We start from the raw sequence: 72,089 nt of genomic DNA, 5'->3' as shown, positions 1-72,089 counted from the left end.
GTCCTGAAAAGGTATAAAAGCTCTCGTCTTGTCTGTCTTCGTGTCAAAGGTGACATTCTTGCACTATGTCTACATCTGCTGTCTCTGCTCCCTCTTCCACCACTTTCAAAGACATCGACGAACGCTTAGATCGTGCCAGTAGGGAGGCCTTGTATCTTCGCCGTCCCTTTAACATGTTAATTTCTGGACCTACTGATTCAGGCAAAACCGAATTTGTCAAACGTTTGATCATTTGATCGATTGTCCACCTCAGCGGGTCGTGTGGTGTTACAAAGAGTGGCTGTCGGGGTACAGTCTCTTGCGAGAAAGTCAAGGCGATTCCGTCGTGTTTGTGGAAGGCATTCCGTGCGAAGACGACGGAATCGTGTCTGACCCCAGTCAAACCCATCTGGTCATTTTCGGCGACATGTTAGGAGAAGACGAAGAAGAAATTAAACTGGTTTACGCGCAAAGAACATCATCCTAATGCTAGTGTCTTTTACATTACCCAAACTTTGTTTCAACGAAGCAAAGCCCATCCCATCATCAGTCGCAATGCTCATTACGTGGTCTTCTTTAAAAGCCCTAGATATAAATCGCAAGTGCAAGCCTTAGCCAAGCAGTTAGGAACGCCTTGGCTGACTCATGCGCATAACGATGCAACTCAATCCCCACACGCTTATTTTACTCGTGGATTTAAAATCAACATCCCCGATATTTTGCAATTTCGTACCCAGCTGTTTCAACACTGGTGTCAAGACGGAGGGCCTGTCGTGTACACGTCCTCGTCGTCGACTTAAAAACAAAATATAAAAGCAATTTGGATCTGTCTCACACAGAGTCAACATAACGTCCCTTCAGTCTCATCTTCCCGTCAAATTGATTGGAGCCTTGTATGGCATCAGTCGCGAAAAAAATCCACAAATACGTGCTTGTGTCTTAGAAGCCATTCTCTAAGAGTTTACGGTGACAGCACGTCAATTACTGCAAGGCATCATTCACATTCCTCATCAAACCAAACTCTTTTCCGTGAGAAACAAAGTACATACCATGCAAACGCAAACCACTACCTACAGCGACGGTTACTGCGTCACCAATAGCCTCAGGTTCTTCCACTTCTCTATTGTTGGTGATGCCTGGTAAACCCAATTTAATGAAACAATGGAACGTTATGGACTAAATAGTCCTAAGATCTCACGGCTTAATTAAACAGTGTTCTGTGAACACAAAAATGCCTGGGGGATGAGGCACTAATTCCTTCCCCCGGGATTAATTAATCAGCCAGTCGTACTGGCAGATAGCGTGATACATGCACTGATGTGCGAAAGTAAAGGAAAAGCATAAGAGTCAAGTCAAGTCAAGTCGTTCGCGCCATTCAACATTTAATAAATGAAGATGGCGATATAAATGTTTAACAGCTTAAAAGACAGTTGGTACTGGATGGTGGATGCCACCTATGTGGTGAAAAGGCTTGAGAACGAATGGAGGTATCCAGTTACCAATGACTTTGTGACTAGCCTGAAAGTAGCCAGGGATCTGGTACAAGGCATGATAGAAGAGGAAGTAGAAAAGTTACGAGGCTTCATTCAACCAACATATGTGAGAGTTGGAACCTTGATGGAGGCCCTTGATAATGTGATGAAAGTTATGTGTTCTTTATAAGGCACATTGCATTGGACAGAGTTATCATTTGTGAAGTGGGGGTTAGACCAACTAAAAAAAGGAGAAGAGATAATGAGAAATGTGTTGGAAGAAGAATAGAAGCAGATAAAAGACAGGTGGGCTAAAGAAAGAAAGGAATAATTCAGTTTTAATAGCATGCATCTTCTTTAGTCATGGTTCCGATATGATAACTCTATCTACACCTAGGCGTATCAAACAAATATTTATGTGCTTCGGGTTTGTGAATTTCATTGGATGCAATGGCAAACCACCGCATCCAATCAAAATTAAGTTGTTCAAATTTGAATACTGTTCCTACATGATCGAGACATGGGGTGCACACAACATGAACGGATTCATAAATAAGCACTTTCCACTGCCGGTCTGTGTTTGTACAAATACATTTCACTCATATACACATGTAATGACTTCTCTCTGGTACGTAGTCATATTTTCGATTTTAAACTTACAAAGTATCCTTCAAATGTCAATTGCCTCTACCATTTCCGGCCGATATACAATGCACCGTTGTTACACGCTATTGGTCATCATTACAAACTAAGGGAGGCAACAGTAGTAATATAAAGGGAGGTTTCTGGCTCAAAGCATCCTACCATCTTCATATTAAGTGTAATTTGCAAATTGAAGGCTTCTATCCCAGATTTTTAAATGACATATAAAAATATCACAATTTTTATTTTTCCGATCTTCTATCATAAAAATATTAGATTTTTATGTTTAATTATGATAAAAATAATTTTCATATTAGAGATTTGGTTATTATTATTTTTTTTAAAATGAATCATAACGACACACCAGCAGAAGAACAAATTCAAATACTAAGAGCACGTGCGGCAAGAATAAGAGAAGGAGAACAAAGAAGAGAAGATGATAGAGTTCGAATAATGAGAGAACGTGCAGAAAGAAAAAGAGAAGATGAAATGATTATGGAACGTGAGAAAGAAGAGAAAAGAGAAGAAGTCTGCACTAAACTAACACATTCGGGTTTATATCCAGTCTCATACCTACTTACTCGCATTGGTAAAATATCTGTAAGAACACTATCAATTGTGCGAAACTCATGGATTAAATCGTTCATGTCATACTTAACTCCGAGTAAATAAGATCTAATCTGGTCCAACAAGTTTTTTTATATATTATAATTGATGCTTTTTACCTCAATTTTTGGTTCGATTCGTTTTAACAATGTTGACAAACTAACACCGATTCCTGAGATAATCAACAGAAATGGGTTTAACATTGCTGCGCAAGAAACTATACCAAAGCTCGTTAATAACAATGGTAAATACGAAATTATTCGTACAATATTTCCATAATATCTATAAGATTTTGTTTATACACCAAAGCTTCTTATGATAAAATTTATAATATTGTATTAACGCATTAAGATCAGACTCTTGAATATTCTCTGAGATATGATTGAAATCAATGATTTGTTTTTTCATTGATATATTTTTTGTTTATACAACTTTGAAAATAGTCGTTCCAACAAAACTATCAAGATTTTTACGAAAATCTGTATTAGCCTCATCAGCTATAAAATTTCTGTACTTGTCATAGACAAACGATGAAGTATCCTTGTATCGTTAATCTGTTAACACCTCATTTTTTATTAACCAACTGTACGAAATAATTTGAAATCTATTAAAAGATCAAGTGATTCATTTATAAAATCCTTGCAATCGTTTTATAATTCATCAATATAACCAAGCACCACCGCTATATCTCGTATGTTAAAATTGTTGAGAACAAGATGTTGTCTGATAACTCCATATGCTTTATAAAAATTTAATAACATTTCATATTTCTGATAATATCCACGTGAATGTTTTCCGTACGTTTTTTCAATAATGTTTCATAAGGTTTTGTGTATATTTTTTCAATTTTTATATAGTATCTTAGCAATGAAAACTCACGAGATTCTTCAATGAAGGTAATGAAACATCATCAGCTTCACTAATATCATCTGGTGAGTATTGTAAATAAGGTATATTCAAATATTCAAACTCATTGAAAAATATCATCAAAATTATCAATTCCAGCGCTACATTTTTTATTATCACCAATGATTTATTTACAATGACTGGATCAAAACGATAATTAGACATGTTTGTTATTGGACGATTTGCTTCTATATACGCTTTTAATAAAAGCTCAGCATCTTTTGAGATGTTTCCAACAACTTCCAACAATCTTTTCTTGTCATGATAGTACATTCCAATATGTTTAAAACCTTCCGCTTTTGAGAAACTATCGTTTAGATTTTAAAAAATTTGTAGTTTGGACTTTTATGTTTGGATATTTTTAAAGCCGATTATGAAAAACTTCTATTCTACTCTCTTCCAATTTTCTTTCGAGCTTGTTTGTTATTAAGTTTGATTTTTATAATAATATCAATATTTTCAAGGCTAAACTCGGGTAATATTTTTTAAAGTATTGTTTCAACTTGATCTTATTCTTCCTTGCAATTCTCGGGATAATAGTACATGCTTATCAAATAAAAAAATTGTATTGCCTCCCGCAATTGCGGACCGCACATATACATGCCACGAATAAAATGAGCTTTATTTTCCGATCACTCGCTATCATCGGTTTTATTCATTAAATTATAATTAAAAAATTTTGAGTTGTTAATATAATTTTTTCTTTGTCCGTAGGATGGGATACATCATTGTTTGGGTTAAAAATATTATCATAAAACTCCTTTCCTACTGTTATAATTGCTGGGTCTGACATTTTTATTATACAATTGTTACAAAATTGTTAGACCTGATCGTGTAGTGTAAATAACTGAAATATTGTTAGTCCGGGATAGGGATTTTCTGCAGCATAAACATACATTCGGAAGTATAAGTATTTTGTTGTGTTTAATGGTGAAAACTGAAAATATTGCGACACTGAAATATAAGTATTTAATGTACTGTACAACGTAGTCCAATTTATATCATCATTTGTTCCTTCCAAACGCCAGTTGTATAGTCGACCAATACCAGTGTTTAATCTTCCACATAACTGAAATTGCCACATGGCAACCGCGTACGGGCACTTTATTTTTACACAAAAATGTGTTGTTTCCCCATTAGTTTTCCACTCCGGTCCGCCCGTTATTTGACGAAAAAGCAAAATGAAGATAATTTCCGGGATATTGCGTTGAAGCAGTTGCTTTAAATTCTAATCTGTTATTTGTTGAATCAACTAGTGGTGGTTTAAAACCAACGTTATTTGTTCTGTTCGTTTCACTACACCAGCAGCTAATGACTCTACATAAGCTTCATTAGCTAAATCTGCTGATAAAATAGGAGTATATGACGATGTTATTTATTAACTCCCATGTCAATTGTACCGGTCCTTACTTCACCGGCGAGTGGTAGGTAAGTTGATCCAAGTAACTGAATCATATTTCGTAGTATTAAATCGGTGTCATCGACGCATTTTTTTTGTGTGTGTGCTAGATCCGCGTCTACAGTTAGAGTGTATAATGATGTTATTTTATTAGTTCCCATATTTAACGTGCCGGTTATTGTATCGCTGGTTAACTTAACAAAATTGATTTTTAACAAATCTTCCTTTGTTTAAACAATAATCATTTGCTAGCGTTATATTATCAAGTTGAGTATTATAAATTAACCTACCACCCATATCAATCGAACCTGCCATTGCTCCGCCTGACAAACGTAAGTACGGCGTAAGTGCTCCACGTAGTTGTGCGCAACTGATAGCATCATTATCGTCTGCAGGAAGTGAGTTTATCGATACTCCCGTTATTTTTGCATTATACCACCCTCCGTCAGACAAAAGACCAAGATTAAAGACCAATTGCGTCGTGATACACCGACGCATAAAGAATTTCTGATATTGCTCCAACGTCTGACACTAAAACAACAAAGAAATTGTTATCGCCAAAAGGTGAGCAAATAGTACGTAAGCTTGTTAAGAAAACAAAAAATTGATACTAAAGCTTTTAGACAATTTTATGTGCGCCTTGGTATAACGATGTCTGTTACAAATGATTTTAATTTTGATGAGGAACTAGATATTGATGATTCAACAGAATTCGAGTGCATAGAATACCTCGACGAGAATTCGAATGAACCAAACAAAGCTGGTGCTTGAACGTTTAATACTCGAGATGAAGACGTGTTTCTATTAGCTCATAAGGCGACGTTAGAAGTTCGTGGTCAAATACTAAGATCAGCTGATGCTACTGATATTGTAGCTGGAGCTGAAATTGCGCTTGTCAATAATAGTTGGAGCTTGTCAAAAGTGCAAGATACCAACTTGCTAATCAAACAGTGGAAGATACTTCGATGCACTTGCAGGTTACAAGTACAATTCTTATCATCGTTTCTTTTAGTGATGATAATTCAAAAACAATTGCAACAAATATGATGTTGTTTAAAGATACTGGAACTGAAACCACTGTGTCAAATGAGTTTCGCACTGTTGCTGGTGCTGCCTGAGCAGATAATAACAATTTAGTACCAAATCTGGCTAATAATACAGCTGGTGATATTGGAGATTCAATAGCTGTTACAAATATAAGACAACAAAGATAAAACGAGGGATATATTAAACGAAAAGCGTTTGCAGCAGAATCTCGCCAAATAACATTGATTCTACCGTTGAGCACGATCTTTGGATTATGTCGTGATTATTACAAAGTATTTCGTGGATTAAAGCGTACATTTATTTTAGATACAGCAGAACAGTATAATGCATGCCGCTGAAGTAGCTGAAGGCCAATTTCAGATTTCAAAACTTGCTTTGTGGATGCCGCGAGTTATTCGATCTATGACAATGACATTAGAAATTAATGCAATGTTGGAAGCATACATACAAATGATTCATTTTCAACCGCATAAAATATATCAAACAGCTATTCCCAATGCAACCGATTATACGTGGCGTATCACAACAACGCCAAGCGAATAATTGCCAGGAGAATTGTTTTATTGTGTTTCAACTACAAAATAGACGTAATGATCAGGTGCAAAATAATGCAATATTTGATAATGTTGATGTTAGACGAATATTTGCTAGAATAAATTCAAAATAGTATCCCGAACGTGCAATCGAGTGTAATTTACCGATGACGATACAAAAAACGTTACACGAGTATCTTATGGAAGCAATGCAAAAATATCAGGACGCGGGCAGTGGATCTCAAATTTCTGTTGAAGAGTTTTGGGTACTATACCCAATATTTTACTTTGATGTATCAACGCACTCCAAACGACTTATTAGATCAACCGCAGATATTGAAGTTTATTAGACATTAGGCGCTGCTCCAGCTGGAATAAACGCATATGCTTTGGTTTGTAGCGATAAATGCTTGACAATTGACGCGGTCAAAGGAAAAATGACTATACAAGTATAAATTATGTGCCTCTTGGTTATACCAAGAGTATAACTAAGGAGTTAATGACAACAAAATATATTGCAAAAGATGTGTACTTGACACAAGGACAGGTTAAAAAAATTAGCAACATCATCACAAAACGACGTGCAGTTTCACTTAGAGTGGATCACAGCATCGAAACAGGAATATTAACAAAACTAATGTTAACAAAACAACAAAGAAACAAATTTAATTGCGGAAAACCATTTATGCTAGTCTACCAGAATCACAAACAAAAGCGATGTCCAGTGCAATCGCTACCTCGGCGAATGCCAAGTATGGTCGATTTTTTTGACCAGCACTATCAGTTGCATTGTCATCGACAATGAAAACTATTTTACCCAAAATATTACCAGTTCTAGAAACGTTGGGACTAGCATCATCATCAGGGACAGCATCAGAAGCAACTAAGAAAGCAATGTCCTGCGATGGTACTAAACAAATTGTGTAAAATTATTAAATAAAATGCCAAACTCAAAACCCTTGAAAACTTCAAGAAAAAAGATGGCAACAAAAAAAAGGCGGATTTTTCACACAACTACTCGCAGGAATAGCTGGCAACCTACTGCCAAATCTATTGGGAATCTGACGTGCAATGACAATATCAGGAACCAGACGTTAAGAAAACAAAGCTTTTCTCTTGGCAACATCAAGGCGTTAAGTAGTTTGGACATAATTGATAAATTTATAAAAGTTAAAACAATTCGTGGAGTTTATTCAAAAGATGAATTGTTTGATGTAACAGCAGGTGGTTCTCGTGGTTAATATGCAATATTTTAATGATGGACCAGGCTCCAAATTTTATTCCTATCATTTTACATAATTTTTGTGGTTATTATAGTCATATTATTGTTGAGCTTTTGGTGACCCTGAAATAGTATCTCGCTTAAAACTCGACAACGTAATCAAATGTATTCCAAATACATTATGTCAGTAACCTTAGACAAATTGCGTTTCATTGACAGCTTGTAGTTTATAGCAGCACCATTAGATGAGCTGGTTAAGGGTTGTAGTGAATTTAATAATTTGCAATATTATTTTGACTGAGACGATGTCAGCGCCTCCGGCGTTAAATCAAGTTTATTAACACAAAAAAGGAATATTTCCGTACGAATATCTTAACAATTGGGATAGATTAAATGAAACACCCTTGCCGGACAAAGATAAATTTATTCACAGTTGAAAAATGAAAATATAGGCGATGATGAATACGAATAAGCCAAAAAATAAAATAAATGGGAAATAATTCGATTGTAAAACATTTGGCGATTATCATGATTTATACTTAAAAACCGACGTTTTGTAACTTGCTGGTGTATTTGAGAGCTTTAGAAAGGTTAGCTTTAACAATTACGAATTGGATCCATGTTATACTTCTGCGCCTTTATTATCTTGGGACGCCCTTCTAAAGTTTGGCAAAGTTGAGTTGGAATTATTAACCGATGTTGATATGTTTAATTTTATTGAAGAAGGTATTCGGGGTGGTATTAGCGTAATAACAAAAGAAAGATTCCGATGCAAATAATAAGTACATGAAAGAATATAATCCAAATCTTCCCTCAAAATATATTTTTTATTTTTTTGCAAATAATTTATCCGATTACGCAATGTCGGAACCAACTCCATTTGGCGGATTTCGTTGGATAACATTAGATAAACTCTTATCAGAAACAGAAAAAAATGCCAGATGATGTTTTATATTTTGTTGAAGTTTATTTGGACAACCCTATTTCATTACAATATTTGCATAACGATTACCCATTCTGTGCAGAATCGATGATATGGATTATAGTTTATTATCTCGAGAACAACAAGTAATGGTGTCAGAAAAACAAAATTCTGTTGTAAATAAACTGGTACCAAATTTGCTGGACTATCGAAAATATTTTTTGCACTATAAAATTCTTAAACAAGCAATATATGCTGGTTTTGTGCTGAGAAAAGTTCATCGGGTGTTATTATCTAATCAATCACCGGGGATGAGAGATTATGTTAATTCGAATACTTCAAGACGAGCTGAAGCAAAAACTGATTTTGAGAAAATTTCTTTAAGTTAATGAATAACTAGGTTTTTGGAAAAACAATGGAAAATATTAGAAAGAGGGTAATTATTGTTCTGGTTAATGATATCAACCGCCGAAACAAACTTGTGTCAAATGATGATTTTGTCAGTATGAAACTTTTTTATGAAAATCTTGTTGCTATACAACAAAGAATAACAAATTTAAAACTTAATAAACCTATCTACGTTGGAACTGCTGTGTTGCACTTATCAAAGTGGCTCATGTAAGATTTTGATTACAATTTTGTTAAAAATCAGTGGCTATCAAGTAGATTATTATTTACTGATATCGACTCACTTGTTTATGAAATAGAGTGTGATAATATATACCAAGATGTTTATGATAACAAACATCTTTTTGATCTTTCCGATTATCCTTGCAATATTAAATTTCATGATGATACAAATAAAAAGGTTATTGGTAAGTTTAAGGATGACACAAATTCGATGATTATAAAATATTTTTATTGGACTGTGCAGTAAAATGTATGCCGTAGTATTGGACAATAACAAAGTTTCAAAACAGCAAAAAGTTAGCCAAGCGATTATGTTAAAAATTTATTGGATTCGACGATTTTAAGTTTGCACTTGATGGTGGGGTTAGTTTTATAAGAGCAATGACTATTCGAACAAATCATCATAAACTTGAGACAGATGTTATAATGAAACGAGGTTTAAATACTTTTGATGACAAACGTTATTCTGAAAATGGAATAGATACGTTTGCGCTTGGTTATTGTAAAAATGAAAACAAAGATTTTGATACACTTGATATTATCTTTCCCGACTAATCAATTTTATCTAAAATATATAAATAATGTTTGAAAATTTAATTGTATCAAATGGAAGTAGCTGTAAAAATAAAATATTAACAATTGATGGTCAACCATTAATATTTGAATTTGACAATTAAGTTTCTGGTATTTGTTTTGCAAAATTTGATAAAACAAAACTATCGTTAATAAAATCCGACGAAAGCAAATACGTCAACTACATTGAGCAATTGAGCGATGCGTTGATGTGACTGTATGATAATTTTCATAACCCAATAAGCCAACAAAACTATACAAAATTAACTATTGATCTTAATCAGTAAAACGTATTAGCTGTAGGAAGTAGGTATCCTCTCGCAAGGGTGGCAATGGAAGATTTATTCGAATGTCATCGTAGGTTAAGTGGACGAGCAATGTTTTCTTTATATCATCATGATAATGAAATATTTCTTATATCAACAGTTGACATTCTGAAAGTTGGTGAGGAAGTTTTACAAAAACTGAGACAAAAAATAAAAAATAAAAAATATGAAACAAAGTAGTCATTTATTTTTTTAACAAGTATGTGAAATTAGTTTAGCCAAGACAAGGCCGAATTTTGTTCCCATACATTTCATTATAATCTCTATAGCTCTGTCGCCATTCTTCCTCTTCCGCATGTAAATCAGCCCTTCTTCGCAAATACGTATAATAATCCTGTTCGAGTCTATCATCATCAGATTCATATTCGTCGATTTCATCACGATATCTTATCTGATATTTTATTTCGACTATTCTTCTTCTTTATTCTTCTTCTCTTCTTCTGTCTTCTTCCTCACGTTCCATAATAATTTCTTCTTCTCTTCTTTCTGCACGTTCTCTCATTATTCGTATTCTATCATCTTCTCTTTGTTCTTCTTCTCTTATTCTTGCCGCACGTTCTCTTGATATTTGAATTTGTTCTTCGACTGGTGTGCCGTTATGATTCATTTTTTATAATAATAATAACCAAATCTCTAACATGAAAATTATTGTTATCATAATTAGACATAAAAATCTATTTTAATGATAGAAGCTCGGGAAAATAAAAATTGCGATATTTTTATATATCATTTAAAAATCTGGGATAGAAGCCTTAAATTTGCAAATTACACTTAATACGAAGATGATAGTATGCTTTGAGCCAGAAACCTTCCCTTATATCAATACTGCAACTCGTATAATCCAATAGATGTCGCTAGTACAAAGCACTAAATATCTGCTCGATCTGCCAAGGTGTCGATAAGGTTATCATATCGGAACCTTGGCTAGCCAAGTTGAAAAGCGTGATAGCTAGACGCAGATCAACGTTATTTTCCCTATATGGTCTCTATAGACGATTGTTTCTTAGTACTGACATTTCTACTGTGTCTGAATCCAATAAATATTATGCTAATCTAAAATAGATTCAAAGACAAACTCAGTAAAGTTCTTGTCATAGGTTATCGGCCATTTTATTGAAAGACTGGACTGTACACAAAGCACCGTGCTATGGGTCACACATTTCACTTCCGGATCAGAACCTATGCCTAATTACTTACTGTGCACTGTCGCCAAAATACACACAGACGACAAAACCATACTGCTCAAATTTTAATGAATAAACAATAACCTTTAAACTAATACCATGGATGAGAGAGCGAAAATCCTGCAATAATAGAGACAACATACTGGGGACATGGGGGTGGGTGGTGGGTGGGCGGAACCGGAAGTAATAATTGTGACTCGAGTATGCCTGTACGTTGCTGTTAATGATGATACGTCATCTAGCCACAGTGACATCTATGAAGTTAGTATGATGTAAAAGCATCCCTGTGCTTGGGGTCCGTTCAAAATGCGCATTGTTTATATCCAACTTTTTCAAGTATGCGAGGGAAAAGCCGATTACATTCTAGTTGAATCCTATAATCAATCCAATCGCAAAAATAGTCGGAATGGTCCGAATATATTCTGGTTTCTCTTTTTAGCGGAGAAAAAAAATATGTATGTATGTATTAAAATAAAAATGCATAAAACTTAGTCATTTCATTGATTAATTTATGATTCTAACCTGACTTTCGCCAGGTTGTCCTTACACTGTCAACTTATTCGCTCGCGTTTCAAGTTCAACAGAAATTCTTAAAGTAATCGAGCAGACAGAAAGTTCACTGTCCTGTTCTGGTTTTAAAATAGTCTAATTCAGTAAAATCTGTGTCGTCTGCGTCCAATATTTGCAATGCATTGTTTTAATATTTCTAAAACAAACTGAACTAGTTAAAAGGAGAAACTCTTGTGTGCATATGTTAAAAGATATGTAACTCGAATGTGTACCTTGTTCAAATTAATAAAGACTGTGAACTACATCACATTTCTTGCCTGTAGACATAAACCCGCCCATGCAAATATGACGACCGTAATACTAAGAAACTCTAGTTTGATTCGAAACGTAAATAAGTTGACAGTGTTTCGGACTCCATGGCAACAGTCAGGTTAGAATGTTTTTGCATTTTTTATATCATTGTTGCGGTATGTTTCTGAAATCGGTGGTTGTAGTTGTGGTGGTTGTGGTTGTGGTGGTGGTGGTTACAAACAAACGAGAAAGTACGCGAATACTGTGGTGTGGGCAGAGCTAATATGTTCTGTCATTTATAACAACAAATGTAACAAACATACGATACTTAATAGCCATATACATAGCATAGAAGGGAAATAATTGTTGCCCAAAGCCATGAGGCGACACCAGTTTTGTTTTAATGAGAAAAATTTAAAAAATGCCTCCCTTTCCCTTCCTCGATATGAATATTATCACAATATAAACACTGTATTTCTAAGATTGCAAAGAATTTAAACAACTTGATGTGTTAGCGGATTAAAAACCATTGAGATTTATAAACATTTGATCAAACTTTATTATCATAGGGCAAAGCCGGTGTAGTGTTAAATTTTGACCCTCGTTGAATTCTGACCCTCCGGGTCTGCTTTTAACGTTGAAAGTTGACCCAGGGTCAGTTCTTAACGTTGAATTTTGATTTTCACAGTCGTTGAAAACTGATCGCAGCGTTGAATTTTGATCAGATTTCCGGGTCATTTTTTAACGGATATTGTTTTAAGTTATGCATACATGGGTTTATGAATCATCAATAAGGAAATGCTTAGTATGTATAAAATCAACAAAAGCAATGCAATGCAGTACATGTAGTAATGAAATTATGAATATAGTTATCTTCCATATTTGAAATGGATATAATGGAATTTTGTTTGTACTTCGCCTGCTGCGTTCCATCAAACAATCAATGACCCTCTTCGAGCCTTAACCAAACAAAATCAACCATGGGAATGGAGTGAAAAACGATAAAGCGTTTGAAAAACTCAAACAGAATTTAATAAAATAACGCAATAATAGCGTAATTCGATCCTAATAAGGAAACGCAATTACTTGTACATGCAATTCCTGTCGGTCTAGGCACATTATTAACTAATAATGGAAAGATTATTGCCTACGCCTGTAGAGCACTTTCAGATGTAGACCAACATTTAAAGAAAGACGTCAGAGTAGTATAGTGGGACGATAGGGCGATAATGGGAATTAGTATTACAAACCACCCTGGGACGATATGGCGACAAGAGTTATAGCGACAATGGGAATTACCATTACAAGGTCCCGTGGGACGATATAGCGACAAGCACTTTGAAGTACAACCTGGGCCTGTATAGCGTCAAGGGAAAATTAACATAGGAATATATCATGGGCCTGCCTAACGTCAAGGGGAAATAAACATGGGAATATATCGTGGATTATAAACACTGATACCACATTTAAAAATATTTTTTTTGAGGGTTAGGCATGAAAGTCATTTGGTTCTTCTGCTTTTTCTTCTTCTGCTTTCTCCATTTCTTTATCCATCTCCTAAATTTTCCCAGTATTCCTTTCTTTTTGTGTTCCAACTCAGGAATCCAGTCTGGATGACCTATAACTCTACATTTCTCCTGGACATTCATCCAGTTTTTGTTCATTCTCTCAAATGCTTCTTTTTTCTTTCTGTTCTCTTGTTCTTTCCTATCTTTTGCTCATGTGTCTTTAACGTTCTTGACTTCTTCTTCCAAGACCCTTTTCATAATTTCTTCTGCTTTATGGACTTGGTCCCGTCCCCATTTGACAAAAGCACACTCTGTCAGATTGAAGATATCATCAAAAAAAACACCTGATTTTGATAACAATTTCAAGAGACTGCTTCAATGTTCCGACTCTTACATATTCAGGCGAGATGAAACCTCTCAACTTCTTTACCTCTTTTTCTATCATCCCTTCAATGTTCTCCCTGGCTACTTTCAGATTGTTTGCAAAGTCAAAGCTGCCTGGGAACTTCCATTCTCTTTCAAGTCTTTCCACTACATACTCCGGATCTATCATGCAATACCAACTCTCCTTCAACTGGTTAAACAAGTCAGATACTGTACCATCTTCTTTTCGCTTATTCCGTAGAATGGCGCGAATGACGGTCCCTTTTTACATTTATATCTAAAGCACGGACGTGAAGGAAAACATCCTCTACTTTTGTCTTCTCATATTATCTACTATTCACACAAAGGTAATGAGACAAAAAACTAACCACAAAATCTACCATCCACTTACGCCAAGAAGCAGAAACAAACCCACCATTTACTATCCACACACGCAGAGATGCCAAATCAAACCTCAAAATTTACCATCCACACACGGGAGAAGCTAACAACATAACCACAATCTACTATCCACACACACTGAGAAGCAAACATAACCATAATATACTGTCCACACACGCTGAGATGCCAAATCAAACCAAAAATTACCATTCACACACGTCAAGAAGCAGAAACAAACACACCATTTACTATCCACACACACACAGATGCCAAATTAAACACAAAATCTACTATCCATACACGCGGAGAAGTCAAATCAAACCCAAACCATACTATCCACACACGGGGAGAAGCCAAATTAAACCCTAACTATACTATTCACACACACCGGGAAGCAAAAACAAAACCCAATTATACTATTAACACAAAAGAAAAGTTAAACAACCACACACTCTACTATCCACACAAACCTACGTGAGCGCTTACAAACCTCAATAATCTACTATCCACACATGGAGAAGCAGAAACATAACCATAATATACTATCCACACACGCTGAGAAGCCAAAACATAACCATAATCTACTATCCACACACGCCGAAAGCCAAAACATAATCACAATCTACTATCCAAACACGAGAAGAAGGCAAATCAAACCCAAAATTTACCATTCACACACGTCAAGAAGCAGAAACAAACCCACCATTTACTATCCACACACGCAGAGATGCCAAATCAAACCATACAATCTACCATCAACACACGCTAAGAAACAGAAACAAACCCAATATTTACTACCCACACACGCAGAGATGCCAAATCAAACCCCAAAATCTACCATCCACACACGGGATAAGCTAAAAACATAACCACAATCTACTATCCACACACGGAAAAGCAGAAACATAACCATAATATACTATCCATACAGGTGAAGGTTTAAAAACCATACTCTCTACTATCTACACAAACGTACTTCAGCGCTTACAAAACCCAATAATCTATCATCCACACAAACGTACGTGAGCGCTTACAAACACATAAACATACACGCACACACAATTACACCAGGAAAGGAGGGAGTGTTTATATAAACACTACTCCACATTCTCACATTGGCAAATTGAATAGTGTTTCTTTTCTAGAGTTTTTGGTTAGCCCTGAAAAGGGCTGTTTTTTTGGAACTCCACATACACCTGTTAGTGATGGTACCTTCCAGGTCTTGCTCCACAAACACATCTTCTGCTCCAGTAATTATCCCAGTTGATTGTAGTAGATGGGAGTGCAGAGGCTTGATGATTAGCCTCAGCACCTCAATCTTCTGTCTCTGGGATACAATAAACTTCCCTCTCTCTTCTTCTATGTCGCAGTCTAGGATGTTGTGGCCTTCTTATTTCTTCTTCCCAGCTTTCAGTTGGGCGAACCACAGGTAACTGTACTACTGGTGGAAGAGTCTGTGGCTGTGGTTGAGATTATGCTCAGAGAGCCGATTCCAGTCTTGTCGGTTCATGCTAAATGTGATATTTTGTGATCAAAGGTCCAATAGACTATATATTTGGTTTCTGCTCCATATCACCCTTACATGTTGAGGGATTTTGAACAAATAACACATACTATTAGTTTAAATGTAGCAAAAACTTAAGAGATTTTGCTTGTTTTTTGGAAACTTGATTGCTCCCAACTATTCAATTATATTCTTCAGAATTTAAAAGATTAATGGAATGTTCGCTACCCAAGCACAATATAATTTAATTCCAAGTGAAGGATGCCATTTTTGGAAATCTTTTAATATAGATAAATCGTGCTAAATTAGCGATATTTTACGGCCGCGGGTATTACGTTTTTCTTGTAATAAAATTAAGGAAGGTATTTTTAAAATTTAAATATATATATATATTGTTTACATTTGGTCTAAACGTAAACATTGTCAATTGATCTCTGCTTCTCTGTATTGTCGGCCGATAGTTACATGATAACCGTTATAAACATTGGTGTATTTATAGGGATACAGAGAAGCAGAGATAAGTTATATCCATGTATATTGATAACAGTTGAAATGATTCGCATTAAAATGCATGCCATTGTAAGCTTTTTAAATTCTTGTCTATCAAGAAAGGGTCATTGGTTCTATTCCCAATCGATATGATTTTTAAAAAAAAAATATAATGCATAATACATGCCGATGCATATCTGAGATTTTTATTTGATGTAATATCATGACAAAACAGTTAGCATTATCGATTTTAAGAGTACCAGTGTGCAATTTTAAGATCGTATCAAAATGTCTTAAATGCACGTATATATAAACCGCAAGTGAAGGCGCGGTCACTTCAGAAACATACACGGCATATTAGGTCAAACAAGAGTTCCATCGCCACCCCTTTTTTGTCGTATCGCTTGAATATTATTTTGTAATTTAAAATGCAGAATGTTTATGAAAATAAAATAATATGCATTTCCCAAAAATAATTTCAAAAATACATTATAAACTAGAAAACGTTAGAACAAATTGCATATCAATACTTCAAAATTCAATTTGAAATAAATTAATAAAAGAGTGCCCTCACTGGGATTCGAACGCTTATACACATACTAAACATATATATATATATATATATATATATATATATATATATATATATATATATATATATATATATATATATATATATATATATAACCTGCATTTTCATTTAATAAAATCCTAATTTTACCCGATCTACCTACAGTAACAAATAGACAAAGTCGTTCATTAGTATGCATCTTTAAACCGACTGTAGAAGGTTTATTCATTATTCATGGGTTCTTATTTACTGTTATAATTATCCTCAGGGACGTAGCTAGTATATGATTGATGATTAGGCATGTTGAACGGCGAAGCCTCGAACTGCTAGAGGAGCGGGGTGTGTGTGGGTACGGGGCAACATTGTTACAATCCAGAGGCTCTGAGATAGCATTTCATGCATCTTGTTGAGACTTTCTGAACCTTGGTACTGTTTAATACTGTAAAAATAAAAAGAAAACATAAAATTCTTATGAACAGACTCAATAAAATCAAGTTTGCTACTATCTTGTTCGTGTTTTTGCTTTTAATAAATCCTCTTTTCCGTATGTATTGTATTATATAAATATAGATTTCATATTGGTTTCGTGAGTGAAACTTAAACCATTGAAAAAAATAGTCAAAATTCTGTGTAGGCAGCTGCCTTGTAGGCAGCTACGCTCCTGATCATCGCTAATATACTGTTCAGTTGTTTACCTGCCCTGTTGAACCTTGCGACTTTACCGAAGTGAAACATAGTCATTCATTTATCAGTTTGTCTAATTTGTCCAAAGCAAAGTTCAGCTATTTTGAAAATGTTCCGCATTTTGGGACATTTAAAAAAAAGTATAACGGAGAGAATTACGATAGTGACAGATTAAGAACATTCTATTGCACACAATTGTTTCCTTAAAAGAAACAAAAATTAAGAAAGACACAGCTCAGTGAGTAATAAGTTGATTTCACTTTAGAAGTGGTTCAAAAATCAACGTTGAGTTTTGATAACAGAACATTTTACCCTAAGGTCATAATTTCACCTGAACGGGTCGTTATTTAACAGGACATTAAAAAAGGGTCAGTTTTTAACGTGAAATTTTGATCACGTTGAAAATGTGATACTACATCTGGAGCAGCACGTGAAATTTTGATCAAATAACGATTGGACAAAATGTCGGATTCGCCCCCCCTGCTGCTTCTGGGTCGTTATTTAACAGGACATTTAAAAAAGGGTCAGATTTTAACGTGAAATTTTGATCACGGTCGTTGAAAAATGACCCGGCGGGTCAGAATTCAACGAGGGTCAAAATTTAACACTACACCGGCTCATATTCACTCTTGGTTTTATGTTACAAATATAGTTAGAATATGAAATAAATCTATTTTTAATTTAAAAAAAGCCCAATATTTTAGTATAATTTTATAGTGTTAATTTATTACATTGACAACTTGCTATTCCATATCGGTATCGGTTGCTGTATATTATTATTTTGGTTGCTATTTCCGGTGTAATGAAGAATGGTTAAGATATAGATAAGTTAATAAATTAACAGGTATTTCCAGCCGAGGTAAAGAATACGCAACGGTTTAAACGGATTGCATAAGTGTAATTCAGCTGTATTTTGTTTTAAAGTTAAACAAAATGAATGAATTCGAAGAAAATTCAGGACAAAGTTCGATTCGCCCTTAAGTCAGTTAGCTTCTACTGTTCCGTACCTCTATGTTCAATATATTACAGTAATACCTCGTGCATTCGCGTTTCTGGATTCGCGAATTCACGGATTCGCGAAATTTTCATTCGTACCCTCTACGTACATGTTTTCTTTATTTTATTGAATTGTACCTTCGTTATATGACTTCTGTGACATATGAAGTTTACCTAGTTTACCTTCCTGACAATGACAAAGAAAACGTCAGTCATTAAGTTTACAGTCCCATTCCTTACTTGGTTTTACCTTACTGTGAGTGCAAAATAAAACGGCAGCCAATGAATTAGTATAGGGATAATATTAGTATACATGTACCGTACTGTAAATGCGCTAGTGTGGCAAATACCCATTAGGCGATACTGTAGTCTATTTTTACGTCAACCATTTATTTCTCTTTTTAAGGGTAATGTATTAAGCTAACTTTTAAATGAAATTAAAGTGCTTTGGGAGCATGATTTGGGTCATATTTAGGGTTTAAACCCTAGAAATAAGCATTTATTAGCATTGTTAGTGACTCGTACCAAACATTCGTGGTTCCTCCTGATCCGCGACTGGTTCTGGAACCTAACCTCGCGAATGTTCGAGGTATTACTGTATACTATGCTATAAACAAAGTTGTTGGGTGTATCTTAACTGCATTTTAATCTTGCTACCTGAGCCTGTTTTTATTGATGGAACGGCATTTGCATATAATATTGTTTGTAGCCCTCATTTAATTGACACGGTTGAAAAAGAAATGAACGACCCGAATGCTACAAGGAAGACTAAACTAATTTTAATCTGGCTATGACGTCGTAGCGTGTGGCCGAAGCTACGTTATGATTCTATACCTCACAATGGAGCAAATAAAACTATTGTCAAAGACAAAAAGATGACTGCAGTTCAAATCTAATGGCCAAGTTGAGTTATGATATTCAGGAAGTTTGACTAATGATAACGTTAATCTTCGTTGTCGTCATCATCATCATCATCATCATCATCAATAATCCCTTAACCAGGGATGGTCCTGGCTTTTAAAAAGCTGTCGCCAAAAAAATCGCCAACCTCAATATTTTGTCGCCAATTTTCAAAAAGTGTCGCCAGAACAAGTAGTGTACATTTTTCCTTGTGTTAATTTAGTCTATTAATGTAACAGGCAATGAAAATTACAAAAGATGGGTTACTTAATTCTTTAATTACAACAAGCATTAACAAAATGTTACAAAGTGTTACATGAAGATCCGTCGCAATTTTAGGGCTGCCCACTTGTTGAATGCTGTTTCAAAGTCTAATTTTTCACATCTGTACATGCTGATTCTCATGAAATTCTCGAGAGATGAGATGCAGAGTTTATTTCTGATGTCAGTTTTTATGAGGTTCATCTTACTGAATCCATGTTCACAGTCCACAGCACTGACAGGTGACACCAGTAGTCTATCAGCAGCCCCCCCCCCCTTATGGCTAGCTTAACAAAGCTTGTAGTGAATTGCTTCCTAAATCCCAAGAATGATCACTGAATGCTGTATAAATTTTCTCGACAAACAAAATAGGATCTACATTCCCACGAATGAAACTTACACGAATCAACACCTGGCAATATTGGACCGTATATATAAGCATAAATTCACACCCAGTTTAGAGATTCTTTCACTCTTGTATTTTGAGAAATAAATTATTATTATCAATTATGCAAAACTGGTTGTTGTTTTTGTTTTGTGCTATTTCTTGTTTCGGAGTTTAAGTCTCAGCAGCCGTAACACGGATTGATGGCAAAAGGAAAAGATCAATGAGTAAAATGCTGCACTGGCGACAGACATAATTGTGATTGAGATTTTTCCATTTGCTTTGTATTTGTACACAGTAGTCGGTACTTCAAAGGTTATCAGTTTTCTATGAAGGTTCAGCAAAACTATTGTACTGGTATATGTAAAAAAAAAAAAAAAAAAAACAAACAGAAGATTTATCCATTCAATTAATTGTATCTGTTATATTCGCGTCTTCAGAAGTCGGTCAGTTGTAGGTATAGTTCGGTAGCATGATTGACTGTATCACAGCATACTTGGCCCAGATGTCAGCATAAGCAGATTATGATGTAACAATGCACTGTAAAGATGGGGTTGTCAATACGAACAAAGGATTGTTTGTGTAACAGATTGATTCCAATGCATTGCTTAGTCAAGTTTGTGGCTTCCTTTCGTTCTCCCTTTTAATTTATCCAGTCCAAATCTATGATTGTATGTACAAATTAAATAACCAAAAAGTCTGTCGCCAAAAAAATCGCCAGATGGGATATTTTTGTCGCCAGTAAGGAAAAAAAATCGCAATTTGCGACATTGGCGAAGCCCAGGACGATCCCTGCTTAACCCAAGAGGTCGTTGGGGCACCACAGATGACTTAACAACCAATTCTCTCCATCTTTCCCTGTTCTTTACTGCCCTTTGGGAATCTCCAAATCCCGAGTCCTACAATGCAACACATAGCACATGTTGTTTTTGTTTTCGTGCTATGTCTTACTATCCAGATAATGGCCTTGTATAGCCTGTTCCATTGGTGGTTGACATCAGAATGAGTAGTCAAAGTTTCAGGAATATCTCAACACACTTGGCTGCCTATCTTGACACTCTTCCACTAATTTATGTGTAATTAATATACTTACTGTGCTGTCTTTATCCTGGCGAAATGAAAATATGACAGTAGCAAATGGACGCATTTTCATGTTTCATTTACATACATCTGAATTTGTTTCAGTGCAGTGGTAGTTGAGGTATATAGATGTATGTTTAAGTAGGTTCATGTGGTGAATATGTTTCATGAACAAAACGAAACATTGCTTACAGTTCCAATAGGTATAATATATTTTTATTCATTTCATTAAAGAATAATATTTCAACTTAACCCAATTTTAGCCTTATCGGCCTTTCATCGCTTTATAGCCAACTGAAATGTAGACCAATGAAACTTGAAAACAGATCCATTTCTTTTGTGAGAATTTGAATTTAAACAAGATGGATCCTAATCTGCTGTTGTATTATGCGATGGCAGGTCAGGGTCTGTGTTGTTTGCAATTGGACTTGACTTATAAGCAAGTATATCTAATATCCTAATGATTAATATCTGTTCATCTTGCAGATCATGAGTGAGGAAAGTGATATAGACTTTTTATATGAAGATGCTGATAAATATGAACAAGAAATTGCAGGTAAGAAAACTATTTTGTAGGGGATATGTGTACTAATTAGTAATATTTCTGACATGGAAGATTCACATTTTTAAGTGGAAATCTACTTTTTTCATATGATTAGGCTTTAATAGACAATTATAGAGATATATATTTGAGGTGGTAATTGGGGAGGGTGTAGATGTGTAGTATGTAATGACTACCATTACGAATTGTAAGCTGCTTATGAGCAAAACACAACAGTCTTAACTCAGTTTTCAAAAGAAAACACACTTTTCGATTGGTTGAGACACTCAGAATGGTCAAAGTGAATTAGTCTTGATTAAATGCTTCCTTTGACTTATCTGGTTTAATTGTATACTACCTCAATCATCCATTAGTATTGCTGGTTGCATGTGTATAATGTCAGGTGACATAGTACATATGAATATAGAGCTAAAGAATGGATTGTGACTTTGTTGTGGATTGATTAAAACAAGATCAGGGAGCCATGGTGGCTCAGTGGTTAGTGTACAAGACTCAAGACCAAAAGGTTGTGGTTAGAATCCTACCACTGGACCAGCCAGGCTCAGCCACCATTATGTGTCCTTAAGCATGGTACTTTGCTCCAATTGCCTTGACAATAAGTAACCTACTTGTGTTGCTGTGACATAAAGCATCAAGCCAAATCAAAACTAGAGGTGGCATAAATGCTTGACAAGTAGAACGATATTCAACTCAGAAAAGGGGACATAAAAAAATAAGTTTATATGAGATTAGAGCAAACCTTTACAATACACAGGGATATAAAATATACTTTTGTATGGGATTGGTTAGAGCAAAGAGTTACAATTACACAGGGATATAAAAAATAAGTTTGGATGGGATTGGTTTGAGCAATAAGTTACAATTACACAGGGATATAAAAATAAGTTTACATGAGATTGGTTAGAGCAAAGAATTACAGTTATAGTAGGGAAGACTTAAAGACATTACAGTGCTGTTTCGGTTAGTGATGCGAAAAGTGAATATTCTTGACAAAGGTTTTTTTTATATTACTGCATTAGAGGTGGAAAAAGTCTTTGCAAAAGCTGGATATCCACATTGAAATTGTAAAAATATTTACCCATGGGATGCTTAGTTTTTCTTTATTCTTTTATTTTGTTTCTGATATTCCCAACTTGAAAAGAGAAGTAAATTTGGCTCTAAAATCAATAAGGCAACATTTTAGCAAGATGCAGAATTGTTCATTTTCAGAATTTGTTTTCAGCAGCAGTGAATTAATACCTATATTGCCGATACAAATAAATCCTAGTATTATTTTTTTTTGTTGGCACCTTTACAGGGAACATGAAATAAATTCCATGATTTCGTTGACCTGATACAATGGAACATTTGTAGTCCTGTTATAGTCACATGTTATACAGTTGTGAAAGTTTCTTTTATTTCCAATACTTTCTTTTGCCAGAGCTCTACAGTTATACTGAAGAAGAAGAATTTTTACAGAACAGACTCAGTTTCGAAGAGAGTTTTAAAACAGAAGGTAATCTTAGAGACTCAAATTATGGGCTTATTAGTTGCAATAATAAATGTGACTTCAGAATGTTGCAGATTTTCAATCAGTTTGTTAAAAAGTACAGATAGCATTTAAAAACATCAGCTTAGATGAAAATTGGTTTTCATATAGTGGTGATACTTAACCCATTTGCATTTTGACCATTTGTGTGCATCAGTAATATAAAACTAAACTGTATGTTTTTGTGATTAATATTTTGAGACATTTCAAAAGGAATGCAAGGGTTGTTTTTTATCATGTGATAATACTCCTTTTTGAACTTCAAATAATACATTTGTGTTACCCTAGACTGTAAAGTATGGGCAGTGTCTATTATTAAATGACATGCAATTGTGAGATGTCCTTATTTGTAAACAAATCACACAGATAAATCAACCAAATGTGCTATTTGCTTGCATTATATTTTCAAACCCTATGTTTAAAAAAAAATTAAATTCCTCTTATAGTCAGAAAATGCTTTCCCTCCACCCACACCTCTTTTTATACACCTGTCTTAAGGTACAACACATGGTATGATAAATGATATCCATCCAGTTTGTTGCATATTTCCTTTCCACACAATAACTCAAGTTGTCCACCATCTACAGTTGCCAGACTGTATAGGTGGCTTTCATGTGTGGTATGGAAGAACCCTAATGAATATGGGGTCAAGTGCTAAAAGGTCAAGGTCATTGTGAATGAAAGTAGAATAATGGGTTCTGCATAAAAATTAAGAAATCAAGTTCTCCACCATTTACAATTACCAAACTTTGTGGATGACTTGCAGTTGGGATGAAGAAGAATCATATTCATTTTGGGGTCAGAAGATCAAATATCAAGGTCACTATGGCTAAATGAAGAAAAATGCTTCCTGCATATTAGCTCAAGTTCTCCATCATTTATAGTTGCCAGGCTTTGTGGATGACTTGCACTTGGGCTGAGGAAGAACTCATTGACAAAAGGTCAAACATTATGGTCACTGTAACTGAAAGAAGAATATGATTTCTGCAGAATGTCTCGAGTTCTCAACCATTTGCAGTTTCCAAACATGGTGGATGGCTTGCACTTGGGGTGAGGAAAATTTATAATGATTTTAGGGTCAACAGGTCAAGTGTCAAGGTAATTTTGACTGAAAAGGTAGTTTTTGCAGAATAACTCTAGTTATCAGCTGTCTGTGGGCACCAACATTTTTAAAGGACTTGTATCTGGGAAATGAAAAAGGCTATCAGATTCATGGTGAAAAGGTCATAGGCCAAGGTCACTGACTAAAAGAAGAAAACTGGTTTCTGCACAATATCATGAATTCTACATCACATACCTTAACCATTATTTGTGGATAGCCTTCACTTGGGGTAGGGACCAAGGCCAAACTTTGTGGATTTTTTATGCATTGGAGACGAAAGTAGACAATCAATTTTTGGGGTCAGAGGTCAAGTTCACTGTGACTGAAAGAAGTAAAATTGGTTTAGGGGGTGCTCACCAGTTAATATGTACTTTTGAGAAAGTGACGTATGTAAGGTGAAGTAGTTCGCATTTAAAACATGCACAATGGAGAGAATGTTGCATACCTCTGTGCTACATTAATGTAATGTGGATGATATTTCTTTGGATACTGTACTTTTGGAAATTTTACATGATTTAAGCACGCTGCTAACTAAAATGACTGCTCCCTTGTGTTAAAAAATCAGCCACAGTTAGTCTAAAGTACACTGTACATAGCAGCTTTTAAAATAGGGAAAACAAATTTTGCCAGACTAGACAATACCAGCTTCTGAAAGTGCAATGAATGAATTACCAAATATATAAAATGTAAAAAAAAGTTATCAGCTCTTTTTTATACAATTTACCTCTGAAGTTCAGGAAGTGACAATGACCAAGTAGAGCTAGCACTTTTTTGAAAGGTGCACATCTGAAGTAAGGCCAAGCTGTATACTCTATAAACCATAGTACACACATCAATCATACACCAAAATAAAGGGAATTAAAGGTTCTTTGCATTATGCCTAAGATATACAAGGTCTTTTTTAAATAGCCAGTATAACCAGTGAGGAAAGCCAGGGAAATTCTTTTTCTTTAAAATCCTAACCCTATGCAAAATACAAAACTGTAGAGTGCCACCTTATTCACAGAACATGAGGAGGATGTATAATGCACTGTTCATGGTAATCTTGTTCAAAATAAAAAACGGGATTTCTACTCCAAATTTTCATTTCTAGAATGGACCCAGTATGGGTGCCTGGGAATATTCAGAGAGAGTAAAACAGATTTTAATAGTGACTGCCAGGAGATGCAGTAAACCCATTTTAGTATGTTTTGAGTAGGAAGTACTTGTTTTGACAGCTAGTCAAAACATTTACAGAAGTTTCAAATGAGAATGCTGAAGCAGCAGTTGAAGGATTTTGAGTTACTGCTTCATTTGTACAATGATATTGAACTTCATTTTTACATTGATATTGAACTTCATTTTTACATTGATATTGACAGGAAGTGAGTGCAGAAAAGTAGTACTTGTTGCACAGAGTTAGGAATTGTGATATCATATAAATAGAATATTTGATTGCAGGACACCAAAAATGGTCAGAACTGACCGATGTGGTTAAGAGGAAATACATAGATTTTCTTCAAAATGAACTGGAAGTTGCAGACAAGAAACGCCGTATGAGGGCAGTCCAGGCCTTCCTCTATCTTGTTCAAGGTAATTATATATTATAAAATGAAAAAGAATTGTTATTTCACATGCTGTTTGCTAGAAGAAAGAACAGTTTGTTAGTATATGGATTACTGTTAACTGACATCCAGTCATGTTGTATGTAGGACATACAGAATTCTTATACTGGATGTCTTACTTTTAGTTTACCAGTATGCCAAAATAATAAATGCCTCATTCTAAAGTGCTACTTATTGATACAACCAAAGACAGTGAGTTGTGACTGTTAATGGATTTAGAATACCCAGTAAAGAAGATGCATTATATAATAAATTATCCAAAATTAAAGATAAATGACACTAATATTAATGAACAATGCTGCAGTTCAGTGCACCAGATTTTTTTCTTTCCACTACACATTTTCAGTACATGGATGAATTTACATTAACAGTGTCAAATGTTTGTCAGTTATCCAGGTGAGCAATATTAGTCCTGCTTGGTTCTCTTGTTTAAAATTTCAGATTTGCTATGTATCTCTGCATTGCTTTGAGGAGAGATATTTATTGAGAAATCCTCATGTATGATATGTTTTTCTTGTTTATAGGAGTTTTTGGGGAATGTGAAAGAGAAGAGCAGCAGAAGGAAAATGCAAGAAAAAATGTACATATGATGTACGAGGAAGGACTTTTCTCATCAATTGTAGAACTTTTATCAATGGAAATAGAGTAAGTGGAGTTTGTTACTGACATAAACTATGAGATTATTTATTGCAGGGAAACATGAAATAGGAAAAATGCAAGTGCATGCATATAATATATCTCTATTCTTAAACTGTTACATATGATTAGATATACTTAGGTTGTAAATTATGGAGAAGTTAGTTAGACTTGATTCATTGCTGAAATCATTTGAGGAATGTTTGTTAATGTTTCAAGAAAATTGTGACCTAGTTGTATTCTGTTAATCAGAATAAGTCTGGAACTGTGGTAGCTAAGTTGGTATAGCTTCAGGTTTGTTATCTAAGGGTTGTGGATTCGAGACCTGCCCAGGCAAGTACAGATCAGCTGCCTCTATGTTGTTTGGAAAGAGCTTGATGTGTTGAAAGATGTTAAAAAACCCAACCAAACACAAGAACAAGTCTTCTGGGATACTCTTCTGCACTTTGTATATCTGATTTCAGTAGGATAGTGTGCATTGGGAATTTCAACATTTTGTCTTTCTATAACATTCTGGCCCTGAATAATGAATATATCAAATATTTAGTTTGATGCTTTGGTCATTGGACACAGGACACTTTGACCCATTGGACATATGACTGGTGAAGAACCAATACAATATTTAAATCTTGAGATTTCTGCAAAGTTAAATCTGACTTCTTAAATTATTATAATGTCATTAATATTTTGAGAATAAGACTTAGGGTCCACACTAATACAAACAAAATAGTCACCCGTGTGTCTTTTATTGTACCCATATAAACTGGTAAAGCTAAGTTGATTTACCTTTTCTCAAGCTGACGTCATCTCCATTTTTTGTAAATGAAAGCATTGATTTAATACGAACTGTTGTCAGTTTTTCACTGAAAGAGTAGTGTGAGCAGTTTCAGTATTGTATTTTCATGCATTTGGTAAATTTTTGTGTCGGTTTAATGATTATTGGTATCTGCAATCATGTTTCAGTTTATGAGATCCCTATGGAAATTATTACATGGAACTCAAAAAAGTGGGTGAAATTTCATGCATTTGTATCCAAAATCAAAAGGAAATTATTATTATTTAGTTGTAATGAAGGTATAAAAATTTACTCGGTATTTAACTTTGTTGTTGTTGGGTTTAACGCCATTTTTCAGTACACGATAGGCTATGCATGGTGGCCAGTATTAATGGTGGAGGAAGAACCCTGGAAAACCCAGGGAAGAACCACCGACCCACAAGAAGCTACTGGCAAGCTTTCTCACATACCCACATTGGCCGAATCCTAGACTCGAACCCACGCAGACAGAGGTGAGATGGCAGTGATCCGTAATGGAGTGAGCTTTAGACCACTCGGCCACTTGGGGCCCCTATTTAACTTTGTAAAAGATACAGAAAGGATCATCACCATGGTATTAGTCATGTTTCTTTTTAAATATTAACCTCTTTATTGAGATTCTGGCTATATTTGGCAAAACAAAGTTAACTTTGTTGAATCATTCTAAGAATTTTTTTAAAAATTTCATGAAGTATGATGAGTATTTCTTTCTTATTAAAAAAAAAGTTGTTTTAAGTGATTGTTTTAAATATTCTAAATTCAGTTGACTCTACACTCAAATCTCCATTTTCTCCTACAACTGAGGCGAGAAATCACATGACCAAAATCAGAGTACAGAACGAACCGTAAATACTGTGCAAAGCCTTGCCCATAGAGTCTTATTTTATTCATTGTACACAAATCGTGTCCATTAGAAAGCTAGATGAACTCATCAGTCTGACGAGTTCAGTGTTATCTACAAGCTGCTTCTTCGTAACTTAGGAAAGTATAACATATATTTGCCTATACCCAGATCTGTTGTCATTTAATGTCCCGGCAGATCAGGGTCTGTGTTGCTTGTTCTTCTTTTACTTCTAACAAACTGCACAGACCCAGATCTGTTGGTGCATTAGGCATAGGCAGATCTCTAACACCGCAGTTTGCAGTAAAACATGAGTGAGGACATATGGTAATTTGAAAGGTGTGTGTAAACATTAGCAATATGTCGTAAAAGTGCACTGAAAATAACAAATACAATGGCTACAGAGCCATTGGAGTTGGTATTTTGATACATTTTGATGTGCACAACACCAATATACCAAAAACTCAGGCAGGTTTTGATGTGCAGGCTGTAGACACCTTGTTATTCAGGCCACTTGAATTTTATTGATCAAGATTGTTTTGTTAATTTTCTTAATGAGTGAATCATAAAGAATTTATTTGACAAATATCTTAATGCTGGATGCACAAGTCATTGAAGGTAATAACTACTGAGGGTCTGATACAAGTACAAGTACTGTGACAAGGACAAGTACAGTGTGTTTCAGTGACATAGGAAACGGTGAAATTGATATTAATGACAGTTACAATGCGGGGTATTGCACCAGCATCTGATAATAGTTTTGGTTGTGATAGCTTGGAATATGCAATGTAAACATGGTATTAGAAATGGAAAGTACCCAAAGTACCCAACACAGAGGTTCTAGAACGCGCCAACATGAACAGCATGTTCTCCATACTCAGCGAGAGGCGCCTTCGCTGGCTCGGCCATGTCAAGAGAATGGACCCAGGTCGCATTCCCAAGGACCTGTTATATGGGGAGTTAGCAGAAGGTGCACGACCAACTGGACGACCACATCTGCGCTACAAAGATGTTTGCAAGAAGGATATGAAGACAGCAAACATCAATGTCAACGACTGGGAGAGCTGTGCAAACAACCGTTCCAGCTGGCGTCTAGCTGTCAGGCAGGGAGTTCAAAACGCAGAGGAAAAGAGAAGAATAAAGCAAGCTGAAAAGAGAGCTAAAAAGAAGGATAAGCAAAAGCGTACTTTGGAGCTATGCCATCGTCTCTCGTAGACGGACGGATGCCAAGAGAAATGGAATAATCATGGTGCTTATGATCAGAGAGAAATATGTTCAATTTAAAATGACTGAAATAAAAAGTAAGGTTACATTTTTTTGTAGCAATTGTTGAGCAATTTTAAATGGAAAGACCTTTGATCTGTTTAAGCATATGCATTATGTTGTTTCAGTTCTTATCCTTAGAAATTCTTATATTGAGTAAGAATGTGTGAAATAAATTTGCTGATACTTTTGTATCAGTGATATACTTATATTAATATTTGTTAATAATTTAAAAGAATTTAATGTAAATTTTCATGAATTATGGTGATGCATTAGTCAAGCAATAACTTAATAATGAATGATGAAAAAATAGACAGGGCCCTCAGAAAGTGAGAAGTGCCTCAAAATTTTTACCCATGGTGCCTGAAAGGAAGCCTGTCTTGTAAAGGTGACGAAAAGAACGAGTTTGCCCAAATTACAGTTTTGATTTGCTTCTTTTAGGCAGTGTCCCAGCATCTGTTATTATTTGCAGTTATCTTTCTGTAAGGATAAAAAAGATTTTTAAAAACTCCATCAAGAGAATAGTAATCCCTTAATAAATCTAATGTTACTGGAATAGTTTTTGACTGGAAATCAGTTTATAGATTGGAGCCTGTGTATCATTGCAATGTGAAACTAATTTGGCAACATGGTGACAGTTTTAACATAAGAACCATAACCCATTGAGGGTGAATTGTTAAAATATGTGTGTAAGGAACTTCTGTCCATAAGTGAATCTATTTGCACGATACATTTCTGGAGGCTGCACCATTTGCTATTCACATTGCCTTTAAAAGGAACTTGTAACTGTACACAGGTCTTCGTAATATTTTGAATATGAAAGCCCTGGGCTACTCTAATCCAACTACACCACTATCTTGATAACTCGCGCACATCAGGGTCCAGAAACATCAACTGCACTATAAGTGAGGCACGAGTTATCGAGGGACCTATAAAATAAGCCCAAAACCAATAAAGTGATTTACGACATAACGGAAAAATAAGGGGGTGTAGGCAGATTATACTGTTGAATACTCACTTTATAATCGTTCTGAGATTAACTGTGAATAAATATCTCTTCATAACGGTGTACTTTATTATTTCCTTATAGGACAACATTAATTTCAGGATAAATTACAGTATGTTGAGGCGATCATCGAAAACATTATTCCACGTGGTTTCCGTTCGCTTAACATGTGTACCACTTCACACATTGTGTACTACGTCACTAATTTTTATGTTGAATTGGATACATTCTAGTTTTATTGTTTGATCCAAATTAGACGGTTTTTTATATACAAAAGATCTACTGTTTTCGAGAAACAGTGTCGATCGAACGATAGATAGATAGATTTGAATGCGATAGAAGTAAAATGGAAAACAAAAAAAACAAGGGTTAATCAGTACTAACATATTTAATTGATTTACAAATTTAAAACAACGTAAATTAGAACAAGTTAATACTTGCCGCTTGTGCCATGCTTGACAAATATCAATTCACTTTTTGAAAAAATCAGTTAATTTTTTTTGTGTGTGTTACTCCTTGGTTTCTCTGCCGCCGAGCAAAATCCCTCAGATTTCTCAACTGCATGAGCTTTACATAGTCAACATTTTGGGTCTCCAGCCACCTTATGGCAATATCAAAATATTTGATTGCTTCCTGTGTAGAGGGGTGGGGGTGCAACATCTGTGCCCGCATCACTTTCAACACTTGTATTACTCCTCTTAGAATTGTCTTCTGCTGCAAATTTGTTCCTTATAGAATTAATTATAGTTTCATCTGACATGTATTCGGCTGTGGGGCAATCATTGTCAGCACAAATCCACTCCTCCATGTCATCAAGAGAAATGCCCATCTCAGGACCATGAGTCTGTACGAATTTCTTCCAGACAGCCTCGGCATTAATGACATCAGTTTCACTAAAACATACGAAGTCACTATCATCGTCGTTGTCTCTGTTACTGTTTTGCTTTACGTCAAAGGCAGCTCCAAGACCCTAAATCCAGCACCCCAGGTCTCTTGTAATTGATTTTTTTTAATGCAACAAACACTTCCCCAAGGTGTTGATCAAAACAAAGCCGGCATGTACATGTAATTAGGTTCTCACAGAAGTACTCACGGGTTTCGATGTGACGATCGATTGACTCTTTTCATGTTTTCAGTGAACAGAATATGTTGTGATTATAATGTTTACGCTGAAACGGAATTAAAGGATTAGAATGTGACTTTCACACAGGAAGATGTTTAATTGGTGTTTATTTCATTCTCTGTCACTACCTGTTAGCATTTACCGGAAGTTTTCATTGATCACTATTTCACCAGACTGTTTATTTACAGTATATTGACAACTATTTATCATAAAAACTTACATAATATATGATATCTTTAAACAGAGGTCTCGCTAGGAATTTAAAACTGGGTCTTTCTGCCTCTGAATTCAATCACTAAATATCAGTACATTTTCTCACTCGGCCGCCAGTCAAAGCCTTTGAACTAGCCGCCTAGCTGTTGCATCATGTTCTTTTTTTTTTATGTACTCTTATGAAATGGCAATAGTACATCAAAGAGTCTTTCAGTCACTGAATTCTGTCATTGTAAATATCAGCACAGTTAACTGATCAACACATTTTCCCACAAAGCAGGTGGCTGAAACAGGACCAGCAAATCTATGAATTTTCCTGCGCACCTATTACATGCATACGGAAGATATCCGCCTCAGTGATTTTCTGCATCCCAGATCAAAAATTGGCGTCCAAATACGCGTAGTTAAGCGTTTTCAAGATCTCTGAAATTAATTCTTCTTTAGAACTTGCAAATTTCAAAATATGGATTATATTTTTACGGGCATTAATCACCATTTTCGATGATAAAACGAGCAATGTATCAAGGTTTAATTTATCAATTCTTATCTTAATTTTTTCATGTTCAGCATATTTTAAAGATATTTTAAATACATTTTCTCTGGAAAAAATCGGGAGCCAAGACGGACACCGCATTATAAGCGGGATCGCGAGTTATCCGGGCACGAGTTATCGAGGGAGCGGTGTACTGGTAATCCATTTTAATGAAAACTGTAGATTAATTTTTGTTGTTGTTGTTGTTGTTATAATTGGCAGCCAGTAGAACTCATTGACGAAAAACCTGGAAAAACCCCTGGAAGAACCAGCAGTCCATGGGAAGCTACTGGTAGTCTTTTTCACATGCCCACAATTTCCAAGTCAAAGACTAGAATCTATGCAGACAGAGGTCAGATTGTAGTGATCCATACTTTAGACCACTCAGCCACTCAGGGCCCCTATAATCAGTTTTGATAGTTAAAAATCCAATATCAGGCATAGAGGGTCCTGAAAGAAGGGAATTTCACCACTGATTGCTCCATCTATTTGTTTTGTTGATAATAGTGTTTTATCGCTATAAAACATGTCACTATAACACTTTGATATAACAGAGATAGAATCATGAAACCCATTAAACAGATTGAATTATATTTATTTAATACATTTACACACACCTAAAGGTGACCTAGCCTATATGATAGTAACTTTTATGACTTCCCTCAACAATGTTATGTTGAATGACCATCATATAAGGCTATTACATGGTTGGCTGCATGCAGTCATTGTCCATAAGGATGATAGAAGAATCTGAACTTGAGGATTTAAAATCTTTCTTGAGTATTGCAGGAAATGTTGGAACAGAGCAAGCCAAATATGTTGTTATTCTTACGTGATCATTCACTAAAAACATAAATAATGTATCAAATTTATCAAAAAGAATTTTTACACATAAAAAGAACTACTCAAGCTTAACAATGCACGGTTACATCTGAGTACATTATATGATGGGCTAGAAAAAATACAAAGTTATTATAATTGCTTTTTAAAATTGATATAATTGATTTTCATTTCACCCACTGATTTGGAGAAAACATGGGTTTAACTTGTATCCTCCTCTTTTAAGCTTTACATTGATTCTATAAAATTCTGAAGCACCTCATCTAGGTTTCAGTGCATGAGTAAAGATGTCCTTGGTATGCAGCAAATTCATTGCTGAAACTCAGGTATGGGCATTTATCTTTCACCAATAATTGGCCTAGTTTGCTGGAACCCATGTATGGGCATTTATCTTTCACCAGTAATTGGCTCAGTTTGTTGGAACCCATGTATGGGCATTGATCTTTCATCAGTAATTGGCCCAATTTGTTGGAACCCATGTGTGGGCATTTATCTTTCACCAGTAATTGGCCCAATTTGCTAAAACCCATGTATGGGCATTTATCTTTCACCAGTAATTGGCCCAATTTGCTGGAACCCATGTATGGGCATTTATCTTTCACCAGTAATTGGCCCAGTTTGCTGGAACCCATGTATGGGCATTTATCTTTCACCAGTAATTGACCCAATTTTCTGGAACCCATGTATGGGCATTTATCTTTCACCAGTAATTGGCCCAATTTTCTGGAACCCATGTATAGGCGTTTATCTTTCACCACTAATTGGCCCAATTTGAAGCTCTTATGATGAATCTAATAGAAGCATAGACTGTAAAATTGTGGATTTTTTTAATTTATTTCAGGAACAGCGCAGCTGCTTCAGCAGCCCTACGGAAACCCTCTGTATCAATTAATGACTCCAAGGATATTAGGTACTTGTATAGAAAATAGAGTAGTTTAATTAACGTGCATAACATTATATAAGTGATATTATATTTAATGTTTGTGAAAGTGGTATTACAGTGATGTCTGTCAGAGTGGTATTACATATATTCATGAAAGTGGTATTACAATAGTGTCTATGAAAGTGGTATTACAATAGCGTCTATGAAAGTGGTATTACAATAGTGTCTGTGAAAGTGGTATTACATAATATCTGTGAAAGTGGTTTAATGTGATATTTATGAAAGTGGTATTACATATGAAATCTAAGAATGTGGTATTACATGATATTTATAAAAGTGATTTTATTTGTTATTTCTTTTGCTACATTCTGCTGATAGGCAGTAACATGTTGTAAAAATGCTTTGAAATATTGAAATTATTTTGAGTCAGTCTGTAGCAGTGTTATGCTTATGTCACCTAAAGCAATTGGGATGAGGTACCAAGGTGGACTTTAAGAGGAACTGTAGTTTTAAATTATGTTAGTTAAGTTACATCACATATTCTTCTGTTTCTCCCTTCAGATTAATCCTGAATGTTCTGTACACAATGGTAGAAACCATGAGAAAGGAATCAGATGCTGAAACGGAGGAGGAGAAAAACAATAGAGAGTTATTCAAGGAGGAACTGCGTAAGTTAGCAGAGCTTCACTTCAAAAAGAGAATCTTCCGTGGCAAATTTATTCATTTGGTTATTAACTTTGTTTGATGGATTTTTCATTAGAGTAACAAAACTAAATGTACAGTAAAACAACTCAAAATCAGAAATATTTGGGACCAAATTTAGATTCCATTTTTGAGAGGTTTTCAGTTTCTCAGAGTGTCACAGACATGAAAAGCATGTGTGTGTGTGTGTGTCTTTATATATATATATATATATATATATATATATATATATATATATATATATATATACACACATACATACATACAAGCATATCATCATCACTACCAACCTTAATTTTTAAGACTCTAAAATTCCATAAAATTTTAAAACCAAAATACGTTAATATATTATTATCATGATTTGAGAGAGCAGAATTAGAATTTTGCCTGTGGGAAAAGGGGAAATTGTATATGTGATGAGGGAGAGAAAATGTAATTATGAAAGAACATCTGCATCTTTGTGTGCATAAGATTGCAAAAAAAATCCCATTAAGAAAGCTGTTTCCTTTTTTAATATTTATTGATTTTTTTAGTTGAACAATGTTTGTTCCTTGCAAATACCGTTTTGTCAGTCTCCATCAGCAAAATATCCAACATATGGCTGTATTAAGCCTGGTACAAGTCAGCACATGGCCAGTCAACAGTGAAGTAATCTTTGATATCGAATAGATATTTTTCTGAGTCTTTATTAAATTGTACCCATTTAATATGTGTTTGCTTAGGTATTCTGTATCACTCTACATGCTGGAACTATTTTTGGTGTACTCAGTGACATCTGCTTTAGATGCATCTATCTGAATTTTTTAATCAGTCCTGATGTTTTGAACTCCAGTCACACTGTATAGCTAAAATTGTTTTGAAGGCATAATAGACAGGGTATGTAATAAATGCAGAAATGTATTAGAATTTAGTGTTTTGTTTCAAGTTATAAGAAAGAACTCTCAACTTGAGTCTATTAAACAAAAGCCACTTTAGGTTGACAGACAGAATTAGGTACTAGGCATATTTGTATTTATATAAATTTGATTTTCAGGTCACTGCAACATCAAGGAAAGTGATTTTTCTACCCCAGGCAAATAGTTTCCAATATGATTTTTTACACAAGTGAAGAGTCACTTCTGGTATTGGATATTGTTCAAAGTCACTGGAACCAAAAATTGGTCATGTTTGGTCCAGTGATGTCAGAAGTATGTATGTCTCATAATGATTCTACCTTTTCAGTATAAAATGTGCTTTGACATTAAAAGTCAGGGATTTTTTTTAACATAGTCTATGCAGAATTTCATTTCCTGTGCTAGATGTTGTTTGTCAAGCACCGGTGTCCTAGGATGACATTAATTAATATAGTAGAGATAGGGAGAATGTGAACATGTTTTTGCCTTTAAAAAGAACTCCATTGTTTTTATGTACACGTGTTTACTAAATGACAGTATCATTACACACTGATATGTGATTACTTATTACAGTACAACAGACTCTGGGACAGGAGATTTTACCCATCACTCTGTTCAGTATGGTCACAAGGTTCTGTAGTGGTAATGCTCCTCACTACCCCATGAAGAAAGTCCTACTTCTATTATGGAAGGTAGTTTTGGTAAGTATCATTTGTAAAATACTGGATTTACATTTATTATATACTTCCATTTGTTTTGCAGTAAAGTCAGATAATGTGTACAATCTGAAGTTGATTTTTCACTCCAAAACAAAATCACACATCTTTTTCTTGAACTATAAACAGTACATACAGATAATGGTAACATGTGATTACTTAGAGAATTTTTATGGTTCTGCATCAACAAAAAGAGAAAGATTTATTTAAACATTGTATCATGATGAAAAGTACCAGCACTATATCATATCAGTTTCTTTTATGTTACTGTTCTTATGTGATGGCATAAAGAAACTAGCATGCATGTGTTTGAGACTTTGTGGTCAGTCATCCACATAAAATTCATTCAGGTTAAGATAAAGAAAAATTGAATGTTAAAGTTATAATGTTATAATTTGGTATTTATTTCAAAGGCAGTGTGCAAAAAGGAATGTGTATATCTTCATTTAATTTACAGTATATAACACATTGGTTATTGAATTTTCTGGTAATATATTTTTCAGGACAAATTAAATAGTCCATGCTTCTACCAAGCACATAACTGAAAACCATGTAGAGGGTCTGCCACATAGAACTTATTTATACCTATGTAAAATATTTGTACAAGATGAAGATGTAATATATTTCTTACTTTGAGTTTGAACTATTTACAGCGCTCATTAAAACATAGAAACGGTACAAGGTTAAAAGCGAAAATCAATTGTGCGTTAACTGATTTCATACTGCAGTTGGTGAAGTGCCTCTAGATCGATATATACTGGTCTACTTTGTGCCGGCAGATCAGGTCTAGTAGTAATGAAACTCAGATCATGAAAATGAACTCAGACTCTAAACACCAAAATGAAAAACCAGGCATAGAGTCACTTAGTAACATCTTAAATTTGGCAAGTATATAGAGATACATAAAGCTGATATCCACAATTTAGTTATTTCAGCTTCACTCTGAGTAAATTTATAACAGTTTAAAATTTTTTTATTTGTGAACAAGTTCATGTTGTATGGTAGAGTTTTGTTACTTTTGAGACAAGGACCTACAATTGTTACATTTCTATAGGAATTACATGCATAGTAAAGCACATTATGTTGACACTGATTTGCTGATTTAGTGTTCCAGCAGATCTGGCATCATAATCATTAAACTGAATAAGAAAACTTAACTTGTGTTTGAATTTCCAAACTTTTGATCTTCTATGAATCTGCTCTTAGTTGGGTTAGATTTTTAACAAATTTATTTGTATTGTTTGAATACATACATACTTGTAAATTTTCAGTAATATTGATATATTCTTGGCATGATTTTTTAATGTCACCGTTTTGAATTCATTCTTATGCCTTGTTTTTGTTAATGACCATATTGAATGGGATCTGTCTAGTACACAGTAATCTTTGCAGTTTACTTGTGTCTGTGTGTGTGTGTGTGTATATATATATATATATATATATATATAGACAGATAGATAGATAGATAGAGAGAGAGAGAGAGTTTGACAGTTGAATGTAGAATTTGTTTAATTGTTCATTTGTTCATATTAACTCTGGAATGACCTGAACATAACACTTAAAATTTTATGAATATAACTGTATAAAGGAAAAGTCTTGAATCCTAGCTTGATACCAAATTAATATGATTCTTTTATATTTATACACTGTCTGAATCTGCATTTTTTCCCCACCATTTTCCAGTAATCTCTGCATTATTAGAACTTGATTGATTTCCTTTAAATTACTGGAAGATATTCACAAAAGTTTGAAAAGAAATAAGACAGCACAGGTGTGAAGGTTATGATACAGTAATTAAAAACAATTTCTATCATTCTGTTGTTTTAATTGATATATAGTCCTACTTTTAAAGTATACATATTTTTCAGTTGGAACAACTGCAGCGTAATCTGTCCAATGAAAAAGGTTTAAATGTAATTGTCACATTTGTCTCCACACTTACTTGTTTCCTCCCAAATAAATGCATTTTTAGAATCACTGTTGATCAACTTCCGTCATCAGTTTACACTTGTTCACACATTTGTCCTTTTTAATGCAGTGAACAATAAATTCATTGATGTCTTAAAATCTGTTCAGGTTTCACTGGGAGGTCTGCACGACCAACAGGATAAAAAGAACAAAGTTCGACAAGAAAGCAATTTACCTCCTGTTCTGGAAGACACATATGAAGTTTGCCGACATATGAGAGCATCATCTCCTCCTGCCTCAGCTGCTGATTTAATTGAACAGCAAATTCCACGGCGGGCATTTAGAGGTGGAGTCAAAAGGGTAGGTCATAGTCTGTTTGGCGGTGATCGTAAGTTTGACAAGATTTAAAAGCACCATCCAACGTAAATCATTATCTAGGTTATTTCTTCTTCAAGTTGTAGGTGTCTTGATTTGTTGTTTTTTGTATGTCATGTAAATCAAAATAATCATCACTGTTACAAAATGTATAATTTAATCGGATGTTTTTTAATGAAATAATTGAAAGGGATAAAAATAAAGATTTTCATAGTTGACTTTAAACTTAAATTACAAAATATGCATTTCATTTCCTGGGCATTTTGTAATGAGGGCTGTTATAAAAGGACATGACAAGCTGATCCAAAAAAACCCAAAACATCAAATGATATTTTGTGCATTAGAAAAGAGATGATAAGAGTCTCACCTGTACTCTGGGTGCTTTAACGGTTTAGTTATTCATAAATTCACTTGCAGCTGATAATCAGAATTTTCATTAGCATAAAATTTTGGTAAATTATTCATAAAGTGAAAATCCTATTCACATTGATAGCAACATAGTTACGTTGCTCACATGTGAACATGGTTACACTTTTCACATTAAAATCAACATTTTTACACTGTTCACATTAATATCAACATGTTTACACTTTCAGCATTGATATCAACATGGTTACACTATTCACATTCATAGCAGTATGGTTACACTTATTCACATTGATATCAAAATGGTTCAGCTATTCACATTGATAAGCAACATGGTTACACTATTCACATTGATAACAAAATGGTTAAACTATTCACATTGATATCAACATGGTTAAACTGTTCACATTGACTGCAACATGGTTACACTATTCACATTGATAACAAAATGGTTCAACTATTAACATAGATAGCAACATGTTTACACTATTCACATTGAAAGGAATATGGTTACACTATCAGGGTTGGCGCTGGCTTTAAAAGTTGTCACCCAAAAAATTGCCAACCTCAATATTTTGATGCCAATTTTCAAAAACTGTTGCCATTTTCATAATACAGTACTATCTGCTTATCTCAACACCCTCAAGACCAAAGTAATATTATCGACGCAGATGTTGGAGGGGGGCCTGAAAATAATTGGAATTTTGCATACAAATGAAATTTTTTAGGTGACCTGTAATCACTGACTAGGATTTACAGAGAAGAAAAAAAAACAGTGGAAATTTTGATTAAATGAAGAAAACTAGTCTGAAATACACTTGTATATTGACAACTTAATTTGTGTAGTACACTCCACAGTGTGTTAAATAACGTACATGTATATTTTTCAAAGGTAATCTGTTTTCTTTGAAATTTCAGCAAAACTATTATTTCTGATACTTTTTCCAAAAAGAAAAAGATATTGCCATTGTCTGATCCATGGTAGTCATTCCCATTCTTGCCTTCAGAGGTGGTTGGTTGAAGCTAGTCAGGTAGCACAAATAGTTTGGTTATACTACAGCATAAAGTACTAAGGCCAGACATCAGCATATTAAGCAGATCATGATATAACAGTGCCATGTTAGGGTGGTTTTTCAATATGAATAAAGATTTTTTTTAATGTAACATAAGATTCCTTTGCAATTTTATATCCAAGTTTTCAGCTTCCTGTCATGGTGCCTTTGAATTTCTCCACTAAAAACCCAAGACTGTGTATACAGTTTTTAACAGCCAAAATATCGCAATTTGCAACATTGGTGAAGCCCAGCACAATCCCTGATTATTCACACTGATAGCAAGATGGTTAACCTATTCACATTGATAGTAACATGATGATTAACCAGGGGCCCTGAGTGGTCTAAAGTGCTTTCTGTTATGGATCACTGCCATCTCACTTCTGTGTGGGTTCGAGTCTCTGATTCAGCCAATGTGGGTATGTGAGAAAGCTTGCCAGTAGCTTCTTGTGGGTCGGTGGTTCTTTCCAGGATTTTCTTGGGTTCTTCCTCCAACATTAATACTGTCTGCCATGTATTATTGTGTGCTGAAAAATGGCGTTAAACCCTAAAACAACAACAACATGATTAACCTGTTCATATTGATAGCAACATGGTTAAACTATTCACATTGATAGCAACATGGTTAGACCATTCACATTGATATCAACAATGTTAAACTGTTCACATTGATAGCAACATGGTTAGACTATTCACATTGATATCAACAATGTTATTCACGTTGATATCAACAATGTTATACCATTCACATTGATAGCAACATGGTTAGACTATTCACATTGATATCAACATGGTTAAACTGTTCACAATGATATCAACATGATTAGACTATTCACATTGATATCAGCAATGTTATACTATTCACATTGATATCAACATGGTTAACTATTCACATTGATATCAACATGGTTAAACTGTTCACATTGATATCAACATGGTTAGACTATTCACATTGATATCAACATGGTTAAACTGTTCACATTGATAGCAACATGGTTAGACTATTCACATTGATATCAACAATGTTAAACTGTTCACATTGATATTAACATGGTTACACTATTCACATTGATATCAACATGGTTAAACTGTTCACGTTGATATCAACATGGTTAACTATTGACATTGATATCAACATGGTTAGACTATTCACATTGATATCAACATGGTTAAACTGTTCACATTGATAGCAACATGGTTAGACTATTCACATTGATATCAACAATGTTATACTATTCACATTGATATTAACATGGTTACACTATTCACATTGATATCAACATGGTTAAACTGTTCACGTTGATATCAGCATGGTTAACTATTGACATTGATATCAACATGGTTACACTATTCACATTGATATCAACATGGTTAAACTGTTCACATTTATTTTGGGGCCCCGAAAGGCCGAGTGGTCTAAAGCGCTCACCATTGTGGACCACTGCCATCTCACCTCTGTCTGCGTGGGTTTGACTCTCAGGCTCATCCAGTGTGGGTACGTCAGAAAACTTGCCAATAGCTTCTCGTGGGTCAGTGGTTCTTTCTGGGGTTTTCCCCGGTTTTTCCTCCACCATTTATAATGGCTGCCATGTAAAGTCTATCTTGTGCTGAAAAATGGCATTGAACCCTACAGCAACAACAACACATTGATATCAACATGGTTAAACTATTCACATTTATATCAAGATGGTTACACTATTAACATTGATAGCAACATCATTACACTATTCACATTGATAGCAATATAATTAACACTATTCACAATGGTAGCAACATGGTTGTACTATTTATTTTACCAGCAGCAAATATAACCCATATGCAGATTTTTTATCAGCTGATCAGTCTTAATGCGTTTCTAAAATTCAAGGGTAATATTGTGATAGCCTCCATCTGTCTGTCTATCCATCCATCAAGGCCCTTTATCCATCTTGTCTTGCATCAGTTACCTCACCTCTTAAACTGTTGGATAGAAGTTCATGAAGCTGTGTAGTTGTGTTGGTCCAAGCATAACTACTTCTGAGAGGGGTATCAAGTTAGCTTCCCCACTCATGGTTTCCAGGGAGAGTGTCAGAGGACATATGTACAGAAATTTCAATTATAATGACATTTTAAAATATTTTATGACCAAATTTCATACATATGCAGTCACTGGAAGAAGCAACACGTTTGTAATGAATATTTTGTTACGATGCCTGGGATTAGTGGTGAGTACCTAGGAGGTATATGTGTTTTGGAAAATGCAGTAACAAGTATAGGGGTTTGCAATGGTGAGATATTACATTTGCTTTTTTTGTGCAAATTTTTATAACCAAGGAAATAACATGTAAATTGTAATTTTTTCCAGTATATAATAGAATTATAGATTGCATTGTATGTGTGATGTACTGTGTCTGTGTTCTCTGCTATGTCTGTATACTGTGCTATGTATACTGCACATGTGCTCTGTGCTCTGTTCTTTGTCTGTACTCTCTGGTGTGTGTATACTGAGTTATGCCTGTATACTGTGCTGTGTACCTTGTGCTATGTATGATGCATATGTGCTCTGTGCTCCATTCTGTGTCTGTACTCAGTGGTGTGTGTATACTGAGCTATGTCTGTATATTGTGTTTTGTCTGTATACCGTTATTTTTTATATTTCTTTTGTGTACAATTCATATTGTAGAAACAGTTGTCACATTTAACATCAACTCATCACGTTAGTCTTTGCAATGCCAAATAGTCATTTGTCAGGAAATTGCAAGTTATTACCAAACAAGGACGTACTTGCTGTTGCATTTGTTAAAAATCTGTAGGGACCTAAATCTTCCTGACTACAAATGTGTGTGTGTGTGTAACATGACATGTTTCCTCCAACACCCGAGACAAGAAAGGACTGTCAGTAGAAGCACTACTACTAAATCTTAAGTCCTTATTTTGGGGTGCTGTTACATCTAGGAGATGAAGGCAATAACAATTGCTTCTGTACTAAGTACTTACCCTCATAATGATATTTAACATAACCTTTATTTCCTGGCTTGAGAGTATGGGCGTTGTTGTTCCTAATATACTAACTCCGTTATTTCATAGAGCACCACTGTCCTAGTACCCACCAACATTGTTAATTGGGCAAACAGTGATTTGTTTCTGTTGAGCAGCTTGTTTAATTTGGGATAATTAATGTGGCAAAGATTAGTTTGATTATAATACCTAATTATTGAGATTTCTGATTTGTATTTTGCATTTACAGAGAAATTGACATTTTGAGTAAACATTTCTGAAGTTTGAGTAAACAGTTGAATACATGTTAGAATATTTATGAATATAAAATTCTGTATCCATAACAAGTAATTGGACCGAACAAGTTCCAATACAGTTGCCTCACCAGATGAACTCTCTGTATGATTGACACTATCATGCATACTTATCACATAGTGAGCTACCACATTCTGCCATCAGCTTTAGTCCCTATTATGATAGACTAATAGCAAGTCTGTTTCAGCATTTGACTGACTGCTATGAATTCACTATGAATCAATGCCTTTTAAGTTGAAAACTAACTGGTTTTAAAAAAGGTTAAATATTGACAATAGATGTACAGAAAAGTATGTAGATGTTATCTTCTGGACAATTCAGGTTGAATAAGAGTAACCTAAAAAAAGGATGTACTGTTTCAGTAGTGATTTACAGCTTGACATGCCATAATATTGGCAATGATTTGAAAAGCAATGGTTCTAAATATATTTGTATGCCTTTCCTTGAATGAGGGCCATATAGCGTTACCCTTGTCCATCCATCCATCTATCAGTCCATCCATCCTTTCCATCATTCAGGTCAGTTTGTTTGGCATTGTTAGCCCCAGAGCTGTGCAACTTTGTATAATTGTTTTGGTGAATGTAAAACCATTCTTTTTAAAATTAGGTCTTTATGACCTATATTAGGCATGCAGGTTTGATTATTGATAAGTCTAAATGAGTTCAGTGTCACCATACTAAAATCATGTCACTGTGACCATTATGACCTATATTAGGCATGCAATTTTGATTATTGATAAGTCTAGATGAGTTCATTGTCACCATACTAAAATCATGTCACTGGGACCTTTATGTCACATATCTGTGTCTGGCTTAATTTCTCCATTTTTAGCAGTTTCTGATGTACATTTGACTGCAGAATCATGCATAAAAGGGGTGGCATGGCAGGACATTTGTGTTATATGAACACACTGGCAAATGGTGATTTTAATTGAATTTTTCTTTGGACCCCAAATGCATTGTAATCTGGGTAATTAATGGGTTAACCTGAAAATGAACTTATCTAGAACACTTATGATATTACTAATATACTAATAAACTAATTTACTGATATGTTAATGATGCTGCAAAGTTAAGAAAGAATCACGGCCTCAGAGGATATCATTCAAGTGGAGTTTATGTCAAGGGATATCATTCCAGGTGGATCTTGTTACAAGGGATATAAATCCAAGCAGATCTTGATTCAAGGGGTTATAATTCCAAGTGGATCTTGTTACAGAGGATATCATTCTGAGTGGGTCTTGTAACAGAATTACATTATCTAAATATTATTTCTATTATTGAAAATAGATATCTTCATTTATCTAACTAATTTGATTCCAACATGAAAATGAAGAAACTACTGATTTCCAGAAAATAACATTGCCCATGGATAACAGAACATACTCTTTTGTTTTGCCCATATAGGTAATTAAAACTTTGACTCCATTCACCATTTAGAGCCAAAATGCTTGGTTATTTCTTATATTTTTGTCAGTATTCATTATCAACATTTCAAAAAAAAGCCTGGGACCAGTCATTGTATGGAAAAAATATTTAATAATTTCAATCAGTCATTTAACTTGCATTACATTTTCTAAATCTGAGTTGCACATAAGCAGTGTAATAATGAAACCAGTCTGACAGGATATTGCTAAGCAGTTTTGTCAAAATCTTTTTATTGGATGGAGTTTTGAGTCAGAGGGCAACTATAATGTATTGTTGGTGCTGTGTGAAGCCCTTTGTGATCCAACCACTGCAAGGTTCATACCCAGAGTCGTACAGTCATAATTAGGTCACAATTCTTGTATGGTTGCTGATGAAAAGATCTGTAATTATAATTACCAGTTCTATCTAAAGGTAAAAGTGTAAATTCAGGTAAATTCAGCCATTTCTTTGTTGGGGGATAGGTGGAGGAGTTGTGTAGGGTTGGTTGGGATGGGAGTTGCAACAAAAGTTAAAAATTTATTGCATAATACTTACTTTGCATTTAAAATTGTATTTTTTTAAGTTTGTAATCTGGTTCACTGATAACTTTTATATCACATCTAGTAAAAATAAGTGTGAAGTGAAAGTAGAATCTAGTACACAAATAAAACATGTGCCTTACTGTTTTATTGTTTTCACTACCCAATGAAATTCATTGATATTGATAGTTACACTCTAAGTTTCTATTTATCATCCTTTTGTAATGCTATTATTATTGCTCATGATTGGCTTATTTTGGTAGAGTATGTATGATAAAAATGCAATTGACTGGATATATCTGGCATGTGGTTAGTTTTTACCTGCTTTGCAACCAGTTATATTTGATGCTCAGTTGCTTCAATTTTTATGCTATCCTAGGGTTCATTACAGTGTTGAAAGATGAAAATAGTAATCAGAAAGGATGAGGAAAGGTCATAGAGTGTTACCATGGTTTTTCTGTCCATTCATTGGACCTTGGTTAAGTTTTGAATTTAGGTCAGTTTCTGTGAGTCCAAGGGTAATGTAGCATTGTGGATTCTTCATGTTGAGTATATTATTATGTCAGTGGTAAGCCCTGTGACCTACTTTTCATCAGTTAAATTTCTTACTTAGGTCAATTTCTCAAAAAATTCAGCCAGTCATAAAACTTTGTAGATGTGTCTTGGTGAATACAGACTAATAGTTTGATCAAAAGGAGGGCACTGTGATGTAAAAATTTCACTCTTCTGTCATTTTGTGAAGTTTTACATTGAGGTTAGTTTCTCAGGTTTTATGTGTTACAGAGGAATAGAACTTTGTGTGTCGAGTCCCTTTGTTGAATTCAATGTCACCCTACCAAAAGTAGTTCAGTGATCAACATTTCATGACCCAGTGATGCTTGATATGTTTTGCACTTAGTTCACTTAATGGATATTCTTAGCAGCAGATCAGTCAGCTTGTGTATGTGAACTGCATCTGGTGAATACTACACATTGCAACTAGAGAAGGTCATGTAGGCCTATATTTCTTGTATAAAGTGGTTTTTTGGTTAAGTTTAATAAGTTTTAATGGATGTTTATGTCATTCAAAATGAGAATCGTGGGGCATTTCTGTTTTAAGAACAAATTTAAAGGATTTTTTGATTTATTTCAATAGTTGCTGGATCAGAGCAGGCTCTGAAGATTATTTTTAAGTGTGGTGTATTGTGTGCATTTAAATTTGTTGCCACATAGAAATTATTCATAGAAATAGTGAGGTTTTTTTTGAATGCATATTAATTACAGCTAACAAATGCTAATACCTAACTTGCTTGCTTGTCTAACTTTTTGTTGCCTTTTTGCTCTTCTTTCTGTGACTAACGTGTACTGCTACCACTACTACTGCTACTACTACTACTACTGCTACTACTTGGTGTGTATGTGTGCATCGTCCTCGTGGTCACAACGCTCACCATACAGAGTTTGATAAAACAGAGCAGCCTGGATGAAAACCCTTTTGAGAATGAGAATGACAGAGATGATGATTTACTGAAGGAAATCGACAGTGCCCAGGCCCGCAGCCATGATGAACCCATGCCCCCACGACCTTCAACTCCATTGGTCAATATGCAGAAGTCATTACCATGGAAACCAAAAGTCAGGTATGCACAGTTAATAGCCATGAATTAAACAGCAATTGAATACTATATACTAAATCTTGTAAAAACAATATTCATGCTTGAAAGTATAGAGCCTGTTGAATATTAGATTTTCTTGAAATCATGAGAGTTTAAAACCTGCTGATACATATAAGTCAATTTTTGCAAAACTATTCTTTTTATGGAACCCCTGACAGATATACAGATAAACTGGTACCACTTTAAATTTTGATCTTTCTGATTAAAATCATACACATGAAAGACCACGTATACATGTTCTCTAGAGACTGTGAAAATATTTCTAATGAGCTTACTTGTAATTTGCTTAGAAATATGTATTAGGTATACATAATGATGTTATTGCACTAATTTTGATAGAATTCATTCACTGAAAGACTTGCACATGACCTGTGTGATTTGGAGAGTGGTAAAAATATCCAAGATAAATTTGTTAACTTTCAGGGTTTTATTCTTTGCATGATGTAAATTTAGTCTGCAAAGCAGTTGTTTTTTCCCATCACTATTCTTCACAAATGTACAATTTTGGAAACAAAAATGTAAACTTTTTTAATTTAGGTCATTAGTACATCAAGTTCTAAAACTTTTGTTTGTAAAACTTGTACATGTTCTTGCACTAGTAAAGCATTTTTGATGGTGTGAGCATTATGTTGAAAAAATCAGAGAAAACAAAATTTGCTTGCATTTGAGGCCACTTATCTGTGTGCATGTGATTCCCAGAAGGAACATTGGATAACAGGAAAAACATGTGTACAGTGATTTATCATGATTTTCACACCAGAAGAATTCATTCTCTGACATTTGTGATGGGGGATATTTTAATTTTTATGGGCAATTGGGGGGGACAGCTTTATATGAGAACCATGTCTATGAATGGTCCAGCTGTCTGTGATGAATATGTTTTATTTAATAAGGATACAACTTAAAGGTCAGTTATAGAGAAAATCTTCAAAATGTTAATTTATTATGCATTTTGTAGAATATGTGCAGATTGAAAATCTATTTCTGTGTTAAAATTCAGCTGAATTCCCTAAATGAAGAGTTAGATTATGTCCAAGTAGTGACAGCCTACCTCTCTTGACTAAGGCTCAGTTTCTTATGTGTGAAGTCATCCTAGAACAAACAAACCCATCACTGCTGTAGAAGTTTATTGATTGCACAGTTTTCTGAAGTAAAAATATCAAATATGATGTAGCATTCTTTCCCAAATTGGGATCAGAAATAGAAAGAGGCCATTGTTTTCCTTTCTATAAAAATTGAAGAAAGACAGAAAATTGGGATCTGCTGATTATATGGTGTAAAATGGGAAGTTGTAGTAAGAGACCTGCTTGCTTTTTCTGAATTATTTCCTGAGCTTATTACATGATATCAGATTATCACAAATCCTCTCAGCAATGAAAAAAAGATTTAGACATATCATTTATATCATTGGGGGCAAAATGAGAGAGACAGAGGAAAGGAAGAAGAAGAATATTTAAGTTTTCCATTACCTATACTTAATATATGTATGATGGATGAATGAGAGCATCAGATATCATGTAGAAGATGACAAGATTGTGTTAGAAGATAAGGGTTTATGTTTCAAAGGTGTATTTCCCCCAGTTACCATTTTGAAGAACTGCAGTTTCTTCATCAAGAATAATTGTCAGTATTTTTGACTAAATAGAGGATCTGATATACTTAATATGAAAGTTGGAAAATATGCATAGGTTGCGCTTTTGCATTTGAATTAACATAATTCTGTAATTCAGTACTTGTCATAATTTTCTTTTCTTTTTGTAATCTCAATCTATTGATGACCATGATTAGAGGTATACAATTTGTTTTTTCAGTTTCTTAGATTTTTGCAGGATCTCATAACCTGTCACAATTTCCCTAGACTGTGATGTTCACCTTAGTGAGCTTTTTTTGGTTCCGGTAATACATACTTAGTACAGTACCTAATTTTTAGAAGCTCTAAGCTGTTTACAGGATGTGATAACACATAGAAACATATACAATGACAAGATTACAAAAACAAACTACATGTACATGTAGTTACGAAACAAAAACATGCTGACAATAATTAAGGAAGTAAACATTATTAAGTCTTTAAGTCTATTCTTGTAGTTGAAATAGGTGAGTTTTAAGAGCACTCTTGAATGAGATCACAGTGTTCTCGTATTTAAGATAAATGGGCAATTTTTTGCACTCTTGAATGAGATCACAGTATCCTTGTGTCTAAGATTTATGGGGAATTCATTCTACATAGCAGAGGCCTGATATGCAAAAGAATGTTGTCTGTATGACTTCATTTTAACAATGGGAACAATGACAATGCGAGTGTTAGAAGAGGGGGTGTAAGTTTCTAGATGGGGTGTACACATGGGTGAGGTCAGATAGGTATATTGGACTGGAGCCTGTAAACAACATTAGCATAGTGAACACATTTTGAGTTTGATTCTGGATCGAACAGGTAGCTAGTGAAGGTTACAAAGCAGGGAAGAGGTGTGCTGATGTCTTCATACTCTAAGGATGATTTAAACAGCTGTGTTTTGAACTTTTTGAAGTTTCTATTGTAGATACTGTAATAGAAGTCACTTATTAAACAAATTTAATTTTGCATGTGATCATGGATATGTGAATAAATATTTTATATTGATGTTGGTAACAGTTTTTGTAAACCCATGGCAGATTGACTGCAGGCAATTTCGCTGTACCTCAAAAGGCTTTAAAAGATCACACTTCACTATCTGGGCCCTTAAATAGGTGAAGTCAGTGTCCAAGTTTAACCAGCACAGATAATTAAAAATCTTTGCTGTACGTTGAAATTCCATATAAGTAATACAGATTGGATGCTATCACATGTGTCTCATATACCAAGTTAGAAAACAAATCATGGGGAAAATTATAAAGTATGGCTATTTTAATTAAAGTATTTTATACTAAGAAAAGAAATCTTTGTTATAAATTTTGCATCATGAAAAAAGAACAATAAAAATGCACAATATTTATTATTTTGCTATTTTTATTCAAATAAGTTGAAAATAACTTTTAACAAATGTACAATATTTTTTTTAATGTTTGATAGTTTTATCATTATTTATATGTGTTGCCATGGTTTTGAAGGTAATAAAATATGTTACAAATGCAAGTAAAAAATAAACACAGAGATTGATTTCTAAACCATGACCTAGTGAACATATTTCTTTCTTATGTCACATGAACAAGTTAATGACACAAACCATGTATAAAATTTTGGATTTAAAAAAATGGTAAACTTAACATGCTAACCTTTCTAATAATTTAGAAAGGATGCTAAACATTTTCCAATGATGAATACTGAAAAAAATATAATGGTGTAACTAATCCACGCTTGGTAGTGACTTTAATAGTTTCTTGCAATAATATAATTGCAAGTGTTACAATTGATGTTAAATCTATGAACCATTGCAGGTTGAGGACACAAATAAAATAATGCTAATTTCAAGACTAGAAAGAAGAAACATTTATTCTACATAACAACATTAGATAGGGATCACAGGCCTGGTCCAAACTTTGTGGATGGTCTGTAGGTAGGGTAAGGAAAAAGCCTACCAATTATGGGATGAAAAGGACAAATGCCAAGGTCACTGTGTGAAAGCAGAAAAATGGTTTCTACCCAAAAATTACAGCAGGTGAATTGAGTTAGATGCATGCAGTAAACAAATAGCTCAAATGGTATGCATCTGCAATGAGTGCATAATTGCAAAGTTACTACTATTTTATCTTTGGCTATATGATGCTGAACAAGAGAAAACAGTAATTTTACATCTAAGTCACTTTTTAAATAATCTTGCCCTGGAAGAAAAATGTTTTAAGTGAATAAACTTAAAAGAACAGGCTGTTATATAATTTACTATACATTTTTACATCTTTCCTGTCATTTATCTCTTAAGGCAAAAAGATCTAGAGTTTTTCCTTGAGCAAACACGTGCCAAGTTTGTTGGATTCCAGGTGAAACAGGACCTTAATTCTTTGGCAGGTCTTCCGCAGCCAATCCATGAGGGGGTTAAAGTTCTCAAACAGGTAAAAGTCATATTCAGCTTAATCACAATCAAACTTTCATTTTTTTTCCTTCCTGGCTGTATGGTAAAGCATTCAGCAGGTGTCATCTGTCATGCATAGTCCATCTCGTTGTAGTTATCAAGGCCAAATTTTTTATCTTATTTCGATCAAACTTGGAATATAGGCTTAAATTTACAAAATCTCTGATTAGTTCACTAATGAGCAAGATCCATACACAGGAATATGCTGATCTAGCACCTGATTGACACAGTTTGTTACCAGCCTGGAGACCATATTTCTAATCCCAATTGATCAGATTTGAAACATGAGCACAGCTGTATCATCAAGATCTTGACTGAGCTTGTTATTGTATGAAATTCATACATTTTAATGAAACAGTCTTGCACCTGATAAGATCTTCACGTAATGAATGTCAGTCCAGCTCTTATTGTTGAGTTCACCTTGTGAAAACTTGACATATTTATCACTTTCACATCTATGTGAAGGTCCATTCATGCCCTGTGGCATCTGTGTGCAGATCATTCATGCCCTATGGAATTTGTGTGCAGGTCCATTCATTCCCTATGACATCTGTGTGCAGGTCCATTCCTGCCCTATGGCATCACATTCATTCCCTATGGAATTTGTGTGCAGGTCCATTCCTGCCCTATGGCATCAGTGTGCAGGTCTATTCATGCCCTATGGAATTTGTGTGCAGGTCCATTCATGCCCATTGGCATCTGTGTGTAGGTCCATTCATGCCCTATGGCATCAGTGTGCAGGTCCATTCATGCCCTATGGCATATGTTTGTAGGTCCATTCATGCCCTGTGACATCTGTGTGCAGGTCATTCATGCCCTATGTCATCTGTGTGCAGGTCCATTCATGCCCTATGTCATCTGTGTGTAGGTCCATTCAAGCCCTTTGGCATCTCTGTACAGGTCCATTCATGCCCTAAATTGACCTCATTATTAAAGTTTTTTTTGCTTTCCTTCTAGCTAACAAAATGGTGGGCTTGGCAAATCACTTCTTTAATTGAGAAATGCTACAATGTATATTCCATAGATTTAAGATGTCAGCTGTGTAGAAAAGCTGTTTGTTATTTTGTTTGGAACAAAGGATAGTTTCTAAGGATACAGTTTAAAGATACGTGGTGGAAGGAAATCATCCATATCAGTAAGCATCCTCTCCCACATATATACACACACTGATATTATTATCTTTAGCTTCATCAGAAGTTTTCATGTAAAATTAAGGAATCAATTTTATGGGCTATGTCTTTTTCCTCAAAGATGCAGCATAGAGTTTGATCCATTTGTTAGTGTCACAATATCAGTTACTGAAATGTTTGATTCTTCTTGAATGTAGTGTGTTAAGCATCTGTGGGATTGTGAATATAGGTTATGACGAGTCAGCTCATTGGTTTAGTAGTTGTGATGAATTGTTAACAAGGAAAAGGTAATTCTAGACAGTACTTGGCAAATTGTCAAAAGTGTAATTATGGACAGGACTTGGCAATAGTCAGAAGGCTAATTCTAGACAAGAATTTTTAAATAGTCAAAATTCTAATTATGGACAGCACTTAGCAAATAGCCAAAAGGATAATTATAGACAGAACGTGGCAAATAGTCAAAAGGATAATTCTAGACAAGACTTGGCAGATAATCAAAAGGCAAATTATTAACAGGACTTTGGCAAACTTTGCATGTAAACAAATAAAGTAATCACAGATATTTTATCTCTTTGCAGCACCTGTATATTGCTCTGTCTGAACTGCAAATCAATGGTGAGGAGGAAATGGCGAAGAATCCACTCTCAAAGGTGAATTTTTGAGATGGGAAAGAATTCACTTTCTAAGGAAATTTTTTGAAATGTGAAAGAATCCAGTTTCTAAGCTAAATTAATGTAAACCATTAAATTTTTTTTTTAAATTCTCGAAAATAAGATATGGTTATTTTACTAATAACTAATGATATCTTTTTTTGTATGTTAACTCACTTTTACTATGAGAGTTTTTTTTACAGCAATTATAAAGAAGGCCTGTGCTCATAGAATTATAGCACTCCCTCATTACAAGGCAGTTCATTATAACACATTTCCTTGTGAGGCAAATCTGTTCGTGGATCCCATTTTACACTGAGTATTAGTAAAATGGTAGTATACAATGTATTTCATTACTCACTTTATGGTAATATACACTATGGCTCCCATGTACAGCGTTATAATGAGGGAGTACCTGTCTTCGTGACATTTTTTTGTGATGTGTGATTTAGATTTTTAATGTAGCATAAACAATTTTTTAGTCATATCGCTACTATCTCTGCAGTGTGGACAGGGTTCAAACCTGCAACCTCCCGCATCCAAGGCAGATACTCTAACCACTAGGCTAAGTGACATTTTAATACAGTGATAATGGGTACAAGTTTAGTTGATTACAGAATAAACAACTAGACTTTTGACCTTATATGTCTTTATATAGCTGTAGAATATTGAAAATAACATTTTAATCTTAGGGCTGTTCCAGTAAAATATACATGGGGCCCAAGGAAGGCCCTTTTTGATGTGGAGTAGTCACCATAGATATAGTTTTATTTTTGCATGTGATCTCTGAATAATTAGAGTATCTTGGCATATAATTTGTAAAAAGTGCCTTCACTGGGTACCATGTTTGTTTAATTTAAAAGCCCTTAACATCATGTGAAAATTTTTAAGTTAAAATAAGGAGATAATTTTAATATTTAACCTACAAATAGAGTTGTCAGACTTATTACATCTTATTCTTTTGTACCCACATTAATGAGATAAACTGGGCATCTTAATTCTGCTGTTGGCTAATTGTCAGGTAAAACATCTTGTTCTGACATGACTTCTCATTTTCCTGTGTTTTGATTGATTAAACTGTCAGAAGCTGTCTTTCCTAAAACAATATATCACCCTCATGCAAGGATTATTAAAAATTCCACAGGCTTACTTGACAACTTTGTTATTGCCTCTGAGATCACTCCCCCTATTATGCCATAGAATGGGTGATGTCAGAGAATCAGACTGGTGATGACCTAATGCAAGGGGGACCCCGAGTAACCGAGTGGTCTAAAGCGCTGTCCGTTACGGATCACTGCCATCTCACCTCTGTCTATGTGGGTTTGAGTCTCGGATTCAGCCAATGTGGGTACATGAGAAAGCTTGCCAGAAGCTTGTGGGTCGGTGGTTCTTTCTGGGGTTTTCCTGGGTTCTTACTCCACCATTAATACTGGCTGCCATGTATAGCTTATTGTGTGCTGAAAAATGGCGTTAAACCCTACAACAACAACAACAACAACCTAATGCAAGTGTTCTGTTAAGATTATGCAGTCCTGTTTAATTATGTATCAGTTGTAAGTGAGATTTGTTTTATCCCAAATTTCCATCGTTCTTGGGGCCCCGAGTGGCCGAGTGTTCTAAAACGCTCTCTGTTATGGATCATTGCCATTTCACCTCTGTCTGCGTGGGTTCGAGTCTCGGATTTGGCCAATGTGGGTATGTGAGAAAGCTTGCCAGTAGCTTCTTGTGGGTTGGTGGATCTTTCCAGGGTTTTCCCTGGTTCTTCCTCCACCATTAATACTGGCCGCCATGTATAGCCTATTGTGTGCTTGAAAATGGCGTTAAACCACACAACACCAACTCCATCATTCTTCTGTAATTGCCTTCCATCTACACCTTCCTTTGTCTCTTCATTATTACTTGGAAGACTGGCACTACAAACTTTGGTGGGAGAATACAAATTTTCAGAAAATGTATTGTTTATTTTTATTTACTTTTGTATTCATTCATATGATTCCATTTGTATGATGACACTCAGTGTCTGTCTTTTGTTGGACTTTTGCTATTTATTTGGTTTTGGTGTACGCTTAAAATTTCATCAATTATATTTTCTATAGCAAATTAAAAGTTATGGAGAAAAAAGTTTACTAATAGTATAATATATGAAGGCTTCACTTCAAGATGGGCATATATTCTTTTCTTCTGATTTAACCAAAACTTTAAATGATACTATTGATAATACAGCCAAAGTTTTCTCCAGCTCATGTTAGTGGAAATGCAAGACAAAGTGGACACTTTTCCAGTGACATTGGCAGCTCACTTGACCATAAGGGCATGTGAATTATTGTAATGTCCTCCATCCAGTGATTGTCATTCATTGTCCAACAATAATTGCTATTTTCAGCTTCTTGGAAACCCTTGGACCAATTTCTACCAAATTTGGTGACACATTCTGGCATGAAGACTTTTCAAGTTTATACAGACGATAAAAATCTGTCATCCTATACCAAAATAGAAAATCTTTTAATTTTCTTTTTTACAAAAGCTACTGATCAGAATTAAACTGTATTTTACAGAAAGCATTATTACATAAAACCTTTCAAGATTGTAGACACTGATCCTACAATCAAATAAAGTTCCCCTTACTATAAATAGAAAAATCTTGAGTTCTTAAAAAATAAAATCCTGGATAGAATTTGCAAACATTTGACGGAAAACATCTTGACAAGATGACCTTTCAGTTGTTTTCGCAAATGATGCTTATTTGCCATTAAATATGACTAACATTACAAAAGTGGGCCCAGAATGGCTGAGTGGTCCAAAGCACTCACAGTTACCGATTACAGCCATCTCACCTCTGTGTGGGTTTCGAGTCTCGGGCTTAGCCAATGTGGATATGTGAGAATGCTTGCCAGTAGCTTCTCGTGGGTCGGTGGTTCTTTCTGGGGTTTTCCCAGGTTCTTCCTCCACCATTTTATGCTGGCTGCCATGTATAACCTATCTTGGCTGAAAAATGGCATTAAACCTTACAACAACAACAGCAACAACAACCATTACTAAAATATGTGAAAACTTTTGTTTTAACAGTATTTCACTAAATTGACAGAAAGCATTCTGGCAAAAAGCCTTTCAGTTCTGTACAAATGAAGTTGATCCACTATCAAGTATTGATGCCATTATGAAAGAGGAAAACTTTCAAGTTACTTCTCAAATAAAGTGCTCAAAAGAAAAACCAAATTAAGAGAAAGCATCCTAACATCCTTTAAAATTTGTACAAACTGCAGACATCATATGACTATGACTATAATTGTTAAAGTTTTATCAAAAATCTAAATCACACACACACACAGGCCATGGGCTTCAGATTATGGTGTCTCTTTTGCTTTTAAAATTTTATATTCCTGTATCGTCCTGTAAGTTCACACTGGATGTCACAAGTATTTTGATCCAAATTTGTATTCAAAACTTTTTTCAGCAGATCCTGGTGTTAAAAGTATATATTTAATATAATAATGAAATAACTTCGGATAAAATAATTTTATATGATTACCTCACCTGCCCATGCTCCATAACTAAAGATAAGTGCCATTTTTCTTGAACAGTTCAGATTTTCTTTTCAAGATCTTGATTTCAGTTTTTTGAGTCACGAGACTTTGTTGAAGTAGAGGAGATAACCTTTGAACATTACACACTACAGTAGGTGCTCTCAGCTTTCACCCCATTTCTTAATTATTTATATAGAAGAAGAGTTTCTGACAAAAATACAAGCCCTGCTAAATTTAGAGGAAAACCAAAGCAAGGCCAGTTATTGTTTAAAACAGTTGCCCCACACTTTAAAGCACCTCTGTATGGCACAGTCCTATCTATAAGGCATGCATGGACATCACATTACATTTAGTCAGTTTTATTTATGAAAGGAATACTTGAAATTGTACTTACTCACTAATTATAATCTATTGTCATCTGATTTAAAATGAAAATAAGATATCATAATGCTGTTGTGAATGCAACATATCCTAAATGCATAATCATGCTTATAAATTACCTAGTGTAAAATAGCCCAAGCTATAGGAAGGTAAGCTTTTATGGCACCCATTAGAAGTGTTTTTTGGAGTAATTACTGTACAAATAACATTTTAAACAAAATAATATATTGCATTATTTAGGCCATTATTTGTTCAGACCAGAAATTCTGAGAAGAAAGTAAGCATACTTATGAGCCTGGTATTCTAATTTTCAGCCAGAAACAGATGTACCCAGCACACCAGAAGAAATCTTGTATCAAGCTATATTGCCTAATCTACCACAGTACATGGTAAGTTTTGACATTTAGATCATGTTCTATTGTAATGGAATTTGGCAACACTTAGCATATTGAAATATATGCAGGACATATAAGTTATTGGACACGATGGAACAATTTACACCAATAAGAGCAGGTATTAATCTTGTGAAATAGATATGTCTTTTATCTCTTTAAGGACTTAAGTCATTCACCCAAATAACATTGTAGATGATATAGATAAAGGGGTGATATGTTGCCCTTAATAGCCCATACTATTCAGAATTTACTGATGAATCTGCCTTCAATTGTTTATATATATATATATATATATATATATATATATATATATATATATATATATATATATATTGTATCTCATATTTCAATTTTGATGAGGCCATGACATTGACTATATACAAAATTGAGAACCACCAGCATGTTCGGGCATGTAGAATAGGCCCCTTTTGCCCCTCCCTATGTTTTAAGATGTGAGTCATCAAGGCAAGAAGTGTTTATAAGATGTGACTAATCAAGATGAGCAGTTTGTAAGATATGACTAATTAAGGCAAGAGCTGTGTTGGCTCAATGGTTATCTTGATGGACTCCTGACCATAAAACAACAAAACAAAACAAAATGAACGATAACATTGTCTTTGATGTGAATTCAGATTGCCTTGCTGAAGATACTCTTGGCTGCAGCTCCTACCTCTAAAACAAAGACAGACTCCATCAACATCTTATCAGACCTTCTACCAGAGGATATGCCGTAAGTTTTCCATATTTAGCCATGGGGAGATAATGCAGGCATAAACACTGTCTCTACATCTCAACCATAGCTGTTGACTGTTTTATAACTCATTGTAGTATTACTGTAGTTTCCATACACTTTTTGTTAAATTTCTGTGTAAAAAATTACTTTAGATACAAATACTGCTTTAATTTTGCAGCTCATTCTTAAGCAATGATGATTTATACAAAATCACCCAAAAATGAAGTTAATATACCAAGGTACTGAACAATTATTATTGGTGGATGAGAAATTAAAAGTATGAAAAATTTCAGAGATAATAGGGTACTTTTTTCCGTAAATTATCCACCCTTCCGAATTACTTGCACTTTAGAATTTGTTTTTAACTTTACTCAGTGCATACAGGAGAAGACACATTTCAGGGGCAGATTGTACAGAAATATACTGTTATTGCTTATCTTAAGAAGAGTGACATGAAGGGTCTTTGTTAAAGGAATGAGGTCCTCTTTTGCCATAGCTGGCAGGTTTTCACCCCTTCTAAATTTGTATCCATATTTCAGCTAGTAAATGTAACCCCCATCCCTACCCCAGCATCCCATATCAGAAGCATACAACAGTGATTTTATTGTATGATCTAAGATAAGAATAAAAGGTTGTAATTTCAGTTTTGAACACACTTTGATTTAAAGCTACATTCATTCTCAAAATGAATTTTTAAATAACATTATAAGCATGTTCTTTACAGTGCAGAACAATAAAAAAAAATATGGTATTTCAATCAAAATCCACATAAACTGTTAATTTTGGTTTGGAAATCTTATTGTTGTGGTCTTGAAATAGTAAAATTGGGTAATAAATTTTAAAAAATCCCAAAGGTCTTGTCTACTTTGTACTGTACAAGTTGCAGTATTGTCTCATTATTTCTGTCCTCTAACTTTTCTCACATCACCAATTTGTTTTCTGCTTTTTTGTACACAGATAACTTTTTATTATTAATAATTTGCCAATTTTAGGTACCTAATAAAATAATAATTAATCTTTTTTCTTTTATTCTGTGTACATATGATAAAATAATTTGCAGAAATTATACAAAACTGCAGTTCAAGGAAATGCTAAATTCTGGTTAATATTTTGGGGAGGAAGGAATGGGTATGCAACAAGATATTTAACTGAATATATCATTGTCATACAGGGAAAAAAGAAACGGATTGTAAAATTAAAGTTGCTCTAATTTATGTTCTTAATTGAAAATACAATGGAAAAGAATCAAAATTATACTTTTATTCCTACAGTTTTATCAAAGATATGTATGATTTACTTCCACAGAACAACAGTGACAAAGTCGATGAAGCTTGGTATTGATGTGAATCGCCACAAAGAAGTCATCGTGAAGGCGATATCGGGTCTTATTCTGCTTCTGCTTAAGCACTTCAAACTGAACCACATCTACCAGGTAATTCTATTTTCAGTTAGTTTATTTCAAGCTTTAGTATTACAATTTTTAACAAATGAATGACTTGCAATTTAGTTAACAGAAATGTGATAGATTCTAAGTTCTTTTTATCAGACTGTGTTGATGCTAAGCATTTGCAAAAATTGTCAGTGGTGATCAGCATTGTAAATGACAGTTTATTTAAATGAAAAAGTGTTTGAAAGTTTTTGAGGTTTGCCCTGCTTCATGCTAATTTTCACTTTATCTTAGGTTACAACTGGAAGTTTAACCTTTTTTTAAGGATGTATAATGATATCAGGGCAATGGTTTGCTTTGATGTTGTTTGCACTGAATCAGATGTTAACACTTTTAACATAAATTGCTGTGAAAGAGTAAATATATAAAGCAAACACTATTAATGGGTGAAGTTTCGTGGGAGCAAGATCACGAATGTAAAAATCGATAGTGCAGTCTTTGTCCAGAACACCCATTAATTAAATGTCTGTTATTCTAATGTAAAATTGATGACTTAAAAATTATAGTGCCTCTCTCGTCACATATATGTAATATATACTCGTGATCTGTTCTGAATCTGTAGCAAAGGAAAAGTGACCTCTGCAAAATATTTAGGGCAAGGGTGAATGCTGGTCCAATGAGCAAGATGTATCCTGCATTGGTCTCTTGTTTGCCATTTGTTACCTTCTGTTGGAAGTATTGCCTTGTGCTACTTCCCACATAAAGTAAACCCACACTAGGGTAATCAAGTATCAATGGATAACATATTTCTGTTTAAAGATAAGAGGACTTTACAGGCAATGTTACTGTGCACATTCAGTTCACCTAGCAACGCCAATCAATAATACAGTTATGCCAAGTTTGCAGGGCTGCACTCAAGATAACCAATGATGAGAACATAAATGACACAAGTGCCGCACTTGCTAAGAAAAACGCAGATGCAACTTTTGAAGAGCTAAATAAATTGATGGAGGTTAAAATATTACAATTTTCCAGTTTGAAAAAAAAAGGCCCTCGATGTTGAGGTTTTAAAAAAAAAATATGTTATTAAGATTATTTAGAAAAGTATTGTTAGAAGGACCATAAATAGTAGAGCGGGATACCACAAAACATATTGTACCTTGGTATACCCCAGTATTTCTGTACATACTGCAATACATACCATGGTACATCACAATCATATCAGGGTCCAACTATTCAGGGGCATGGACCTGGCAGCTTTATCATAAAAATATTCCATCTTCAATAGTAAAATATCTTGCTCTGATTTATAGCAAACTACCATTATGTTATACCCATTACATTATTTGAAAAGAAGTAATTATCTTCTGAGATAAAATAAAATATCACAGCCCCCCAGCCCCAAAATATTACTTATTAGTAGATGAATTTGAACTGTGTATGTTAATAGTTGTATAAGTTGTAATAAAAAAACTAACTTAAGTGGGTTGATTAAGCTTATGGAATGGCTGAAAGGCATTGTGTTGACATTAGAGAGAATGTTGATAAAAATAGGAAGTGTTGACACTAAAGCCTACAATTTACTAGTTGCACTATTGATATAATAGATGGAAACATTGAGTTGGATGCCAACAACCAAGCAAGATATTTATCAGAGAGAGCACACAAAAATACTCCAGTAAACATACAACAAACTTACTCCACAAACATGAAAATATTTTGTGGACTTAACAAATTGTGTAATATTCAGAAATAAATCAAGATCTCTTTTGAAAATTCTGCAATGATTTGCAGTCTTATAAAGGAATGCATGTACTTCACACATTAACCTATGCTGGTAAATGACTAAAAATGACCTAGTTTTTCTTAAATCTGAAATTTTTTCTGAAAGTTTCACTTGCCCCGAATATCTTTCACATCCCATTTGGACACCATGTTTTCATACCTGACGTGTATCAAACATGTGAATAAAGATCATAAATATAATTATATTTGTAATATTTAAAATTAATTTGTGACAGATACAACTTGAAGAAAAAATAATAGTTTTTGTTTTGCCATTAAAAATGAAAACAGGCTGTTAGTATAATTAAATTCATAACATGATTGATCAGGAATTTATGTACATTCCTTATTGATAGAAACTACCAACATACTTGTACAGTGAAAAAGTACAGTGGTACATACCACATAAAAAAAATTATTTTGATAAACTGGTATGCTGGTAAAATGAATAGTCTCTTGTGTTATGTTCTTTGATCTTGTATAATTAGTATCATTCTAACCCATCATTTCATCAGTACTGTGAATACTTTGATTTCCCTTTCAGTTTGAGTTTATGAGTCAGCATCTTGTATTTGCAAACTGCATACCTCTAGTGCTCAAGTTCTTCAATCAGAATATTGTGTCTTATGTAACAGCCAAAAATGGGTGAGTTATGTGTTGATAACAAAAGAGATAATTCACAATAGCTGTAATACATTTTCACAATCACCTCCATTTCTTCCTGAAGTGTGTGTGTGTACAATTCTTCATTTATACATATTTCAAACTTTACCTTTTATTCCCACCATATACTCACTATTGTGCTGAGTTAACATAAATGTTCCTATGCACATAAATACCCTTGAAACCAAAATATGTGTCATGTATTGCTATTACAAGAGATTTCATTACACTGCAGCATTTCTTTTTTACACCGCAAGAATGTTGCTTTAAATTGGCACTATAGAGTCTATTTTATGCTGAGATACTCTTAAACACTAATACATCCATACCTATAATAACTGTTTTCTTAAACATTGTATTGTTAGTTTGTATTAACAATATTGTGCACTTTCAGTCTGATAGTGTTTTCTAAGTACTTCATTTAGTACTCCACTTCTTGAGATTTTATTGAACGTTTTATTTTTCTGGAATATATATATATATATATATATATATATATATATATATATATATATATATATATATATTGATTACAGATATGTCTTACTTGAAATTTGGCCATTGATGAAAGTGGACTTTTGGCTTTGTGACAGTGGGAATTGAGTGATTGATCCATGGACCACTTGTTTTGAAATTAATATGATGAATACATTTATGAAAATGTTGAAAAATTAACACCATTTCTGCCCAAGGCTTAATTGGAAAAGTTTTAAAATTGAAATGTGACATTGTTCCATGAAACAAGCATCAACAGAACTTTCATGTTTATAATTATACAAATAGTTATTTATTCATTTATAGGATTGATTGATTGATTCCTTAGGTCTCTGCATTACAAAGTCAGCAGAGTCCAGTAGTTATTGTGTTTTCTGTCTGTCCGTCATCATTTTGGTTTCTGTACGCTAACCATACTAGGAATTATTGGTGTGTGACTTTATATTGACGAGTCCTCAGAAATGTTCTGTTTTCAGCCTTCCATATCATGATTTGCAGGAGTTATGCCCTTTGATTGTCCATCATCCTTACATTGGTTTCTGCCATATAAATTTACATAGGTTGGTTGTATTTCAACTTATATTGGCATGCAGCTTTGTCTTGATGAGACCTTGAAAGAGTTAAGTATTCACTGCTCAACAACATTTACAGAAGTTATGCCCCTTGGTCATCCTTCCTCTTGACTTAGATTTTCTGCATTTATCTTTACCAAGTATTGTTGGATTTCAGATCAGATTTGGCATACAGAGTTGTAATGATTAGACCTTGAATCGATTTGATTTCCATTGCATCTTTAATAGAGTTATGCCCCCTTATTGACTGCCCTCCTCATTTTAGTTATGCTTTGTTTATAGGAGTTATGCTCCTTGATTGCCATTTCCCCTTACTTTGATTTCTACACTTCTACACTTTTATTTTCACAAAGCTTGCTGAATTTTAACCAGATTAAACTGGCATGTGTGTATCGATGAAATCTAGAATGGTTTGGATTTTCATCCTTTGATGTCATTCTGAATGCTATCATTTTTTGTAATAATTGATTTCTAAACACTTATTTTTCTGTTGAACATATATCCTGTGAAACAAATCATATTAAGTGGTGGGGCCTTTTGTGATACACCCACATCTGATAGCTCAAGTTCATTCTGTCATTTATTTATTGTACTTGTCTCTTCCTTATTATTTCAGAATTCCTATACTGGATTTTCCACAGTGTGTTTTGGGTGAACCACCAGAATTAACAGCTGATTCTTTAGTAAGAAAATAATCATTTTATATCCTATTTGGACTTACATTTAGATTTCTCACTGTGAACATTTTTAATTGACTCATTTTAATTTATAAAGAAAATGTTCATTGTAAAAAATAATTGCTACTCACAAGACCTTGGTACATTTTTGTCCAGCTTAGGTTTTATCACATAATCAAAATTAATGTTTGTTACTTGTTTTATACTGACTACACAGAAATAGTTAGTGACATTAATTTGATAAAGAGATAATTTGGATTTGTTATTCCAGTGTTCACAATTTTAGATTACGTCATGGTCATTATTTATCGAAAGCACATATTGTTCTTTTTCTGTATATTATATATAACCAGGTTATAAATCTTTGCCTAGACTGTGCAAAAGCATCTAACTCTTTTTCCACAAAATTCATTTGACATAGGAAGATTTTGTATTTAATTATAATAAGTCATATTCTCCCATAAATGTCAAAAGGTCCAAAATTAGAAGCCAGTTCCACAGTCAATAAATCTTTAATGCAGCAGTTGTCTAGGTAAGTTATTATGCAAGTTTTTCTCTGAGCATTATTTGATAAATGTTGGCATCAACTTAGAATTAAAAAGTTTGATGGTCAGTCTTTGTATAGTGAAGTTTCTTTAATAATCACAAGGTTAATATAAATGAGGGGTTGATTTAGTATTGTCATTTCTTTTATGTTGATTATAACTATGGTTTTTCTTCTCACTTTTGTAGGAAAAGGGAGACAACCTGCCATATTGCTGGAGGAATCTGTTCTCATGTATCAACCTGTTACGTATTTTAAATAAATTGACCAAGTGGAAACACTCAAGGACCATGGTAGGTAGAATGTGTATTTTCAGTCATGTGGTACATGAGCAATGAATAAAGCTGCTTCATTATGTTGTTGAAAAGTTGCAATTCATCTGAGAGGATGAAAGTTTAAGTATAAATGTACACTTGATCTTTCTGTTAATTAGTTTCTGATAAAAAAAATTATAATCTTTTATATGTTTTTACGTAACCTGTGTCTGGTGTGATGTCCACATGTCAACAATAGCTTGTTACTATTATGTTGCCCATATTTGTGATCTGAGTTTCATCAAACTTAAAATATGGGCTTATATCATCAAAATCATGGACAAGTTTGATAATGACATGTTCTTGCATCTGATTAGTTGAGCTTGTTGCTACTCTGGAGTCCATATTTATGATCCAGACATTGAATACATTGCTTTTATTATCAAAAGTTTAAATGATATCCATAAATAAGAACTAGATGATCTTGCATTTGATTGACTCAGTAAGTTAGCACTCAGAAGGCCATATTTCTGATGTAGCTTTGATCAAACTAGAAATATTTGGTTATATCATTAGATTAGATTATGAATGATATCCATGTGTATCTTTTATAAATTATTACTCAGGAGACCATATTTCTGATTCATCTTTGATCAGACTTGGAATATATGGTTATATCATCAAGGTCTTAGACAAGTTTGATCATGGTCATACAAAGTCTGATTAAAACTGAATAAAAAATTATTGCCTTAATAGTATTAACAAGGTCAGCCAATCAAATCCAAGATCACCTCATTAGGTGATCTTGGATCTGATTGGCTGACCTTGTTAATACTATTAAGGCAATATTTTTTATTCAGTTTTAATCAGACTTTGCATGACCATGATCTCATATCAGTTTGATAATAAAGATATTTGTTTAAAAAATATCTTTTAAATGCCTTTCTTCTCTCTCAGATGGAAAGCAAGGGAAATAACCTATGACACTGACTATTAAGAATGTCAGGTTTGGATTTTCCCCTTGCAAAAAACTGCAAACCAGATAAAAAGACTAAAAATGAATACAGTACGACCCATTTAACTTCACATTCTCCAGATGAAGATAATGTTGTTGGTATACGCGGAAATTGAGATAAGTGTTGGGGGAAGGCTGAAAAAAAATCTAATTTCACATACAGTTGAAATTTGTAAGAGGTGACCAGTCATCAGTAAGTACAATTGACACTGAGAGAACATAAACAAATGGAAATTTTGGTTTAACAAGAGAAAACTAGTATGAAATAAACTTGTATATTGACAACTTGCATTCATGTTGTAGAATGTATAATGCCTTAAGGTCTGTACATCTATATGAAAAATCCATTAATTTGAGCTCTCCATAACGGATCACTGCCATCTCACCTCTGCGTGGGTTCAAGTCAGGATTCGGCCAATTAGGGTATGTGAGAAAGCTTATCAGTAGCTTCTCGTGAGTCGGTGGTTCTTCCCAGAGTTTTCCCAGGTTCTTCCTCCACCATTAATACTGGCCACCATGCATAGCCTATCGTGTGCTGAAAAATGGTGTTAAACCCCACAACAACAACAACAACATTAATCTGAATATATATCACATTATTAAAAAATTCATGTATCAGTCACATCCCATTACAAAACACAAATAACACATATAAAAATGGTAGTCCTCATTTGATCTACATTCCATTGTCAACAAACATGAGTCACCAGACAATTCACTATGATATTCATTGTCGCCACTAGCATATAGCTGTACATTTGTTATTAATGTGCTACATGTACATGTACTTAAATTTGCCTAGATTTTGGTCTACTTGAGACAACCAGCTTAGTGAATATACCAGGTGGTTGAGACTAGTAATATGGAAATAAAAACATGTGAACAAAATAAAAATTTCACAAACAACTTTGCGAAATGTCCCACCTTTAATTAATATTTGGTTTCAGAAGGTTGGAATTTAATTTGTTTTATGCTGCTGTTGGTAGTCATTGTAAGCAAAAGTAACATTTTTCATGGAAAAGTAAACTTTCTTGACAAAATAAATGTGTTCACTTTGGAAAATGCAACAATCGATCAGATTCCATTACTTTTATTCAAGTTTGGCACTGACTTCCTTTGATAACAGGTGCATTGCTTGTATTGAAGATTGTAGCCGGTTTGCTTTGTTGATGGGTGCATGTGTTATTGAAGTTGCTACAAAAGGCCAACTATGACAGACCAAACAAATGCCTGTTTGTTATTGCGGTGGCAACATCAAGTAATTGTAGAACAAACAATGGGTCAGAACTGGCAGGATTTTGACGTAAACAATTAGAAAACAAAAGATTTGTTCAGTTTAGGACCTAGAGCTTCTGTCAACATATATGTTCATTTTTTTATCTTGATGTTGGCATAAGCAGGACAAATTTTATAGTATTAATAGACCACGGGAATTGGACCTTGAATTTTCGTTGACATAAGAAGCTTGTTGACATAAGTGATGTCGATGGGACTATACAGGAAGCCTACATTTCAAAAAAGCAACTTAAAAATTATCAAAATAATACACTTTAGTGATTAAAATGAATAATTTTTAATTTATAATGGAAAAAAAAGGACAAAATAAGCATGTTCAGTACTTGTTCCTCTTGTGCTTGCAGATGCTGGTTGTATTTAAATCGGCCCCAATCCTGAAGCGGGCGCTGAAAGTGAAGCATGCTATGATGCAACTGTACATCTTAAAGCTACTGAAAATGCAAACCAAATATCTGGGTCGTCAGTGGCGGAAATCCAACATGAAAACCATGTCTGCTATTTACCAGAAAGTTCGCCATCGGCTCAATGATGACTGGGCATATGGAAATGGTAAGATTATTCCATATATAACTTACAAATTGCCATTCTTGCTGTTGAATTAAAAATATGGTGAAAGTAACAGTTACAGAATCACATTCACTAGTAAGGAAATCCCACCCTAGGTATCATAATCTAAGGGCTGAAAGAATATATTTTCATTTTACTGAGTTATTCTTTAGAAATATATTGAGTTTTAACATATGTCATAGATGCCTATCAGTTTGTTTTACACCCATGTAAACTGTATTGTAGGAGGGCAGTATAATGTGGCAGCCATTTTGGATGTAAGTTTAGTACCATTTTGATTTACAGCAAACTAGGCACCATTTGAAGACTTTTCCTGAAAACTTCATAATGATATGACCATCCTCTCAGGAGATTGAGGGACAATTTTTTCTCTCAATATGTTCATTGTGGCAGCCATACTTGAGGTCATATCTGCACCATTTTGATTCAAGACCAAGTAGATTTCATAAGTAGTCTTCTGGTAACACCCTATGTTGATATGATTTTTCATTTAGGAGGAGTAGCAAAAACAAGACATTCAAAATGGCTGCCATGGGGGCCATCCTGGCTGTCAGATCAACACTTTTTTTTATTTAATACCAACTGGATCTCATAAGAAGTCTTTTGGTGAAAACCCAGTGTTAATGACTTTCCATTTACATGGAGTACCAATATGATTTTTGTTTAAGACAACTATACACCAACTAGTACCAACTAGATGTCATAAGAAGTCTTTTGGTGAAACCCCAGTGTTGATATGACTTTCCATTTACATGGAGTACCAATAAGATTTTCAAGATGGCCACTGATTGGCACAATTTTTGTTTATGACCAGCTATACACCAGTACCAACTAAATGTCATAAAAAGTCTTATGGTGAAAACCTCATGCCCCATTGAGGAGGAATAGCTTCAAGAAGATAGTCAAGATGGCTACTGTGGTGGACATATTTGATGTCAAATCGGCATAATTTTCATTTAGTTCATATAATTCAACAGGAAATCAGTAATGTATTCATATATTGATACTTTAATTTTGTCAAGAAAGTATTCTTGTGAATAAAGAATCTGACAGTTGTTATGTCAATAGCATCATTGTTGATACTATTTTTTCAGATCTATGTACATATACACATGTGAAAGACTGACAAAGCTATTAAACACCCTAGTCTGCAGCTAAACAAAAGAACTGGAGAGAAGTGCATTCAACATAGGCTCAGTGTAGTATGTTTTGCAAGCATAGCATTGTATTGATGCAATATGTCAAGTGGTCCATACAATTTAAAGCAAAGTATATTTTTTTAAAAATCCACCCAATATAGTTTTTTATGTGCTTTTGTTGTGGGAGGGGGAAGCATATACAAATAAGTGAGGGGCATGTGGACCCTGGAGGCAAATCTTCTGGAAGATCCTGCATTGTAAACATTTCCAGGGCATAATTTTAGTGATCTAACTGTAAAAAAAAATTGCTCTCAGAAACATTCCTGTGGGCACTGCACTGGCTCCACACACACCCACCCACTCTTGGATCAGCCCTGGACATCAGATTCTTTATTTTCAAAAATACTTTGCAAAATTAATGAACCTGCCTGAATAGCTTCTATGATGATGGTGTGAAAGTTCTTGAAGGAACACAGTTTGATTATATTACTGATTATCCTGATGAATAATCAAACACACACACATTTAGCAATGGAAGTTTAGAGAAATTTTGAAGGGTACCCAACATATGACCGGAGCCGCTGGTTCTTAAGCTTGTAGGATATGTATGCATTTTAGCTTTTTTGTTTATTCCATCTCCATCTAATTAACATGATACTAGAAAAGGAGGCCCGCCTTTTATTTAGTGCAACAATACAACAACTGTTTCCACTAGTCCGATATTAAAACACAGTCGGCACTTAATTAGGTTCTCAGAGAAATGCTCGCAGACACAGCTGTTACAGTAGATTGACATATTTTAGGTTTAATTACAAGGATACATTACATTTATGATGATTACACTTAAAAGGAACTAAAAGGTAGAAATAGAACACAAATTTCAATTGATGCGTAAAATTATTTAATTTGTATTTATTTATCAAAGTATTGCCTCCACTAGGCGTAAATGAAATTTTCGTTGGTCAAAATTTCCTTGGGTATCATTAATTGCGGTGTACTGAGAACATTGTTTGGAAAGAAAATGTAACAAATTTTATGACTTCTTTTTAAAGTTGATATTTCACAGTGTTGATTAAAACTTTCAGGTCCTATCTAGCGTTTTTGATGCTAAATAGAGCGATCTATCAGTTTCTGTTACTAATTTTGATTGGAACCATTTTTATGTGAAAACCTTATTAACAGGTTTGTTCAAAAACTACTTGACATAGAAGAATGTAATTTGGTAGGCATGTTTGCCTGTATATGTAGATAACCAAATCAGATTTTCATGACAATATAGCAATATTTTCATTTTGAAATTAAATTCCTGATCTTGTTAAACTACGTAATCATGACTGTGCAAAAACAACTTGACTTAGAGAAATAAAATTTATTGGGCATGTTTGTGTCTATATGTGGAGGGCTTGATTAGATTTTCATATCATGAAGCAATTTAAAACCTTTCAACTTTTTGGAGGGGCCCCAAGTGGCCGTGTGGTCTAAAGTGCTCACCATTCTGGATCACTGCCATCTCACCTCTGTTAGTGTGGGTTTAAGTCTTGGGCTTGGCTAACATGGGTACATGAGAAAGCTTGCCAGTAGCTTCTCGTGGGTCAGTGGTTCTTCCTGGGGTTTCCCAGAGTTCTTCCTCCACCAGTTATACTGGCCACCATTTATAGCCCATCTTGTGCTGAATAAATGGCATTAAACCCTACACCAACAATTACTTTTTGGACCCAGACTATTTTTTGATGAAAACCTAGTTAACACAGCTGTGCACACACTACTTGACATAGAGAAATATAATTTGGTTACCACGAGTGTTTGCATATGTAGATGAAGTGATTAGAATTTTCTGGCACTTGATGTGTTTTTTCATTGTTTTAAAGTTTAGAACTTTTCACTCTTTACACACAAATCACAACATAGTGAATTGAAATTTAGTAGGCTTATTTGTATCCATATGTAGCTGACCTGGCATTCACATTTTACAAAGATAAAAACTTTCACATTTTGGAAAAGTGGGCACACTTTAAAGCAGATTTCTCTTGCAGAGGGTCAGTCATCATATATACTTACACATTAATTGCATACACATTTCCTTATATTTTTAATTTGTAGACAATTTAACACAAAAGGTTTCTGATCTTAGCTTCTATAAAAGATCTTTCAATGTGAGAAATTATGACATTTCATGTTCTGTGAACATAAGTTCCTCTTTTTAATCATTGTCAACTCTCTAACAGATATATATGTTCATAAGTATATAATCATTATTGGTTTTCATTTTACACATAGATATGGATGCCAGACCTTGGGATTTCCAAGCTGAGGAATGTTCTCTCCGTGCATGTGTTGACAGATTTAACAACCGACGCTATGGCTCCAATGGTTCAGACCCAGACTTTAAACCAGTGGATAACTGTATATTGAGTGTTCTAGGACAAAAGGTTGAATTGACTGAAGAATTTAAGGAAAACTATGAACTGTGGCTGAATATGGAGGTATATTCCAACCAGGTAGACTGGGACCAGCTTCTTCAGCACTGAGACAATCTTGTGTTTCAGAGGTGTGTCACAGTGTACTCAGTCTGATAGACTGTATCATCATATCAGGATCCAGATAAGCTTGTGTTTCAGAGAGTATATGTCACAGTCTATTCCATTCATGTAGACTGACCAACTTTTTCAGCAAGATTGTTTTGTCGTCTTTCAGAGACTATTTGTCCTAGTCTGCATAATGCAGTGAATGCTGTGATTCAAAGAAATACTGCCAGTTCTTTGCTTCTTTTGTTGATGATATCTTAACTTTGGGCTTGCTATAGTCTTGAAAAAAGCATTTTTCTTTTCTTTTAAGCACAGGCTTTAACCATCCATGTAATTTTTACTAGAGACAGACTTTAGCTTCATTTATGTACTAACATACATAATAATGGGAACAACATAAAAGTCTAAACTCTTACTTGCCACGTCTTTGTCATATTTGATTAGAATTACAGTGAATGTTTTCAGAGAATGGTGCACAAAACTGTTTGCAGACGTGCATTATATTTCTGTCAAAACAGTGTCAAGCAGGCAGAGTTGATGTGGCAAAGAGCTGTTGGGAGTCAATTATCTGGCGCTGAAGTTAAAGTTGAAACGGTCATCTTAAGCAAATGTTGAAAGATTCAAGTATAGACAGCTTCACAAGTTGACTGTCATCCACAAAATATGGAAAAGCAAAAACCATTTTTGTACAGGTTTTCAACCAAGGAAGAAATTGTTGGTTAATTCTGACAAACATGCAAAATATATTTGGACAGTGGTGCTCAACCAAGTTATGTGGTTTCCTTGAACTATGCGCCCCCCTTCATCCCAAGGCAAAACTAATACATGGGATGTCATGAATACTTAATACCATATATAGGAAAAAAATATTTGTTTTATGTTATGATGTTGTCCATCCATTTGTTGCCAGATTCATTTCATAGTGACTTGAGTTGTCAGACTTTGTAGATATAGCTTGTAGTTGGAGTATGGAAGAAATCCTCTCGATTTTGGGGTCATAGCTCAAGGTTCAATTGTCACTGAAACAATAAAAATGGTCAGCACTTAACATTAATTCCACATCATATACTTGGCAC

The 72,089-nt window shown here is 34.4% G+C and overlaps 1 protein-coding gene across 5 annotated transcripts; it reads left to right on the top strand.

The window, feature by feature from the left end:
• The first annotated feature begins 18,539 nt into the window (after positions 1–18,539).
• Positions 18,540–71,428, top strand: LOC149799634 (striatin-interacting protein 1-like). 5 transcript variants are annotated; one of them, XM_089958973.1, is made up of 20 exons: positions 18,540–18,607; positions 21,872–21,941; positions 23,368–23,442; positions 26,018–26,149; positions 26,706–26,826; positions 34,291–34,359; positions 34,894–35,000; positions 36,501–36,628; positions 38,720–38,911; positions 47,018–47,199; positions 51,132–51,261; positions 52,990–53,061; positions 57,281–57,355; positions 57,994–58,091; positions 59,400–59,526; positions 61,811–61,911; positions 63,613–63,679; positions 64,406–64,510; positions 67,127–67,331; positions 70,766–71,428. In XM_089958973.1, exons 2-20 carry the CDS (start codon positions 21,875–21,877, stop codon positions 71,014–71,016), a joined length of 2,304 nt encoding a protein of 767 aa, XP_089815099.1. In that variant the 5' UTR covers positions 18,540–18,607; positions 21,872–21,874; the 3' UTR covers positions 71,017–71,428. The 5 variants fall into 5 exon arrangements, with proteins under 5 accessions (XP_089815099.1, XP_089815102.1, XP_089815098.1 ...); XM_089958976.1 differs by having other exon boundaries at positions 18,551–18,660; positions 47,033–47,199; XM_089958972.1 differs by having other exon boundaries at positions 18,551–18,660.
• Positions 71,429–72,089: the final 661 nt, after the last annotated feature.

The sequence above is a fragment of the Sinohyriopsis cumingii genome, chromosome 5 (assembly GCF_028554795.1).
Source record: "Sinohyriopsis cumingii isolate HCF-2022 chromosome 5, ASM2855479v2, whole genome shotgun sequence".
NCBI lineage: Eukaryota > Metazoa > Mollusca > Bivalvia > Unionida > Unionidae > Sinohyriopsis > Sinohyriopsis cumingii.
This window is presented reverse-complemented; position numbering and strand designations above follow the sequence as displayed.

Bases quoted from the DNA above. Each gene is read 5' to 3' on its own strand.
- LOC149799634 (XM_089958973.1), top strand. From the start codon at position 21,875: ATGAGTGAGGAAAGTGATATAGACTTTTTATATGAAGATGCTGATAAA. The intron at 21,942-23,367 runs GTAAGAAAACTA...TTCTTTTGCCAG, and splicing joins ATATGAACAAGAAATTGCAG to AGCTCTACAGTTATACTGAA. The intron at 53,062-57,280 runs GTGAATTTTTGA...TCTAATTTTCAG, and splicing joins CGAAGAATCCACTCTCAAAG to CCAGAAACAGATGTACCCAG.